At 38.2% G+C, this 72089-nt stretch overlaps 3 protein-coding genes, 1 long non-coding RNA gene and 2 pseudogenes across 5 annotated transcripts; 2 read left to right on the top strand and 4 right to left on the bottom strand.

The window, feature by feature from the left end:
* Positions 1-22617: 22617 nt before the first annotated feature.
* Positions 22618-24794, bottom strand: LOC147518921 (uncharacterized). The gene is made up of 2 exons (XR_015214155.1): positions 24732-24794; positions 22618-22865 (listed from the first exon to the last, which is right to left on the bottom strand). It is a non-coding gene; the product is annotated as an uncharacterized LOC147518921 (long non-coding RNA).
* Positions 24795-26597: 1803 nt separating this feature from the next.
* On the bottom strand, positions 26598-32909 carry LOC147518920 (serine carboxypeptidase II-2-like; annotated as a pseudogene). The gene is made up of 10 exons (XR_015211927.1): positions 32530-32909; positions 31965-32072; positions 29360-29455; positions 29160-29252; positions 28522-28607; positions 28167-28430; positions 27755-27873; positions 27495-27592; positions 27225-27330; positions 26598-26936 (listed from the first exon to the last, which is right to left on the bottom strand). The product of XR_015211927.1 is annotated as a serine carboxypeptidase II-2-like (transcript).
* Positions 32910-33494: 585 nt separating this feature from the next.
* On the bottom strand, positions 33495-35972 carry LOC147518919 (uncharacterized). Its single transcript, XM_086594818.1, has 3 exons — positions 35774-35972; positions 34459-34805; positions 33495-34364 (listed from the first exon to the last, which is right to left on the bottom strand). The coding sequence occupies exons 2-3, from the start codon at positions 34798-34800 to the stop codon at positions 33765-33767; spliced, it is 942 nt and encodes a 313-aa protein (XP_086450944.1). The 5' UTR covers positions 34801-34805; positions 35774-35972; the 3' UTR covers positions 33495-33764.
* A 1176-nt stretch (positions 35973-37148) lies between these two features.
* Positions 37149-37792, top strand: LOC147518918 (uncharacterized). The gene is made up of 2 exons (XM_086594039.1): positions 37149-37202; positions 37322-37792. The coding sequence occupies exons 1-2, from the start codon at positions 37149-37151 to the stop codon at positions 37790-37792; spliced, it is 525 nt and encodes a 174-aa protein (XP_086450165.1).
* A 7485-nt stretch (positions 37793-45277) lies between these two features.
* Positions 45278-48590, top strand: LOC147518917 (uncharacterized). Its single transcript, XM_086594817.1, has 6 exons — positions 45278-45811; positions 45970-46097; positions 47745-47873; positions 47975-48046; positions 48163-48235; positions 48348-48590. The coding sequence occupies exons 1-5, from the start codon at positions 45740-45742 to the stop codon at positions 48209-48211; spliced, it is 450 nt and encodes a 149-aa protein (XP_086450943.1). The 5' UTR covers positions 45278-45739; the 3' UTR covers positions 48212-48235; positions 48348-48590.
* An 8372-nt stretch (positions 48591-56962) lies between these two features.
* LOC147518916 (pentatricopeptide repeat-containing protein At1g20230 pseudogene) lies at positions 56963-57430 on the bottom strand (annotated as a pseudogene).
* Positions 57431-72089: the final 14659 nt, after the last annotated feature.

Raw genomic sequence — 72089 nt, 5'->3', positions numbered from 1 at the left:
ATGATTGGTGTTTTATTATTGATTATTGGATCCAACTTAGCCTTTGTTATTTTTGCTTGCCAAGCTCTTTTATTGTTTGTTTCACCTAGTTCTTGAGCTACCTCCATATGAGGAGCATTTTTTTTTGGAACTTCTATGACATGTGCATGGAGCCTTTTGGAGCTACTAAGACCTACGAGTTTGGAGCATTTGTTTTTATTTGTTGATATTGTTGTGGGTGCATGTTCGAATTGAAGATGATGCTTGATGCTGAAGTTTGAAGGTTTATATGTTTGTATTTGGAAGGGATATTTTATGTGGTATCTCTGTATATGCTCAAGGGGGGAATGTTATCTACTGGTTGCTCATTGTAATTGCAAGCTTGAAATATACAATCTGTATATTTCGGCTTGAGAGGGAATGTTGAGATATATCTAAGTTCTAGTATATGGTTTAGTTCCACATTGAGTAGGTATTAGTTAGAGTATCTTATATAAGGAGAGTAAGTCCCTTTGTAATCGTAATCCAAACATAATAATATTTACGCTTTATAGAATTCTACTGAGGAAGTTCAGCAGTTTATGTTGGAGTTATCCCTCACATGAGGATGAGGAAGAATATGGGAGAAAGTAGTACTGTTCGTGTGAATAAGTCGGAGCGAGCACTGCCGTGCATGTGATCAACTTATCGCCTTCGAAGCCTCTGAATAGTGATTATCCAGAGAGAGTATGGTCAGGCAGAGATATTGATTATGGATACTTGAAGGTATTTGGGTGTAGGGCATTTGTTAATATTCCCAAGGATAAGAGATCCAACCTTGATGACAAAGCCAAGCAGTGCATTTTTCTGGGTTATGGGGATGAGAAGTTTGGCTACAAACTCTATGATCCGATTAACAAGAAGGTAATCTGAAGTCGAGATGTTGTGTTCTTGGATGACCAAACCATAGCAGACTTTGAGGATGGTGAGAAGCTAGAAGCTTTCACTAATGATCTTGTTGATTCAGAACCAGAAGTTCCTACTGTGGAACGTGTAGAAGGCATTGAGAATGCAGAGAACCATGGGTTTGAAGCTCATGATGGGATAGAACCTATTGATATTGAAGATGTAGATGAAGTGCATGAACCAATACCTGAGCAAGTAGAAGTGCATCCTCCTGAGCCACATGAAGATGGGGATAAGGAGGTCCGACAGAGAGAGACAAGCTTCAACCAGGTATCCACCACATACGTATGTTTTACTATCTGATGGTGGAGAACCTATGCACTATCAAGAGGCTCTTGAAGGTACAGACAAAGAGAAGTGGTTGAAGGCCATGCATGATGAGATGGATTCTTTGCATAAAAATCACACTTATGACTTAGTTGAGAAACCGAAAGGAAGAAAAGTTTTTAAGAATAAGTGGATCTACAAAGTCAAGCATGAGGAGAATAATCCACACCCAAGACACAAAGCTCGCCTTATTATGAAGGAATTCGGTCAAAGGAAAAGTATTGACTTTGATAAAATTTTCTCTCCTGTAGTTAAGATGACTTCTATCAGGGTGGTATTGGGTCTGACCGCAAGTATGAACCTAGAGGTTGAGTAACTAGATGTCAAGACAACTTTTCTTCATGGAGACCTTGAAGAAAATGTATACATGGACCAGCCAAAGGGGTTTGAGGTCAAAGGCAAGGAACACCTAGTATGCAAGCTGATAAAGAGTTTGTATGGGTTGAAGCAGGCACCGAGATAGTGGTACATAAAGTTTGATTCCTTTATGGTGAAGCATGGCTACATGGAGTCCGCTTCCGATCATTATGTGTTTGTTCAGAAATTTCCAGATGGAGATTTCATAGTGCTCTTGTTGTATGTGGATGATATGTTGATAGTTGGCCTTAACATCAACAAGATATCCAAGCTAAAGAAAGACTTGAGTAAGTCTTTTGAGATGGAGGATTTAGGTAAAGCAAATCAGATACTTGGGATGCGGATCACTCGTGACAGAAAGAGTGGGAAGTTGTGGCTTTCTCAAGAAAGCTACATTGAGAAGGTGTTGAAGAGATTCAACATGGATCAATCGAAGCCAGTCAGTTGTTCGCTTGGTGGCCAGTTCTGCATGACCAAAGATATGTGTCCAAAGGGTGAGCATAAGCAGAGTCAAATGGAAAAGATTCTTTATGCATCCGCAGTGGGCAGCTTGATGTATGCAATAGTGTGTACAAGACCGGATATTGCTTTCGTCGTTGGTGTTGTAAGCCGTTTTCTGTCAAATCCGAGTAAGGAGTATTGGGAAGGTATTAAGTAGATATTGAGATATCTCAAGGGCACTTCCAAAGTGTGTTTGTGTTTTGGTGGAAGTAAGACCTTGCTTGAAGGCTACATTGATGCAGACATGGCAAGTGATGCTGACTCTATGAAATCGACCTCTGGTTATCTATTTACTTTTACAGGGGGAGCAGATTCTTGGCAATCTAAGTTGTAAAAGTGTGTTGCCCTCTCCACTACAAAATCCGAATATATTGAAGCTACTGAGTGTTGCAAAGAGATATTATAGATAAAGAGGTTCTTCAATGAACTAGGGCTAAAGCATAAACAGTTTGTAGTTCTATGTGACAGTCAGAGCGCCATCCATTTGAGCAAGAATCTGAGTTTTCATTTTAGATCCAAGCACATACATGTGCGTTATCATTGGATTAAAGAAGTTATCAAAGACAAGCATTTGTGCATTGAGAAGATCCATACCGACAAGAACGGGTCAGATATGATGACCAAAGTATTACCGAAAGATAAGTTTGATGTTTGTTGTACTACCACCGTAATGGTAGCACACTCCCCCTGTTGATTTGTGAATGCATGGAGGTATCCCCCCTCACTGTTTGGGAGGGGGAGATTATTGAAGTTATCCCTCACATAAGGATGAGAAAGAATATGGGAGAAAGCAATACTGTTCGTGTGAATAAGTCGAAAGACGCGTGCTTTCGATTTGCTCGGCCAATGGCGCCTTACCGCGGTGAAAAAAGAAGATAGTTTTTTTTTTCAACCTTTCACCAAACAAAGTTACTAGACTTTTGAGGGCGCGCGCGCTCGATTTTGCCTTGTCGAGAGCGTGTCCGCGCTCATGCCTAAACTTGCAGACTTCTATTTCTACAGTAACCACAAAATTGCAGTTTACTATAAAAACTAGAAATAAGGTTTTGGAAAACCTAAGTTTTGAATGGAAACCCAATGTTGAGAGCAATCAAAATTGAGAGAAAATCTTTGCAAAGAGAAAAACTTGTAAGGAGAGAGGAGTAATCTAATAAGGTGGAGAGACTTGAGAGGAGTAATTGTAATCTTCCTTCTCATACTTATAATAGGATTAGCTCTTCTGAAAGTAGGCATCATTGGCCGAACCACGGTACATCTTTGTGTTGTGGCATGTTTTAATTTCTTTGCATTATTATTACTTGTTTGTGATAGTTATTGATTGCTTGTCCAAAGTACAAGTTATGGATTGATTGGTATCGTTGTCCCCAACAGTGTGAATGACCAACTTTTATTGTGTTTGGACATGAAACTTGAGGCACAACGACTGTAAAGGAGCGTTTTAGTTCACCTTTACATATAAGGTAGGAAGGAGATTGGGATTGAATAAGATAAAGACCGAGTTCATTGATGAGCGAACTGCTTACGTATCTTCTCTTGATTCTGGGGGGAGAGAAGAATCAGGTCTGACGTATTTCATGTAGGTGGTATTTATAGATATTGAGGGTATAGATCCACGAGACACATGTACTACCATGCACAAGTATGGGGTAGAGATTAAGAATGAGTGTTAGGTTGGCTTTGGTAGGAATTATGTGATGATTGGGAGTGATTGTAGTAGTTCGTTTATCACGGTGATTGGAAGTACAGGTATGGCTCTGGTAATGATTGCTTCTGGATAAGGGATGGTGTCATCAGATGAAGCGTTCTACTTGAGGTCGCTTATTCGACCTGTGATATCTTGTAGCGAGCTGAGATGGACCACCTACATGAAGCGAGCTCAACACGAAGCAATCTTGGGGGCAAGAATGAACACGTACTTAATATTCCTGAATGAGAATATTACTCCCTCACACAGCCCCCTCTCAGTAGGTCGTGTTGTACATTGAAGCGATCTGCTGAGAGAAAACATTGGCACATGTTCTACGTGAGTGGATAAGCGGACTGGTGAGAGCGAAAATGCCTATCGTACTGGGGAGATTAACTCATGTCATGTGACGACCTGGTGTGAGGTACAACTTGCATGTGGTTGGCATGTGAGAGAATCAGAGCAGTTGTGGAGGAAACGTATCGCCGCATTTTTTGGACTCTTGAAAAGACAGGTCCTTGGTAAACGTGTGCGGGCTAGGGCGTAGGTTGTAATCATATTACATTGGGAACTGAACGGGCGGTTATTCAAAACCAAATTTCGGAGAACTAAAAAGTTATTGTCTGTTTTCTTCTTCAACAAAAACGCAGGCTAAGGTTTCTCAGGTGAGTGCTTTTGCTGCCGCTGCTTTTCCATTTTCTGTTTTCTTTCTTCTTGTTCAAACGTTGTGTGTCTAGTAGGTAGGTCAGTGTTAGGCTTTATTGCTTATGTTTGGGTGTTTGATAAGAAGAAAACGTAAAAATGTCTGACTCTGACGATACGCGATCGGAGTCGGTGGGTTTTGAAAGTGGTCCCGAGGATGATGAGGCTGAGGTTAGGGAAGATGAGCATAGGGCACGATCTGATTCTGTGGGTACTGTAGCTAGCATTTCAGGTTGTGATGAGGAGCCGTCCTCTAGTGGGTTGCCCCCTAGGACGGTGGATCGACTTGCAGTGAGTGCGCTCCCCGAACTGAGGGTAGCTTACGGGATAGAGGTTACCGACCTGGAGATATACGACCTAGGTCAAAACGAAAATGTATGGAGTGAGGAGTACAACCCTCCGAATCGTGAGATAATAATCTGTGAGGGGTAGCTGAGGGCTAGTATGTGAATACCTTTCTCGAAGTTGGTTTGTGACTTTCTAACTCTCTGTTGGAAATCCCCCTGTCAGTTTGTTGGTAACACTTGGCGGCTGTTCAAGGTGTTCGATTTACTGAATGTGAGTGGTGAGTATCGCATAGGAGTATCTGATATTACTAAGCCTTTCGTTGTAAAGCAATCTCGTAATTTCAACTTTAGCTTGCAAACTTTGACGGGGAACTCTAGTGTGTTGGATGGTGTAAGCAATGAGGCTTGGAAGAAAAGGTCATTACTATTAGTTGCGAACTACTGTGCTAGAGGATGTAGTTTGCAAACTAGGGTTTACAACATTGATGGTGGGTAGGAGTGTGTTTACTTGTAGTTTTGATGGTTCGGTTATTGTTATTTTGACTGACATGGGTTTTTGTTGTGCTTGCAGAGTTCGCTGTAAAGAAACGAACTAACCAGAAGGAAATAGAGAAGTTCGCAAGGTTGACTCGGGTTCAAAAACAAGCGAAACTGCCTGAAGTCGCTCATTTCTTTATGGAAAAAGGAGGTCCAGTGATCAGGGAGAAAAGGAGAGATCAGAAGAAAAGGGCTCATGGTCAAACTAGTGAAAAAGTGATGGAGAAGTGAAAGAGCGATTTGGTGACGAGGGAGGATAGAAATCGAGGTCGCACTGGTCCTAGGCGACCTGCTGGGGGAGCTGGTGCCTTAGGGGTTGGTGGGTCGGGTGTGCGACCTGAAAGGGGGTCTATTGGTGCGCCTGTGGAGCTAGATAGGGTAGTTTTCAACCCTCGTGAGCGGAGCAGCTCATTGAAGAGGAGGGTTGATGCGTCTGAACAGAATGTTGCAAGGGTTGTCAAAGTTATGAAGCATGTGCTTGGGGAGAGCTCCAGTACTGGGGGCGGTTCTGGTGGTGGGCGAGTTGGCGGTACATCCACTCGTAGTACCAGGTCTAGGCCGGCACCAGTTATGGACCTGGAAACCTTTGGGATCAGGCAGAGTTCATCCCCAGCAACTCGAGATCCCACGCCGTTGGCGAAGGCGAAGGCCCCAAGTAAGGTAAGTGGGAAATCTGCTGTGACTGTTGAGGATTTGGAGTCCCAAGCGGTGTACTTGGATGACCAGGGGTGCAACGTACTGTGAGGCAAACTGATGTCAACTTCAAGTCGAGTAAGATATTGGCGTGCCTGCTTGATCATATAGCTCTGGATGGCAACCGTAAGGAGCTGGATGCCAAAGGGTTGGCTGATAACTTGAAGCGAATGGACATTGCACAATGCCTGGTAAGTGAAATTTTCCAAATCTAGGTTGCTTGTTCGTCTATGAGAACGTTGCGAACTGACTGCAATTGTATGTGCGCTAATGCAGCTTGTGAGTAGGTATCAGAAGCTGAAGGAGATCGCCCAATTCGCTGAATCAGATAGAGAGACCGTGGTGAAGCTAAAAGACGAGCTAAAGAATGTTCATGACACGTGTAGCATAGATTGCCAAGAGCTTGATGAGGTGAAGAAAGAACACCAGACGCTTAAGTTGGCGAAGCTACTGAAGGATAGTGAGGTGGAAGACCTTAAGCTGAAATTACATGCTGCTGAGAAGAACGTTGCAACTACGACTGACAAAATTGGTAGGTTGAATGACTATGCCCAGCACTGCAAGGGAGTTGCTTAGGACACTACTAAAGCGTATGACAATCTGGATGCTGATTACCTTGAGCTGGAGGCAGATTATAAAGCTTTGAAAGAGGAGTATGAACGCGGGGCTCCCAGTACCTCATTGGTACCTGTACAGGGAGATGCATGTGATGCTCCTACTTCTGCGGTACCTGCTCAAGAGGTCGTTGAATCCCGAACTGAAGGTGTTACGCTAGATGTGTATGTGAACTTGGGTGCGGATGGTCTTTCGATTGTGGTTGAAGGGGGTGATGTAGAGGTTGAAGACCCTCTAGTTGTTGAAAATTTGGTTGTGCTTCCTGGAGTTTGAGAGTTGTGAGGGTATTTTCTTGATTATGATGTTTGTAACTTATGATACATTAGAGCTGGTTTTCCAGGGTAACCTGGACAGTTCGACTTTCTTTTTATGGTTGTCAAAACACTGGGTGAACTGGTTCCCCGTACTGTTATGGGGAGCCCACTGTATGATGAATGGTGACAAGCCGAATTTGGATTTCCGAGTAAACTCGCTGTTCGGTAGGTAGATTTTAACCGGGCCCGAAATTACCGAACCGTTCGTCTTTTTGCTTTTATGAAATGCCATTTTTTGCTTTTATGCTCTAATTAACTTTTGCTGGTGTGAATGTATGATTATTGATATTGTTATAATGATCGAACTGTGTGGACGACCCTTGGTACGAGTGGGGTGGCTAAGTAACTTGTGACCCTAAGTGAGCGCCCTTATTTTTGTGCGTCTCTAGCATTGTAGGTCGCAAATATCCTTAGGACGAATCATTCGTAGATCAGAATGGACTACAGTACGAGCGTGGCACGTGTAGGAATATGAGTGGTTGGAGATATGAAATGATGGCTGCCAGGTGGCCTGACGTTTGGCGTCTCGATATAATTATGGCGTGCCTAGGGAAGATACCTTATTTGAGAATAAGTAGAATTGTTCCTAGAAGACCAGAGACATTTGTTCTTTTCTTTGTTGCAGCAATTCTTCTCCAAACAATCGTGTGCCATTTCCCTTCCGCCAAACCGTGCACGCCTTCTTCGGTGTTTGGTTATTCTTTTGAACAGAAAAACTGTGTCCTGGTTGTTAGTTCACTTAATGTTGGCTTCGTTTGTAGACTCTAGTATGGCTAGGTGTCGCAAATATACTACTGGTGATGTGGGTTTGAGGGAAACCTCTCCCCTTGTGATGGAAGAGATGGAGTTCCACCCCCATCGCCATGGTGACCATGGCAAAAGGAAGGATATTGTGCCTGAGGCCAAGAGCAACAAGCGATCTAAAGGAGCAGGTCGCTCGCTTGGGGTATTCAGGTCGTCTCCTAGTGGGGGACGAGAGGCCGACTCGAAGCCGAGGAACGCGTGGCGACGGGCCAAGCCGCCGGTGGTGATGACTCTTCAAAGATGTCGATGACGTAGGGAGCGAGTTCTTCTATGTTGGGAAGACAGGGAAGAAACGCGTTGTCAAGTGTTCTGATTGTAGCTTCCACTCGACACCTATAGCGACCAGTCTTCTGGAGGGGATAGTTCTAGATGGTGACACAACAGAGGTGGCGAACGCAGACCTGGGGTCTCTGTTAGGGACCATGGATATGGCCTGTTGTTTGGTAAGCTCTTTCTTTGATATGTTTCCTTTTTGTTTGATGGGTGTCTCTAATCGTGGTACTTGACTTGTAGTTTCTTGCTGGGTATGGTAAGCTGAAAGCTACTGTTAAGCATGCTGATAACGATGAAGGTGCTCGAGCCGAGCTGGGCTGCATGCAAGCTGAGCTAGGAGTTGAGAAGAAGAAGCTGCAAGCGATGACGAAAAGGTATCGGGATCCTGCTGAGGAGAAGTTGGTGTTAATTAACTTGATGAAGGACTTGCAAGCTAAGTTGGCTGAAGTGACAGAGTACGCCAAGCGTTGCCAGGGGGTTGCTCGTAAGGCGCAAGATGCATACAACGTGGCTTGTGTCGAGTATGTTGAGCTGAACGAGAAATACTTGCAACTAACTGAGGCTTGTGACCGCGGGGCTCTGGGTACGAGTATGCGTGTCGTACTTAGAGATGCGAGGCACACTCCTTCGACCAGTGCTGCTCCTAAGGACAAACACGTTGTTGGTGGTGCTTGATTGTGATGCTGGACTTGTATGTGTAAGTGATGAAATTTTTTGGATGTTTTGTCTGTTCTCCTCTCTGTAAGAGAGTTAAACAATAGAGCTGGTTTCTCAGGCTTGCCTGAGCAGGTCGCCTTTTGGTATAGATACATAACGAGCTGGTTTCCACGAAAGTGGCAGTTCGTTAGTTTTGAACAATTTGTAAGAAATACTGATCTGGATTTCCTGGGTAGACCCAGCAGATCGGTGGATTCCATTGATGAATATGTATGGAATGCATGTTTTTGCTTATGTTTGATTGCTCGTAGTTAGTGTTTCGTTTATAATGCTTATGGGTTATGGTGGCTAAGAAGCCTGAGAGTTAGCTTAAAGAAGCGTTTTGCTCGTAGATAACGTTCGCATATGTGGGTTGCCCACTAGTAAGAACCGTATAGGCTGTGGAGCCTGGTAGCTCGGGTGAGCGTGCTAGCATATTATGGCATAAGGCTCGCAGAGAGTGTTCACTTTAGGATGATCCTACAGTTAAATATAGTCAGCTAATGAGAATTTGAGAGGCTACGAAGCTTGTGGGTTCCAAAGAGCGTGCTGCTCACGGAGAGCGTATTAGCTTCTGAAAGTGTATTGCTCATTGAGAGCGTTCTCACTGAGTTGATCCTAGAAGTATAGGTCCTCAACTATTGAGAATTGGAGAGAGGCTATGGAGCCTGTTAGCTCGAGAGAAATGCGTCGCCGCTTTCGGGAGAGCGTGATTAGCTTCCCAAAGCGTGCCGCATTGCTCATTGAGAGCGTTCTCACTGAGTTGATCCTAGAAGTATAGGTCCTCAACTAATGAGAATTGGAGAAGCTATGGAACCTGTTAGCTCGAGAGAGCTTGCTGCTTACGGAGAGCGTGTTAGCTTCTAAAAGCGTATTGCTCACTGAGAGCGTTCTCACTGAGTTGATCCTAGAAGTATAGGTCCTCAACTAGTGAGAATTGGAGAGGCTATGGAGCCTGCAAGCTCAAGAGAGCGTGTTGCTCGTGGAGAGCGTGTTAGCTTATGAACGCGTACTGCTCACTAAGAGCGTTTTCACTGAGTTGATCCTAGAAGTATAGGTCCTCAACTAGTGAGAATTGGAGAGGCTATGGAGTCTGTTAGCTCGAGAGAGCGTGCTGCTCGTGGAGAGCGTGTTAGCTTCTGAAAGCGTATTGCTCATTGAGAGCGTTGAAACGCATATACTGGTGGTGCTTTTCAGTACAAGTTCGGTGTTTTGTTGATGAGATTGGACAGAGTAGGTTGTAATACAATCACAAGTAAACTAAAGCTGAATTTACAATAAAAAACATGGAATGTACGATACTGCATTTTCATTGATAAAACTTCTTTAACAAATAAGTGTTCCAAGGACGTGGTAATGGTTTCCCTTCTTGGGTCTTGATCCAGTACGCTCCATTGCCTACAACTTGTTCCACTATGTACGGTCCTTCCCATGTTGGTGCTAGCTTAGAGTCATCTTGAGTCTTTTTCAGAACTAGATCACCAGGTTGAAAAGATCGAGGACTTGTTGTAGGACCTCTTCAGAGTCTGCTGGTAAGATGCCACTCTTATGGCTGCTAGGTCGCGGCGTTCTTCCAGCAAGTCGACCTCTCGAGCAAGGACGGAGTCGTTGTGTCCAGACTCGATGATCTCTGATCGAGTCATAGTGAATGTCAGTTCAGTGGGAATCACGGGTTCTGTACCATAGCATAAGGAGAATGGTGACTCGCCTGTGTTGGAGTGAGTTGTGGTGCGGTGAGCCCACATAATGTTCTCTAACTGATTTGGCCATTGACTCTTGTTCTTTTCAATCTTTTTCTTCAAATTTTCTAAGATTGCTTTGTTGCTAGCCTCTGCTTGGCCATTGCTTTGAGCGTACTGAGGAGTAAAGAATGCATGAACGATCTTCCACTTGGCCAGAAACTCTGACTGTTTTTCCCTTGAATTGGGAACCATTGTCCATCACCAGTGTGTGTGGCAAGCCAAATTTGGTGATGATGTGAGTCCAAATGAAGTTTCTGACGTGTGATTCCTTGACATGTGCTAAAAGAATTGCTTCGACCCACTTAGTGAAGTAATCAGTTGCAGCTAAGACGAAGCGAAAACCGGTACTTTTCTGTGGGATGAACGGTCCCATGATGTCCATGCCCCACATGTGAAATGGCCAAGGGCTCGCAATGTTGATCAACTCGCGAGCTGGTTGGATGATGTTGTGGCCAAAGGTATGGTATTTGATGCACTTGAGGACATATGTTTTGGCATCGATCTGCATTCGAGGCCAAAAGTATCCTTGGGAGATCGCTTTGTGGGCCAAAGAGCGACCTCCCGCATGCTTTCCGCACTCTCCCTCATGAATTTTAGCAAAAATCAATTGACCTTGTTATGGACTTATGCACCTCAAGTGAGGTCTGCCAGCAGATTTTAGGAATAACTTGTTATTAACCAAGCAGTAACGGCGAGCCTGACACGGGATTTGTCTTGCTTTGGCACGCTCTCCTGGAAGTGTACTATGATGGATGTACTCTATGATGGGCTACATCTATGATTGACTCATCTGATTGTCAGAGAGTGGACACAGGTTGCTAATCTCTAGGACGTGTTCCGCTTGGTAAGCAGGTCGGTCAACTACTTCAATGAGTAATTGCCTAGGGGCGCAGTTCGGTGTTTGAGTAGTCAGGTAAGCTAAACTGTCTGCATGACGGTTCTCGTCATGCAAAAAGTGGTATATGGTGGCTTTCTTAAAAGAAGGAAGTAACTAATAAACGACTTGAAGGTATTTAGAAAGGTTACCTTCGTGGGTAGTGTATTCTTTTGCAATCTGGCGAACAACCAGTTGCGAGTCACTAAAGACTTGAAGCTCCTCAGATCCCGAAGTGAAAGCACCATTCGAAGCCCCATGATTAGTACCTCGTACTCCGCCTCATTGTTAGAGGTCGCAAAGTCAATGCGAACTGATTTCTCCACCATAGCTCCATCTGGGGACATTAAGACAGCTCTGATTCCACTTCCTCCAGGTAGGGGTGTGCACGGATCGGTTCGGGTCGGTTTTGGGCTAAAACCGACCACCGAACCGACCTTGTCGGTTTATGCAATATTGTAACCGAACTGACCCGACCCTATAGACTCAACCGACCCGACCAGATTCTATTCTAACTGATGCCCGACCAAAATCGACAGTTGGTCGGTTTACCTGATTATAACCGACCTGACCCCAAATTCTTATAAGTTATAACCTCTCTGTGATCAAATTCCGATTATAACAGAAGTTATTGAACTAGAAAAAGTAAAAGCAAATTATGTCGTTTCTCTCTCCACTTGGGTTAAACCGTGGTTAGATGGAAGGAGGAGGAGGAGGAAAACAACGAGGACCAGTCTTGAAATTGGAGGTGGTAAAAGGTTCAAGAAAAGGAGCAACCTTACTACGTGACCCAGTTTTTCTTCCAAGAGGATTCGAATTGGTAGAGTATGGAAAAACAGTTTGAAAATCAAGGAGGAAGGAATATCTGAAAAACATTTATTAATTGAGTTTGATGATAAGTCTCGGAAATGGGTTATTTGTGATTTGTGCTCCACAAATGGCACACTCTTGAATCATTGTTTGATTCATCCAAAAAAGTGGATGAGTCTTAGAGATGGGGATTTGATTAGAATTGGTGAAGTCACTTCAATCGTTACCATATATTCTTCAAGTGGAATCTGAAGAGACGAAACAAGACAGTGTGTATACTTCAACGCCTTTAAATACTCAAATCCCTATTGTAGTGAATTGGAGTCGGCAAGGTGGGCATCTTAGACGAGGCGGTATGTCTTTAAGTAGTGAAAATTTGGAGAGGATGGAGATGGAACAAGACAATGTGGATGGGTCTATTGTGGAGAGACGACGAGGTGGTAAGCATACTGAGAATTTGGTGAAGATGGGGATGAAACAAGGCAATGTGGGTACTATTGCGGAGTGTCAGATTTTGCCAAGGGGACGTCTAAGACAGTTGTTGATTTGGAGACTAAGATAGTTGGGGGTGATAAGGAAGAAGGATTGAGTCATCCTAGTAGTTGTGATTATTTACAAGGTCACTTTTTCAGTAGCTTTCCAACCTTTGCTGACGACAACTTCATCATGGAAGTATACGTTTGACACTTGAGAGATCCATATCTAAATACACTATTACTACAAAGAAAAAAGGATACAGACCTTGCATGAGGATTGAGGAAGTTAGTCTCTACAAGGAAGCAGATATACAACTTCAAGTCGATAGAAGAGAATCATATAGGTGTACCCTCTTCTGCTGGACATCAGGACATGCAAAACTGAACTCCGATTAAGCAAAGATCCGGGTCGGGGATAGGACTATAGGAGCTGCAAATTTGCAGTGTTATGGCTAATGCCATTAAACCAACTATTTCTTATGTGAATGCTGCATCAAAGGATTCAAAGCAGTGAAGAAAAAAAGCATCTGTGACAATCCAGTCCTAGAATAGATATAACTATATAAGCATCTGAGTCTCAAATATTAACCATTTCACAGCACAACATTTTTTTCCAATAATAACAGCACACAACACATGATAATATGGTAAGAGCCTAAGAGGATTCTAATAGCAGAAATATATACAGTAAACAAGCCATAGATTGAGAGCAAAACAGATAGTATACCAACACCATAATACTAAAGAAGTTTAAATAGAACTTCAAAACAAGCCTGACAATCAAGAGTCCTTGCAGGGATGTTCTTAGAATTTTCAAGGTCAACTTTCTCACTAGAGGCAACACTACAAGCCCATCCTGGTACAAATCCAGATTTCCATGATGTCAAATTACAATTCTGATTAAGCTCCATCGAATCTTTGAACCCTCTCGAAAAACTCCGGTAGAACTTAATTTCGGCTGGCATGCATGATCGTTGTGTAAGATCACCTGATTCATAAACCACGACAAAACAATATATGAGACAACCGCGACAACTCCAGATTAAGACCGTGAATTAATTAAACTTAGTTTAGTAGAAAATGTACAAACTTGTTTTGTCAATGCAGTTAGATAAAAATCCAAATTCAATTTAAAAATCAAATGCTCCATTCCAATCAGCTTTCACTGTAAACATTATTAAACAAAAAATAACTTACTATATAACCAAAACCAATAGCATCCACAAAGGCCAAAACTATCCACACAAGCCACGCTTATCAAAACAAAAGCTATCCACATGATCTACATCTATCGCCTATCCACACCATCAAGCTCTAAGCACAACTGCATTTCATAACAAACAAAAATAATCCAACTTATTCAAGTTCATTAAATAGACATAGTGAATGAACTTCACAAAAAATAAACTTAAAAACCCGATTACCAATCAATTCTCCAGATCATTGGCAAAGATTAGGCCCGTAAGAAGTCGATCCAAATAATTCTGCAAAAAAAAAAAAGAACACAAGCATATACATACGTAAGTCGAACTACACAAGTACATATTTTAACATAAGAAAATAACGATAGACTAAACATTGCAATGCAAATTATTACCTCCATTTAGTTTATCATATTACTCGATATCATCCATTGACGTCAAGATTAATTGAATTGATGGAGAACGAAGCCAATCTTGTGCACAAATAAGGGCTTCCACCGTGTTAGGAGCTAACGAACTACGGAAAGGGTCAAGTATACCGGGTGGTGCTAAATGCAGACTCAAAAGCTACGTTAAGATATCGAATCGCCAAAACATCACGTGCAACAAGAGAAAGGATCCGATACCTAGAAGTGTTGATCTTCCACCAACCCAAAATGTCAAACTTATCCCCACCAACTTCATTAGTTTCAGCCAAAAAACTCTCAACCTCAAACTTATTATGTAAGTTATCTTCCTCTAGCAAGTGTTGCTGAAATTCGGCGACTAGTATAGTAGGATCTTGCTCATCATCATCAACATCCATTCGGCTTGCTGTTTGGCTCACGTTCACATTAATAGGTGGCTGATTTGAAGAAGGATAGTGCCCAACATACCACTCATACAACGCAACCAAAGCATCTTTCACTTTCTTTGCTTCATCATTAGCTTTAGTTTCTTCATACAACTGTTTGAAGGAATACGACACATACTTCACCTTGAAGCGGGGATCAAGCACAACACCAACATATAACAAAATGTTAATCTTATCCATATCCCAATACTTACCAAATAGTAGCGCCATTGATCTCAAATGTGCATCCTCACTTCCATTAAACTGAATCAATTTCTTCTGAACAATTAGAATTTCACTAAAGAAATTATTCGAGGTAACATAACGAGAACCTAAAAATCGCAATGTTGTCTTATAGAAAACTCTTAGAAATTTCACAAATAGTCTAGCATTATTCCAATCAGTTAAGGTTGGAGGCCCTTTGATCTTGTCATCATCAAAGTAAAGGGTGTACTGTGGATCTTCAAGCTCCAATATCTCAAAGGCACTTTGGAACTTCTCAGCAACTTCTAACATCATGAATGTCGCATTCCATCTAGTTGCCACATCTAAGCATAAAAGTTTGGTGCACTCTATTTGTTCTTCCTTCACACACTCCTTGAACCTGGCCAACCTAGATGGAGATGACCTCACATACCTCACTACAGTACGTACTCAGAAAATAGCATCATTAACATCTTTCAGGCCATCACAAACAATAAGATTCATGATGTGAGCACAACATCTCATATGTAAATACTTATGTTCCATAACGGTGTCTTTCCCAATTTTTTTGCTTTTCTTCAAGTAATCAATGGCAACAGAATTAGAACTTGCATTATCAACAGTTACAGTAAAAAGACACTTCTCTACCATCTTTCCAATGGTCTCACCTTTGTGATTTGGAACTAGACAAAAATTCAGAATCCTTTTTTGTAAGTTCCAATCACTATCGATGAAATGAGCAGTCAAAACCATGTAATTTAAGTTTTGAATAGATGTCCAAGTGTCAGTTGTTATACATATTCTATTACCATGCAGAAAACTCTTTAACTTTCTTCTCTCCTCCATGAAAAAGTTCGATGCAATCCCTACCAACTTGAGTCCGATAGGGAAAATTTGTGAACTTGGGCTGTATAACCTTCACAAAATGTCGAAACCCTTCACCTTCCACCTTCCACAAAACTAAACGACAACTCATTAATAATAATCATTCTAGACAGAGCATCTCTACAAGCTTTTAAGCTAAAACTAACAGCAACAAGCTCTTTATCTTTGAAAGACAATATTTGTTGCGATTTATCAGCCACCACCTTATTGTTAGGATTCTTCTTACATACTTTCATATGACTCAACATATTAAAAGTTCCACTACCTTTCCAAGCACAAGCATAACTAATGTGGCAATAATTACATTTGGCTCTTGGATTTTGGGATCACAACCCTCTATCTTATGAAAATGATCCCAAGCGGGGAAGATAAGGATTTTCTTTATTACCCCGCCATAGTAGGATCGACCGTGATCCAGTAGGATTTTCGACAGTTGATTTGTAGAGATGGACCATCACTAGGAACCTCAGTAGAAGCCATCTAATAAAAATGACACATATTAGCAATCGAGATAAAACAAAAGGCCTCGTGGATGATCGATAAATTTAGCAAAGTGTGAAAGATCGAAAAGTGCACTCATTTATATTTAATTGTGGGAAGTGGAGAACCATGTGACAAATAAATTGAATCGAGATATGTAGTCAATGAGAAAGGGGTCACCATTTCATAAAGAAAGAAAATAGAATAATAACTCTTTAAAAGTTTAAAGTGACAATAGGACCACCCGCTTAGGCACCTAATTCTATGAAAACTCTTGGGGACTAAAAACACTTTTGTTGGTACCTTACAGAAAAGGGACAAGACTTTATTGTAAATTTGTTCACAAAACCCATGTACTCAACGTTTTAGCATCTTTAATCACAACAATAAAGCTAATATAACTACTACTCCCTCCCTGCCCCCTCTCTCTCTCTCTCTACCTGTTTTACCTCCACAAGATTCCAAGCAAAAAAAATTAATGGAAAGGGTGGTTTGATATAGGTATTTTGTTTGTTGTCTTCAAATCTTACAACAATGCAACAACAAAAGAACCACACTTGTATACTGGGTACCTCTTCTTTTATTAACTATGGCAACAGAAGATCATTCTTTCCCATTTGAACTATTTTGTAATAAGTTTTAATCGATAGCTCGTATTAAGATAGAAGATGAAGAGACGAATACTACAAGGCAAAGAAGAAGATCATATTTTGGATCTCCAGTATGACCATGTTACCTTTTCAACATCTCTTTAACCAACAACAACAAAAGCAGCTCTATGACGAAAATAGAATAATAACTTGGCCGGACTTCAGATGTGGGAATACTGTTGTAGAAACACGCCATCAATGCTTTTGGCTCATTTAGATGTTGTTGTTAATTCATTAATTAGATTGGTTTTGGCTTTACTGTTTTTGAGAGAAACACAGAAACAAAAAAAAAAAAAAAAAAAAAAAAAAAAAAAAGAAAAGAAACCAAATAATTAGATATTACCTTTGTTGATGAAGGTGCTGACGGATGGAAGAGTGGTGGAGGAATGGTGGCGGCTAGGATGGTGGGGGATGTAGCGGCTCAGCCCTAGTTAATGGGTTTTTACTTTTTACTAATTGGTAATTTGGTACGATACATTTCTAATTTTCTACTAATCTAGTATATTAAGATATTGCAGATCGGGTCGGTTATTTTCGGTTATACCAAATCCAAACCGAGCACCGAACCGACCCTGTCGGTTTTGCCATTTAACAAAATGATCTGAACAGTCTTAAATGGATAACCGGCCCGTATAGCTCGGGTCAAGTCGGGTCGGTCGGTTTAGTCGGGTACATCAGTTTTATGCACACCCTTACCTCCAGGGTTACTAGATCAATCCACAAAGAGAGACCAGACGGTCTTGTCATTTTTATTGGTGGGTGAGATATCGATTTCTGGTTCCCAATTTAGGTCATCGACAGGGAAATCGGCTAGGAAATCTATAATGACCTGCCTTTTTTGAGAGGTGCGTGGGACGAACTCAATGTGGTGTTCGCCGAGTTCTTCAACCCATACTGCCATGCGAGTTGTCTTGTTCTCCTTATGAAGGATTTTCTTCAACGGGAGGTCGGTGAGTACTTTGATTAGATGCGCTTGAAAGTAAGGCCTGAACTTCCTTGCAGAATATAACAATGCAAGTACTGCTCTTTTAATGTAAGAGTAGTTCTTTTCAGCTGGCGTTAGCGTCTTACTTGTAAAGTAGATCGGTTTCTCTGAGTTGTTGTCCTCCTTGAAGAGAACCGAACTGATAGCAAAGTCTGATATTGTAGATAAAGCCCCAGCATTTCCCCATCTGTTGGTTTTGCCAGGACGGGAGGTGTTGTCAGATATTCTTTGAAGGTGGAGAACGCTTGGTGGCACTGATCGTTCCACGAGAACTGCTCACCTTTTTTAAGAAGTTGTAGGAATGGTCGGCACTTGATATGAATCGGTTGAGTGCTACAACCATTCCTGACAGTTTCTGTATCTGCTTCTTTGTCTGTGGATCGGGCATATCCAAGAACGCTCGGATTTGGTCTAGGTTAGCTTCGATCCCGCATTGTGACACTTGGTACCCCAGAAACTTCCCGGAGGACGCTCCAAAAAGGCACTTTATGGATTCAGCTTCATTCGAGTACGACGTAACCTGGAGAACGCTTGCTCTAAGTGAGTGAGGTGGTCACCTGCTTTCTTGCTTTTGACGACCATGTCGTCGATATAAACTTCCATGGTATCCCCTAACATGTCCTGGAACATGTCAGTGGCCAGTCGTTGATAAGTCGCTCCAGCATTCTTGAGGCCGAACAGGAGGACATTGTAGCAGTAAATTCCCTGTTCTGTGATGAACGATGTTTTCTCTTGGTCTTCTTCAGCGACTGGAATCTGGTTGTACCCACTGTATGCATCCATGAAGGATTTAAGCTCGTGGCCACAGTGTCCGGGTCCACAGAAGTCGGTCAATTCTAGGTAACGGGAAGCTGTCTTTCGGTGTTTCTTGGTTGACATTGGTGAAAACAACATAAAGGCGAATTGTGCCATTCTTCTTTGGAACTGCTACTATGTTCGCGATCCAGTCTGGATAATCGACTTTTTTGATGAAATCGACTTGCTTAAGCTTTTCGACCTCATCATTAATGCCTTTTTGAAATCTCTGTAGGAACCGTTATTTCAGAATGTAAATTTTTACAAACCGTTAAAACCATGCGCAGCGGAATTAATGGGTTCTCACGATTTTGGATAAGAAATTCATACCTTTAGATCGGCTTCTTAACTCGTGGGGAATCCAAGCTCCATGAATCAAATCAACCTCTTTGATCTTTCTCATTTGTATTCCTATATTTAGATTGGGCGTTGTGGGCAACGATCTACCACCCCTCTTCTTTCTCTTTTGGCCTCTATCACCCTCAAAATTGGAACCGATTTTGGATCTATTTTTCTTGATCAAAACCTTGATTAATTTTGGCCAGAGAAAAAGAGGTTTCTTTTTATAGGCTACAACAGGGACCATGAGGAGAAATTAGGGTTGGGCCTCCTGACGGGCTTGGGCTTCCTATGCTCGCCCAGAACACACGGCCCAAGTCCGTTAACAATGGCTTATTCCACTAAAGGTCATTGTTGCACTACCGCCTTAATCCCAAATTATGTGTTACGTTTATGGGCTCCATATTATATGCTTGTGGATCTCCCCGTGTTTAAGATATCGAATGTCCGTTGATTAAGTCAAGTTACTGACAACTACATTAATCAACTTCTTATGTCCTTGAGTAGTACCACTCAACCTCATTGTCATGTCGGAATAAATCCACCTGCAGGGTTTACATGACAATCCTTTGAGCTCCTCAAGGGGACATCATTAACCCGACTTCTGGTCACTTAATTCCTTCTATAATCATCAAAGACACCTTACATACAATGTCATTACCCAATCCATCAAGTTTGTTGATTCACAAATGAATCTCACTCATTGATAATTTAAAGCAATGTACAATGCACGTAAGTGCCCGTTATTATATCCGGATTAAAAGGACAAACATCCATAATAACAGAGGTGTTTGTTCTCTTATATAGTCAGTATAAAGAGAAACAACCTTACTTGGTCCCGTTCAATACACACAAAGTGTACTAGTGTAATCCTATAGTCAAGATAGACTAATGCCATATTATACTACAACCGTACCAATGGTTTGTCCAAATCCATCTAGGTTGTGAACGCGTTTACTTTATACTTTATAAGGTAATCGATGATATGATCTTACGGTGTCACCACACACCATATCATCTACAACATAAAGTATTAGACACATGCATATAGCTAATAACATATATAATATGCATAACATTTGCCCATATGATTCTCATTCAAAATATAAAGAATTAGAGTTAATACAAAAGTAATACTTTTAGTATATAACTCTATCAATCTCAAGGATAATCGTCGAGGTCACTGACGAACTGGTCTAGCATTAGGGTTTACATTTAATCTGTGACATGCAACATTAGGATCTATACCAGGCACATTGACATACGACCAAGCGAAAACATTTTTATTCATGTATAAAAAATTTACAAGCTAGACCTTGAGTGTAGGGTCAAGGTTAGCCCCTACATAGACGAATTTAGGGTCATCTTCTGTTCCTAAGTTCACTCGCTCTTTTTCTGCAGGTGGGGGTGTTGCTTTTGACGATGATGCATCCTCAAGTGGATTGATCTCTGGAGGTGCTTTGTCAACCTGAGGGATAGTGGAGTTGGCAGCAGGGGTTTGAGCGACCTCTGTGGTTACGACAACAAGGGCTGATGTGGCCTCTGTGGTCATGACAACAAGGGATGGGGTGATCTTTGGAATTTGTGTTGGTTGTATGACACATGATGGGGTGACCTCTGGAGTCCTGACGAGTGGAGCAACAAATGACGGAGCGACCTCTAGGGTCGTGACTGGTGGAGTGACAACTACTGGAGCGACCTCTTGGGTCCTGACTAGTGGAGCAACAACGGCTTTAGCGACCTTTGGGGTCTGAACAGACGAATAGACCTTCTTGCTGGAGCCCCGCCGCTCGTTTTCGCTGTGCTTTGGCTCGACCTCGGTGACCAAGTCTTTGGCCATTGTGTAGCCGGGTGGGCTCGTTCCCGGCCGATGGGTGGGTCGGCAGTCTTATTCGCTTAAAGGATTTGGTTACAATGATAAGCCTCGAGCTGATTGCTTCGAAGCTCCATCATTCCCCTAGGGCCTGGAAAACGGAGAACTTGATGCGGTGTTGACGGTATAGCTTGCATTTGATGAATCCAACGCCGTCCTAGGATAGCGTTGTAGGACGACTTGATGTCCAGGATGCTAAAACGCATATTGAAGCTGACTTTATCTTCTCGTGATCCCACAGAAACTGGGAGTATGATATCACAAATTAGGTCGGCTCTGGAGCCATTGAACCCGAAAGAGGAGCAATCGGATCTATGAAGACTGACTTGGGCAAGTTCATCTCCTGGATGGTATGGTAGAACAAAATGTCGCACGAACTACCAGGTCAATCAGAACACGCTTGACTGTCCAATCACTAATTTTGACATGGACTACAAGTGCGTCATTGTGCAAGAGGCAAACCTTGTTGAGGTCGGCCTCTGTAAAAGTGATGTTACCTGAGCTGCATGCGACCAGAATTGCGTGGAGCAGGTGTGGCCTGGGAAGAGAAATGGTAAACTTCTTGAAGGGCGCCAACACACCTTCTTTTCTCTCTGGACGATGTTACTGAATCATCTGGAAACGTGATCATATGAATGGTTCTGTCATTGTCACAATCTGACGAGTGTTGACGTCGCTCATGGCGGGAACGGTCTCTGGGACGTCCTCTGCTGTGGGAGCGAGCTTGAACATTGTGGCGATCAGGGTGGGGTGGAGTTCTACTACGCACCCTACGAGCCATAAGTTTATGGCAAAGATCACCATCGGCAATGTTGGTGTAATTCTTGATATGTCCTGCTTTGATGAGGTCCTGAAGGTAATGCTTTAGCCCCCAGCACGCATCAGTCTCGTGACATTTTGCTCGGTGGAAAGCACAGTAAGGCTTGTCAGGTTGATCTGTTGGTTGTCGTATATCAGGTCGGTAGTATGCAGCTCGCTTGATCTTGTCTAGTATGTAACTTGGAGATCGTGTGAGGACAGCGAACTCTCGGTTGTTGTTTGTTATGTTCCCCGACTTCTGTTCCTGCGGTCTAGACCGCTTTTTGGTAAGTGGGACATTGTCGGAGATCGCTGCTACTTCCTGTTCTTCTGTTAGGCCGTGACGTTTCAGGCCTTCTTGTAACTTAATGTATTTGTCTACTCGAGCGTATAGCTCACATAACGTTTCTGGACGCTCTTTCATTAGCGACCTGGAGAGGTCTGTGTTGCGCACTCGACAGGCGTTGGAGAATGGCAGTGTGGCAAAGGATTCTTCAAGACCACTCTCCATGCATAACAGTTCAGCTTTGAACCGACCTAGGAATTGGCAAATGGTTTCATCTTCGCCAAATGATAGCTGGAAAAGTGAATCAAGATCAGCTTTCTTATGTTTGTTGTGGACGTACTGGCTAGCAAACAGATCGGTGAGTTGCTCGAAGGTCTTTATCGAGTCTGGCTCGAGTGAAAGGAACCAATCGAGTGCGCCATCTTTGAGACTAGCGGGAAACAAACGACAATGAAGATGATCAAACTCCGGTGCACTATAGAGTGCAAGGCTTTTGTCACAGCCCGAATTTCTAAACAATTACAAAGTGAATATTTGAAATATAAATATCTTAAACATCCATGTGTTCAATTGTCTAAAAACCCAGGCTATGACGGGGTGGATACAACTCATGCCAAAACCAAAAAACCCACATCATTAAAGAATCAACTTAACAACAAAATATCTCCAAAATTTCTCAATTTCATAACTTTATTAAAAGACTATCTTCCGTCCAAAAATCCTCAATATAAAACTCTAAGAATAATAGGTCTTCAACATCGTATTCTCATGTCATATGAATATGAAACTACGTTATTACATACTTCCAAAAAGATCAGACCTAATAAAATAAACTCCCAGACTGCTCCAGAAACAAATCCAAATCAAACGTCGTGGTTCCACTGCTTTCCACCTATGTTCCCAAGAACATACCCACGTTGCTAAAACAAAGCAAACATGGGTCAGCAAAAATATAATTTGCTGTTATGGGTATACTAACAGCATAAAAACATTTTCCAGACTTTAATCATCCCACAAACATGTTATATGTACCCATATCTTAATCATTTTCAGCTTAGAAGACAGGTAGTTCCGTCATTTCAACCGACATAGTTTCTTCACAAGCAAGACTTTCATTCTATTAACTCATTATAATAACTCATCTTAATAACTTAGTAATTGAATTAAATCTTACCGATATCCACTTCTGTATAAGGGTAGGATAGCGTCCCTACACAAAATATTATTAAGTCCTACCTTCCTGTAAACGGAAGTTAGAAATTCTAAATAAACATATGTAAATATCCTATCAGTATGCAAATGCAAGTCCAAGCACACCCGTACAATCAAGGAATACAACTAACCCGCAAGGTGAATACCTTAGTTCCTCTCTAGGGCAGTTCAAACAATTTTGTCATTCATAGCACATTCAATGAATACCCGGGTCATTCATGGCACAGTCAATGAATACCCAATTATAACGCTAACAGGCCATTTATGGCACATTCAATAAATGCCCACCTATCACATGACATCTTCAGTCATAAGTCTCATTTCCAAAACTTGATGCGTGAAAAGATCAAAAAGGGTGTGCGGTAAATTTGTTTACGCATTATTGAACTTTATTATATATATTATTTCAGATAACGGAGAAGTATCTTGTTTCATGTATTTTCCGCGTTATTAATTAGATTGATGTGCGTCGTATATCATAAAAGACTGATATATCACATAGTTTAAACTATGTATATATATATATATATATATATATATATATATACGTGTGTATGTGTATTAAACTATGTATATATATATAAAGATCTTAGCCTAAAGCCAAACATGTTAATAGCCCTAGACCTATCATAATAGACCTAATCTTAGTCAGGTCAAAGGTCAAACTGGGTCAACTGGTCAAAGTCAACTATAGTCAACAGTCAACAGTCAACCCTAGTCAACAGTCAAAGTCAACCTGCCAAAACCCCAAAGACTAAGGCCCAAAGGGTTTAGTCTTTCCCAGGCCCAATCTAACATAATTTAAGCCCATAAATGAAATTCCAAAACTTAAAACACTCAAGCCCACTCCACGGTTCGCCCAAGCCCAACAACAAATAAAAAAATCTCACTATTCATCTTCCTCTCTCCCCTCTCGGCCACAAAGAACCACCACAACCACCATTCGACACCCCTATTAAACCCATCTGTTTTCATCCCCACAAAAAACCCAACCTACCTATACCATCAACTCTCAATTTCCTCCCTTATCAAAACCCGCGATATTTCCGCCATTAACGACCCTGTCGAAGCTTAACAGCACCAACACATTCAAATCCACCCATCGGTTCCCCGGCAATAACAACCCATCTATTCTTCACTAGACAATAACCAACAACCAAGGAAAATACCACCACAACCACCGTTCAATCAACAACAACAAAGCAAAGATATAACTTCATCAGGCAAACAGTTTACACTCGCAGCAAGCAATAAATTTTGAGTCCATATAAGAACAATTAACTATATCATTCAATGGAAACTCGATTTCATTCCTGGTTAAACAAAAAGATAAATCTTCAACTTTCCATCGATATCAGATGACGAGTTTACAGTATATCTATTCCTCTGAGTTAACAATCTTATAAAATTCTTTGTTTTATACCATTTAGTTCAAACAATCACACGCGTATACAACTACATTTTCGACCTTTACAGTCGACAGAAAAAACAGAAAAACGATGATTCAGCAGTAAATCAGTGTTTTAGAATTTTCCAAAATGTAACATTTTATATCGTTGAAAGTATCTACTCACCAATACTGAACTTATTTGCTCCTCCTGTTGTCAGCAAGATCTCCAGCAAGAAACTTCTCTCTTTCCTCTGTGTGAAACTCTCTTTTCTGTAAAACTTTCTATTTTTTACCAACCCTATTTTTTTTCTTTTTTGTTTTTAAAAAACCCCCGAAATAGGGAAGAGGGTTTATCCTATAAACCCACGTCTCCTATTTCTACTAACATTTATCCTATTTTATTTTATCTATTATCCATTATTATTATTGTTATTATTATTATTATTCTGGTAATAGGAAAAGTAAAAGAAAAACACGGGGTGGTATAGCTTTGAATATAGCGAGCTACGTGCTGACCAGGACACGTGCTACCATCATACATCAGAAACCGTGGTTGGACGAAATCTGGGGGAGAAGCTCTACTAAGTACCTCAATAGTGAACAGAGGGGCTCGGTATGTCTTCAACATTTTCTGAACGATCTGGGTGGCATCTTTCTTAACTGCACTTTGGTCGATCCGTTGTGACAGTTGATTAACCTCGTTGATGTCGTTCTCTGCTAAGGCACCTGGTGGATTTTGTGTGACCACTTGTGCGCATAGTGTAACATTCTTCTACCTGAGTAGGGTGATTTGCTCGTTCATCGTTCCTAACTGACCTGCTAAACTCTGGATCTGAGCTTCGAGGCTTGCCATGCTTCGTGGGCTTGAAAATTTTGTTTTTTGGTTTTAAGATTTAGGAAGTGGTTTCTCAAGAAATCGAGACCACAGACGGCGCCAATGTAAAGGAGCGTTTTAGTTCACCTTTACATATAAGGTAGGAAGGAGATTAGGATTGAATAAGGTAAAGACCGAGTTCGTTGATGAGCGAACTGCCTACGTATCTTCTCTTAATTCTGGGGGGAGAGAAGAATCTGGTCTAACGTAGTTCATGTAGGTGATATTTATAGATATTGAGGGTACAGATCCACGAGACACGTGTACTGCCATGCACAAGTGTGGGGTGGAGATTAAGAATGAGTGTTAAGTTGGCTTTGGTAGGAATTATGTGATGATTGGGAGTGGTTGTAGTAGTTTGTTTATCACGGTGATTGGAAGTACAGGTATGACTCTGGTAATGATTGCTTCTGGATAAGGGATGGTGTCATCAGATGAAGCGTTCTACTTGAGGTCGTCTGTTTGACCTGTGATATCTTGTAGCGAGCTGAGATGGACCACCTACATGAAGTGAGCTCAACACGAAGCGATCTTGGGGGCAAGAATGAACATGTGCTTAATATTCCTGAATGAGAATATTACTCCCTCACAACGACAATTGTCGGCTTATAAGCTTCCTTGTGATGATAAAGAGGTATTTCTTTATAACCGAGCGAGGCCTGTTAATGATTCTCCGATTCCTGCGTTGGAGCAAGTGGATGTAGCTGAAATTGCTGAACCTCCTTCGCCAACGTCTTGGTTAAACACACATCCTTTAGATGATGCATTAGACCCTGCGCTTAAAGCATTGCCTTTGTATGAGAGGCAGTTTAGATACCATTTCCAACGCGGACGTGCTATATTCAATTGTACTCTTTTGAAATTTGAGAACTGTGAGAAGCTTTTGAAAGAGCAGAAGGTACAAGAGAGGGCATTGGAAACAGCGAGGGGGAGTATGGATCATTATTATAGGATGATACAGCAAATGTACATGGATTTCATGAGATGTTATTCGCAACCATTAAGACGTATTGACCAATTTCGGGAGAGATATTGAGAAATTGAGGTCATGCAAGCTTCACCCAGCATTGCAAACAGAAACCCGGAAGTGCTTATTGGATTTTGTGAAGGAGGAGAACCTGTGGATGTGGGCAGAGAATGTACAAGTGAACAACTAACATACGACCAAATGCACGCTTTGAAGCAACAAGGATCAGATTTCTTCATAGCAAAAATAATTTTCAATGTGAAGGACACCACGGATATACATAGATCCTCTGTTTCAATGTTCTTACTGATAGTTCATTACAAGATTTCCGTGACAAAATTGCTTTATTATCAAGGTAAAAAACTGAAGGTAGAAGATAAAAATCAAGAATCACTAATCTTTGGTGATAGAGACGGCATTGGATTGCCCGACAGAAACGACTTGAAGAGCACAAGAGCTAGCTTGGGTTGGGTCAGAGGGACCTTATGACCTGCTCCTCTTACTGTTACAAAGTTCAGACCAACGTACTGTTCAGTCCACCCTCCCACCTGTGTAAAACACACGGAACATGTTTATGAAAATTACTTGGACAATATGACAAAATCAATCAGGCTCCCAGATATACTGTTTGACGAACGGAGATTCTGCTATTTGATACTTTTATGAATAACTATTGTTAACCGATTGTAATCACCGCGTTTGATAATTTCAATCGAAATCAATTCTCTTTGGACACATGAGATAAAGAGTGATCATCTTGACAATCATGCACACAAAGGAGGGAAAAAGTAAAGACTGTGAAAATGAATAGCTATCTACCTAGCGCTCGCGCATACCTGTCCATCATCATACCAAGCACGCCAGGGAGATGCAAGTGGAAGTCCGAGAGCATCTATATCATAGCGGGTGGATGTAACTGGGATTACAGTGTCTGTATCACCACTTTCACACATAAAGGGAGAAGAGATTATCAGGCCATAATAATGCTTTCAAAGTAGACCAAACTATTTACTCAACTAAATCATTTGGGCATAACACTGTCATTTATGAACATCACAACCAAGCCACTCCTATGAAGATATGATACACAAGATACTGAGATCTACCTGAACATCCAAATCACGAGCCCTGACGCGATAAGCTCTTTGTAAAAATATCTAGCACCGAAGTAGCAGAATCTTTCCAGGTATTAAAAATATAGCGCCTGAAAAGAACATATATCATAACCCGATTGTCATTTACCTTGATGTAATAATCATTGTATGTAAAGAAATGGTATGCCAAACCTATCACCAACAAGCGGCTTTCATAATAAAGGTCATGTTGTAACTTTCAGTTGCTATTTACTTGTACTTGATATTTTTACCTGCAAATCTCCCATTTAGCGGGATTCACATGAAGTGCTTTCTGAACCTCGGGTAAATTGAAGTATATTCCTGAGTACTTTTGGGTGCATGGGTCATACTCCTCATTGATGTTTCCAACCTTTTGTAAAATATCATAATCACAGTTATTGTGAATTAAGAGAAAAACATTGATACACAAGCACACACACAAAAATGCACACCGGCTACATGTCATTGTTGCAAGATATACCCACATATAACAATCAGTTTAGATGCTGGAATGAAATTGGTTATACTTTCATCATTTATTGTTTTTGTTGTGTACCACCTAACTGTAGATTTTGTTTTTCTGGGAAAATATAAGCGAACTTAGCTGTGAGTTAAACATATTACGGTATGAATTAGAACTCGATCTCAGGAAGAACTACTTACATATCGCCTTTTCGAGGGTTTATCCGAATCCCTGACATTGCTAGTGCAGGCAGGAGTATAGATGCTATATATATCGATGTTCCCAAGTTCAAGACTAATTACATCAGAAATCTTACTACAATTCTCTGAGCTGTGCAAGAAAGAAACATGGCTACAGAAAATGTTGCGAAGCTTGTAGGTTTGATCAGAAATCAAACCAGTGGACCACAAAAATTCTGAATATCCCAATTGGTCATTGAAATCATCGGTTAGAGCATTTCCCACCTGCATTAACATATGTTTCTTCTTTCAACTGTTTGAATGTTCCCATGGTGCACAATCAAGAGATAAGAATAAAAAGGAACTGAGTACATACCATGTAGCCCTTGAGATTAATTGGTTTTTGCCCTGTAGACGACTGATACCTCACAATGGCTTGGGCAAGCTGAGGAATGTAGTGTCCTATGACAAAACAAAATATGCCAATATTTAATGGAATAATAGAAAAATAATCGATCATGTTAGTTAAACGTTTCCTTTCTATTTACTTAATGACTCAATTGGGGTTACAAAACTGCCAGATATTGATAACACTGACTCTATGTTTCTAATGAAAATGACACGCTAGTGCTGTGGTGTGGTTTTCTGTTTTCCATCTGAAGACATTAAGGGATCAAGTCTCCACGCTAGAGAGACTATGCCATTTGGAATCCTGCCATCGCAAAAGCAAGTGTGATCTGCCTTAAACCACTCTCTATTATCAAATAACGTGTGGTATTCTTTTCCAAAACAGAGTCCACTTCATTATGACAGCTAGGCCACCTTGACCTGATAAAAAGGATTCCAGTCTATAAGACACTTTGATCTTTGTTCTACCAACATCTTTTCATGATATTATGATTGATTAATTAGTTAAATTACCCAGGGGTAAAATCAAATACAGTATCCCTTAGCTTACTTGTGTGCCAAGACTTATTGTTTTAGAATAAAACTACCAGTTAAGCTTTTCATTACCCGCATAGCTTTCGCCGGTTATATAGAAATCCCTTCCTTTATATTGAGGAAATCTCTCAAACCATTTGAGTAAGAATACTAACGAGTCATCAGCTGCAAACATGGTACACAAAAATAAGTAAGTTCTGATAATAGTAAGAGAGATAATGTTAGTTTAAAGTCCTATAGTATTTTCAAGTCTAAATTATGTGGACTCATACCAGTCCTATTATCTCCGTTTGTCAGATATTCAGATGGATTTCTGGAATAGGAGAACCCTGTACCAACTGGTGATTCAAGGAATAGGATGTTGGCCACTGCAAAAAGGATGCATTGGATTCACAGTAAGAATTGCATAAGAGAGTTTGTGGGATCATAATTAAACTAGGTATGATTTTCCTAATAGCAATGGTTTCAAATTTGATAACCTTTTTCGTTGCCCAGCCTTATCCCATATAGTCCTCCCCCACCCGAAAACCAGATTTTATTGGTAAGAAAACCCAAAGCACACCTTTCTGTTGGCAACCTTGATCATATATGTAGCTGTACGCCTGTACTAACTTACAGCTAATGGTGGAGAGAACATCCATCTCCACTTCTAGGCCGGGGTGCTGATAAAGTAGTCTCTCAATCACATATGGCAAAGAGTATGGAGCTGAATGAGTTAATGGTCTCGCGAATCTCATGAACAAGGCAAGGCACTGACAGAAATTTGTTTCCATTTTCAGTGAGAAACACTGGATCATTACTTGAGAAGAATATGTATGAGAATAAAATACTCGAGAAGATCCCTACACAGAATAGAATGTGGGATTGTCCTGAATGTCTTGTTCTCCCAAACATAGATACCCTTAGAAGGAAAAAAGTTGAATTTCATAGGAGTCCTGCCTTGTAATCTACCCGCAATTACCATGTTCGTTTCTTTTTTTCAGTCTTCTCTGTTACAAAACTACCCATCACTTTCCACTTTATTCCGCAGATGAACCAAACACAGCCTTATAGGCAATCAAAGGAAAGCAGAAACAACAGCACCACAATGATAAATGAATTTGACTGGAGCGAAGTTCATCAAGATCTCTTAGATGCAATGAAAGAACAGCTTGAAGAAGTTCCAGATTTGATCCGTTTCGCTTGTGTGTGCCTATTGTGGAGAAGTGTAGTCTCTCCTGACGCGGTGCTAGGCCACAAAGGCCGTTTGCCATGGTTTGTTGTTCCCTATAGTATTGAGAGCACCAAAAGCGGGGTGGGAGAAGAAGAGAATTATTGCCGTGATGGTCTCCTCGGGTTTTATAGCATTTTGGATGGAATTACTTACAAACTAGAGACACCAGAATTACTTGGACATCAGATCTGTGGTGCTTCCTTTGGATGGTTCATAACAATTCATGCCAATTCAGAGATGCAACTTTTCCAGCCCTTCACTAAAAAACTTGTTTACCTCCCACCTTTCACAAAGTTCCCTTTCTGTCTTAGTACTCGAACTTCTGACGAAGGAGGCCTCATTTAATACCATTCAAGAGGTTGGCAAAACTAGCAATCGTGACTCAAAATATGTGCGTGATCTCTATGTTTTTAAGGCAGTAATATCTCTTCCGTTTTCTTCTTCTTCTTACCCTTCCTTAGTCGTAGCAATGCCCATGGTTTCCTTAAGGTTGTACTTTTGTAGGCCCGGGAAGGATGAGTCTTGGAACAGTATACAAGGTGATTACCATTACAGTGATATTACATTCTACAAAGGAAACTTGTATGCTCTTAGGTGTACTGGAGAGGTTGATGTAGTGAATGGTCTTCACGACTACGACGTTTCTTCCACTGCACCTGCTGCCTCTTTGGTTGGATCAGTGGGACAGAATGAGTGGGGCGATAGTGATCGCAATTATCTTGTAGTGTCTAATAATGACTTATTAAAGGTCGCTACGTACTATGATTTTGAATCTGAGGTCTACTCTCATTTTATTCGATCCTTCTGAGTTTTCAAGCTAAACTTTAGTGAGTCCAAGTGGCTAGAGGTTGAAGGTGTAGGCGATCTTGCATTGTTTTTGGGCTCCAACGATTCTTTCTCTGTTGTTGTGTCTGATTTTCCGGGCTATAGAGGTAATTCTATTTACTTCTCTGATGACAATTTTAGCAAAGAATATGGTCATGATAAAGGTATCTTTAACTTGAAGGATGGTAGTATTGAGAAGATTTTTCCAATTGATTGTAAGTATGTTTGACCGCGTCCTATGTAGTTTTCAGCAAGTACATGGTAAGGTTTGGCTGTACAAATAGACACTATCATCATTGAGTGAAGTTGTCCCCTCTGTTTTTCACTTATATGGTTGGTTTTGTGTCGTCCTGGTGACACTGTCTGGCTTTCTTCACGTCCTTGTGTTATGCAAAGTTTTTAATATCTTGAAGTCACCTAATTAGAACTGCATTTATCAAATATCAAGTAATGGTGAAGACGGGTTTTTGTGTAAAAAAAAAAGTGTAGAATATGGCCATCCAACATAAAACCAATTGGTGATAAATGGAGACCCCCAAGATTTAAGTATTTTTTATGCGTGACTTAACATATCCCAGATTAAACATCTCAACAGTCACAAACTACATCCTCTTTATTATAGCTAGTATAGCGCTGTTATTTGTACCTCGTATATACTACTTCTCTACCTTCACTATTTACTAATTGATGCCAATGTGCTTTCATTTTTGGAAGTAGAGAACTTGAATTGTTCAAGAGAAGATGGCACACAAAAATAACCAGTACGACCAACTTTGAAAATACTAAACTAAACTTACACAAATGACCAAATCTGAGTGAACTATATGAAAAGTGCTTACCTTGATTCCAAGAGTAAGGATTCAGACAGAGGGTCTTTCCATCAGGATTAATATGAAAAGGGCCTATTTCCTCTGCTTCGCCAAAACCAACTGACGAACACCCAGGTCCTAAAGATTAGAATCTTCTTGGATCAGAACCAAAAAGAATATACAGAAGATAGCAGGTACAATGCACAACAGATAATTGTGAGGAAATTTACGTAAACATAATTGGTAGTATGCTTTAGGTAGGTTTAGAAATGCTGTTCAGGAAAATGGCCTATACACTTGTACTGCAGAGACTAAAAGAATAAGAAAGCAAGTACCAAATTTTGATATGCTGAACGTTTATTCTGTTAAAATCCACCCAATAAACGTTCGCAATCCTGCCATGGTACGTGTGATATGAATGCAGCACCATATAAAACATGATCGCAAAATTATGTGCTTTTCAGACTCTGTTCAAATTAAGCTGTGCATTTTTAGTTTTCTGATCCATCTCATTTAAGCACCTAAGATTTTCCACCATAGTGCATGATCACAGAAATTATAACAATATAGAAGAGCAAAAAAAAAAAAAACAGACCTCCTTGGAGCCAAATAACAAGAGGTTTTGAAGAAGGGTCCTCGACAGCTTCAAAGAACCAATAAAACAGATTCCTCCCTGACTCTTCATTCACTGTGACATATCCTGAATAATGTTCAAAGCTCACATTTACAGACAACCCTGGTAGCTCAAGTACTCTGTCTTTCTCTTGTTGACAACTAGTAGTACTACTACTTGTTTGAAGCTTAACAAGGAGACAGAAGAGATGAAAAAACAAAAGCCATCTCTTCATTTCCATTGTTTTCTTGATAGTTGTTCTTGGGTGAATTTGCTAGCAAGGTGGTTGATGGAAGGAGTGATTAGAATAATAATAATAAGTTAACTTTACTAATCTTGGATGGTTGAGTGAAAGGTGAGCTTAACTTCATGTTTGTTTAAAAGTAACACTATGACAAGTGGTGGTGGGACCAAAGTGGGGTTACTCCTAAATTTTCCTTCTTGTGCATTTTGTATTTGTTTTACGCACGGATTATTTTAACTGGTTCTGTCACTTCTTCTTCTTCTCGTACGCATTGATTTCGACTAATTTTGGAATCATCAATATTTCGATCCTACGGTTTTAAACACGGGTTCTTAGTTTAAAACTGATTCTCATTTTAAGTTACAGTTGTCTATCATGAGTCACGAAAATAAATATGTATTGTATATAGAACAACCTGTCACATTGATAATTCCAGTACATACTATTGACTAAGGCTCTGTTTGGCCGCAGAAGATTTTGTATTGCTTAACACTGATTAGGTGTTCCAATTCTGCAAATGTATTACATAAATATGATTAATCAGGAAATTGTTTGGTCCTCAATTATTCTGTCACGGTTTTAACTTGTCCTGTGTTTGGTTGACACTGTAATTTGTTTATCATGAACAATATATTAGCAGTAAGTTATTCTTTCTTCATTTTACGTGTATATTTCAAATAAATATGAAATGAAATGCACAGGATAAGAAAAGTCCAAATAAATATAAATCTAAACAAACAAATCAGAGTTTGCTTAGTCCCCACTTTCTAAATCAGACTCATAAAAAACTAAAACACCTAATAATCCCAACAAAATATATATTTTCAGCACCATACAAAATAGATCACCACATTAGTCCCCACGTTATAAATCTCACTTATAAAAACTAAAGCACCTAATGATCTCCAACAAAATACACATTTTCAGCAACATACATAAAAATAGATCACCACTTTAGTTCCCACATCCTAAATTAGTTTTTCTGAAGATGAAATAGCAACCATTCCCTTCGCCTCTCCACCCTTAATCCCATGAACACCCTTGCTTTTTTCTCATCCTTGAGGAGCTCTAAAGCTTGCATGAAAGCTAAGTTATCAAGCTCAGGCACATTTTCTAATTCAACAATCAACCTTGCTTCTTGTGTAAGTTCAACACTAGAATCAGGAACTTCTTTCTTCTTATTACGAGCCATTTCAGTAATTGCAGTTGCCATGCCATGAATTGCATCTACCATACCCTCTCCAGTGGTTTTTCGTGGTTTTTTAGCATTATGAGAGTTTGATGGTGTTGTTGATCGACTTCTTTTGGGTGATTTGGGAGTTTTAACTTCATTATCTAAGTCTATAGGTTCTTGAGTATCAAAACCTAGACCACCGCCAGCAAGAATTGGACTTTGAGACCCTTCTCCATTCAAATTTTTTGCATTCGTCGTACTAGATTTTTCATTAGCCACATCTTTCTCTTCAAGTGCACGACTGTACTTTCCAGTGGCACCCCCATCACCAAAAACAATGCATAAGTCCTCATAGCCAGACATAGATTTAGTTCTCCACATATTAAATTCTGGGTGGGCCTGCATAATAATAAGTATATAAAGGTCTCTAATTATTTTTTTGTTAAGAAAAAATAGTAAGTTCTTATATTGAATTAAAGGACCAAGAAAGTACCTTGATATAATCATCCCAAACATGATCATGATCAGCATAAACCATTTCTCTTTCATTATCCCAACCAAATCCACTCTCATTTAGAAGAGTCTTTATACAATTGTAGTTCTTCTTCAACGCTCGATAATGATTCTTTAGAAGTTCAGTTGTAAAAGAAGTCCCAAATTTAGCTTTAAACTTCTCCTCCATTTGCCTCCAAGCATGTTTGCTAAATTGACCATCAAGGTATTGCCCGTCGTGCACTTGATCCACCATCAGCTTAACAAAATATCGATCCATTGGTGCTGTCCAATTGGTCCTCTTACTTGAAGGGACTTGAACATTCTTCATCTCATTTTCCATTTGTTCTAAATGAAAGAAATATTTATCATAGTCATGACTCCATAAACCAAAATCAATTTGAGTACAAGATGCACGATGCGCCGATAATCGAGCGAACCGCCAATAAGTTATAGTAGAATCAATAACTAACTAAAGTAGTAAGTAAGTTAATCAAAGTAAAAAAGGAAAAGATGGAGAAATAAAATATGGTCTTCACATGCACAACGTTGGATGTCACTAGCTAGATCACCCAGATGGCCGACTCTCACAAAGGAAAAAGAAAAGTACTTCTGTGAAAAGGTGATCAAAGGCAAAATGCTGATGGTTTTCATTTTGTCAGTTGAACAAAGTTGAGGTAGCTGTTGTACATTCACCCCCCTCCCCCAACCCAACAAAGGAGAAAGTTAAGTCTACCTTTCAATGTTCTGGTCATATTATATTTCCTTTCTTATCCAAAAACCAATTCCACTTTTGTTAAACAAATTGGAAAAGAGAAGACAAATTAAATTCAGAGGTAAAATTTAGATTCATATACATTGATCATTATGCAATTCCACGCCTCAAATTAAAGTAGATTGTTTTTTATCCATACAACATATTTAAGTTGAGAGTTGCCCCACCATGCACAACTCAGGAAATACTATATATAGCTAGCCTAGAAAGGTACTGAAGTAATACAATCAGATGATATTGTTCTGAAGTATTACAACTACAACTACAGATTGACACATCGCATGCATGTAAGCCTTGTGATTTTAGTGTTGAACAAAAGCCTTCCACCCCCTCAAAGGTTCATTGCTCTGTTCCAATATTAAAACCAAGAGTTTTATATCACGTATAAAACAGTTTAACATAGTTATCGAAACAAAATAAAAAATAAACATAAAACAGAACAGTTTAATATCGAGAGAGTTGTAGAAGTGAACTAGTTTACGTGAGAGAGTTTAATATCGAGAGTTTAATAAAACAGTTTAATATCGAGAAAGGAGTTTACCTGAGAGAGTTGCAAACGATGAGCAACTAGCTAGTTGGAAGTTTGGAGAAGACGACTGGAGCAAGGGTTTCGACTTTCCAGCAAAAATCTTTCGGCTTCTTTTCCTTTTTTTTGTTATTTTAGTTTCTCTCTCCTAGTTAGAGAAACAAGATTAGCCGTATCTCTCATATTCTCTTTGATTCCCATATACCCGCTTTTCTGTTCCTGCAATCCACCGGGTTATATACAGTATTCAAGTTTGTTACCAACCAAACACTAGACAACTAAAATATGTATACCACGTCATCTATTCATGGATAGGGACTCCTTGCCCACACTGCCAAACAGTGCCTTGATGAAACACCAACCTTGACACCAAATAGAGTCTCATTCGGTGCCAAAATCGCTGATATTTTAGTATTGATGGATGATTAATGAAAGACTAAAGATGATTTTCATCAAGTTATCAATGTTTGAGTTGGTATCACCATTGATTGAAGATGCTCTTAGGCTTGGTTCACTTTTTTTTTTCCCCGACGAGATAGGTCTTATGCGGTTTTAGCTATACATTCAAACTTACACCCGTTCAGATGGAATGACGGATAAGCAAAGAAATATTTTTTTCACCCACAAAAAAATATTTTTTCGATGAAATAAAAGCGAAGTAAATCAAAATCACTATGTAACTATTAACCACTTTCGGTGACCACCATTTCATCGCATCAACTAAATACGACAAAGTGTACGTATTTTTTTAACAAAACAACACCACCACCGTATCGGACAAACTCTCAATCTCGGACAAAGATTAATGGTGGGCCACAAGCTTAGCCAAGTCACTTTTGAGTGTGCTGCCGCGATTAAACATGAGTTCTAATATCTTGCTTCCCTGCAGTAAACTTTAAAGTTAGATATATTTTTATTTGTTGTTTGTGAAATTATCCAATAAATTAATACCGTTTCATACTTATACTTTCCATTCATCACTGAAAAATCTTATAAAATGACAAACCGGAGTTACATTCAATTTCTCTCTGTTGAAATAGTTAGTTGATTTAGTATTTGTTTGATCGAGTCTTTAGGGCTTAGTTGGATTAGTGGTTTGAATAATTTTATTGTTCGGGGTATTAGTTAGTTTGTTGTTACCACATTAGTAGAGGTGTAAAACATGGGCAACAAGTAGTTTCTTTTGTAAGGCTATATATATAGCTAAGTGAATTGCTTCAATAAATAAGTTGTAAATAACATTCTTCAATTAGGAAAACAATACAAAGAGTTCTCAACATTTGGTATCAGAGCCTTAGGAGCAACAACTTTCTAAAGCGTAAGAGAAGCAAAGAGATGGCAATAGTAGTTGGCTTTGTGCAACCTTCCATTCCTAAGTTCGACGGGTACTATGATAATTGGTGTATGCTTATGGAAAATTTCCTTCGATCGAAGGAATATTGGGGTCTAATTGAGCATGGGATTCCAACTATGGAAGAGGGAGCCCAACCCACTGAAGCTTAGAAGAAGACGATTGCCGATGCAAAGTTAAATGATTTGAAAGTGAAAAATTATCTTTTTCAGGCCATTGATCGATCAATTCTGGAGACTATTTTGAACAAGGATTCAACCAAAAGTATTTGGGGTTCCTTGAAGCAAAAGTATCAAGAAACAGCACGAGTGCAACGTGCACAGCGACAAGCTCTCCAAAAGAAGTTCGAGGTTCTCAACATGAGGGCGGGGGAGTCTGTGAACGAGTACTTTGCTCGTACTCTGATTGTGGTCAACAAGATGAAACAAAACGGTGGAAAGATGACTGATATAGCAGTCATTGAGAAGATTTTGAGATCTATGACTCCAAAATTTGACTACATGGTGTGTTCTATTGAGGAATCAAATGATCTTGATGCGCTTTCCATAGATGAATTGCAAAGTAGCATGTTGGTACATGAGCAACGTATGTATTCTCACGTTGTAGAGGAGCAAGCTCTGAAGGTTACGTATGGAGAGTCATCGGGAGGACAAGGACGTGGTCGTGTCAATACTCGTGGATGAGGAAGAGGAGGTGGCAGATGCAGTTTTGATAAATCAATCATTGAATGTTACAATTGTCACAAGCTTGGACACTTTCAATATGAGTGTCTAAATGATGAAAGACAAGCAAATTATACAGAGGCAGGAGGAGATATGCTATTAATGGTATATGTCGATAACAAGGTGTCGATCAAAGAGGAATTGTGGTTTCTCGACTCTAGATGTAACAACCACATGTGTGGTAAGCAGGAGCTATTTTCAGACTTTGATGACTGCTTTAGAGAGAAGGTAAAATTGGGAGATGACTCAAGCATGGACGTGATGGGCAAGGGAAACATTATGATATATGCTGGTGAATGGGTTCATGCAAATTATCACCGGAGTATTCTATATTCCAGGATTGAAGAACAATTTGTTGAGCATTGGACAATTAGTTGAGAAGGGTCTTGCAACTCTCATACAACATGGAACGTGCAAGATATACCATCCTGAAAGAGGCTTAATTATGGAGACTACAATGTCTTCAAATCGAATGTTTAAGCTGTTTGCTCAGATCCATTCGAAGAAGCAGGTGTGCTTTCATACTCCCACAGAAGATACAACTAGGATTTGGCCAGTGCCGGCTCATCTATAAGTCGAATTAGGCGGCCGCCTAAGGCCTCAAATTTAGAAGGCCTCCAAATTTCCTTATTTCTCCTTACATAAATTTGATATTACCATCTTTTATAAAGAAAAAAAATAAACAAAAAAAGATAGTAGGAGTCTATTTGTTTTCTCCCCACGCACTAAATCTCAAGAGTGAATTGGTTTGAAGAAAGTTTAATCCAATAGACCACTACACAATTTGCATCTCGGAGTTATAGGATGAATCTAATGGTTGCTAGTGCGTAGTTGTCTTAATTTTTGTGGGAGTGTCCTCATTTAGTTAGATATCTTAATTAGAAAGAATCAAAGAAAACATAAAATTCCACAATATATGCAAGAATTTCCACTTTCTATCACTTTCTATGGCGCCTTTTACACTCTTTATCAACTTACGTCTCTCCTTCTCAACATCTCTCACACACACACACTACTTTCAATTTTTCAATAAATTTTTAAAATAAAAAAGGCCTCGCTTGGATTGGTCCCCTAAGGCCACATCTAGGCTTGAGCCGGCCCTGGATTTGGCATTGCAGATATGGACACCTAAGCTACAAGTGTCTAAAAGTTTTTCAACAGAAAATGATGGTGAGAGGATTACCTAGCTTTGAAGCTCAATTGAAGGTGTGTGAAGATTGCTTGGTTGGGAAGCAGCAAAGAGATCCATACCCTAAGGAGACTACATGGAGAGCTACTCATGTTCTTCAACTTGTGCATGCTGACATATGTGGACCCATTAATCCTATTTCAAATAGCAAAAAGAGGTACATAATCACGTTCATTGATAATTTCAACAGGAAAACATGGGTTTACTTTCTTGTAGAGAAGTCTGAAGCATTCATTACTTTCAAACATTATAAGAGTCGTGTCGAAAAGGAGGCTGGTTCATGCATCAAAGATTTTCATACTGATCGTGGAGGTGAGTTTACTTAACGAGAGTTCACTGAATTCTGTAACAAGAATGGTATCTGACGACATTAACCGATCGCTTGCTTACACCCATGACAAAAGCGAGGGTTGGAGCGAAGAATCAAACTATTATGAATATGGTTTGAAGCATGCTATCAGAAAAGCAGATCCCAAAAACATTTTGGCTAGAAGCTGTTAACTGGACGATTCATGTTCTGAATAAGAGCCTAACACTTGCGGTGAAAAACAAAACTCCGAAAGGAGCTTGGAGCGGCGTTAAACCCTCAGTTGATCACTTCCGAGTATTTGGATGTATATCACATGTTCATGTCCCTGATTGCAAAAGAACCAAACTTGATGATAAGAGTATAAGGTGTGTCTTGCTTGGAGTCAGTGAAGAATCAAAAGCTTACCGATTATACGATCCTACTTCTCAAAAGATAATGGTGAGTAGAGATGTTGTCTTTGAAGAAAACAAAAGCGGGATTAGGACATGGGTCACGAGAAGGCTATTGTTGCTGATTTGGAATGGGGAGACAATGAGACCGAATCAGTTGTGCCTCATGGAGGTGACGTTGCTGAAGAAGCTGATCAACATGATAGTATAGGGGAAGAAAGTGGTGGTTTAGATATGAGTGGAACTTAAGGGAGTTCATCAAGCTCGAGTGAGAGTCATTCATCTTGTGAAGAAAGCGAGAGAAGGCAACCTGTCTAGATGAAGAACTATGTGAGTGGAGAGGGTCTCTTCAAAGAAGAAGAAGACTTGGCATACTTAGCCATGTTTGCTTCCAATAATGATCAAGTTCTTTTTGGGGATGCTGTGAAGAGTTTGAAGTGGAGGACAACAATGGATGAGGAGATAAAGGCTATTGAGAGAAAGAATACATGGAATTTGACGGATTTGCCTGCTGGGGCAAAGAAGGTTGGTGTGAAATGGGTGTATACTTGATTTAAGCTTAATGAAAATGGTGAGGTGGAGAAGTACAAAGCTCGTTTGGTTGCAAAGGGATACCAAGTACATGGGGTGGATTACATCAAGAAGTTTTGCACTCAGAGGTCGTTTTGGATATTGTTCGATTGGTGGTTTCTCTTGCAACTCAGAAAAAGGTGGACGATTTATCAATTAGATGTGAAATCAGCTTTCCTCCATGGAGAACTTAGTGAAGAGATTTTTGTCGAGCAACCTCCTGGTTATGAGAAGAAAGGTGATGAGCAAAAAGTATACAGGTTGAAGAAAGCTTTATACGAACTAAAACAAGCTCCACATGCTTGGTATAGTCGTATAGAGTCATATTTGGCTAAGGAAGGTTTCGAGTGATACCCTTATGAACATACTTTGTTCATAAAAGTGAAGGAAGGAGGTAAAATGCTAATTGTCTGTCTCTACGTTGATGATTTGATCTTTATAGGAAATGATGAGCATATGTTCTTTGAATTTAAAAGATCTATGATGTATGAGTTCGACGTGACAGACCTTGGAAAGATGAGGTATTTCCTTGGTATAGAGGTGATGTACCGATTAGAGGGTATTTTTATGTGTCAAAAGAAGTATACACAGGAGGTGTTGGAAAGGTTTGATATGGATAAATGCAATTCAGTTCATAATCAGATTGTTCCAGGTTTCAAACTCATAAGAGATGAAAATGGAGTAAGGGTGGATAGTAGTCGTTACAAGCAAGTAGTGGGCAGTCTAATGTATTTGACTGCTACTCGACCAGACATCATGTTTGTGGTGAGTCTTCTTACCAAGTATATGGATCGTCCCATAGAGATTCATCTTCAGGCAACCAAAAGGGTGTTGAGGTATTTGAAAGGGATCTTTGATTTTGGGATACTTTATAAATAGGGAGGAGATTAGGAATTGATTGCTTATATAGATAGTGATTACGCTGGAGACTTAGACGATAGAAAGTGTACTTCAAGTTATGTATTCATGCTATGTTCGGGAGCGGTTTCTTGGTAGTCAAAAAAACAGCCAATAGTTACTTTGTCCACTACTGAAGCTGAATTCGTTGATGCGGCTTCGTGTGCTTGTCAAGCAATTTGGATTAGAAAGATTCTAAAGGGGTTTAATCTTGTTCAAAATGATGGGACAACAGTCTTTTGTGATAATGATTCACCATTAAGCTTTTCGAGGAATCATGTACTACATGGTCGAAGCAAGCATATAGATGTCAGGTTTCATTTTCTTCGCGAGCTTACCAAAGATGAAGTTCTGAAGCCGGTCTTTTGTTACACTCAAGAACAGATTGCGGACATAATGACCAAGCTACTAAAGCTTGATGTATTCGTGAAGCTGAGAAGTTTGTTGGGGGTCTGCACTGATCCTGGTATAAACTAAATGCAGGTGGCATTCATATTAAGGGAGGATATATATGTTGAAGTAGTTAGTTGATTTAGTCTTTGTTTGATCGAGTCTTTAGGACTTAGTTGGATTAGTGGTTTGAATAACCCTATTGTTCAGGGCTAGTTAGTTTGCTGTTACCACATTAGTAGAGGTGTAAAATGTGGGCAGCAAGTAGTTTCTTTTGTAAGGCTATATATAATTATATATAGCTAAGTGAGTTGCTTCAATAAATAAGTTGTAGATAACATTCTTCAATTAGGAAAACAATACAAAGAGTTCTCAACACTCTAGTAATCTAGTTACAGTTGCAAAAGGGTAAGGATGTGAAATCTCTATGATCAATTCTCAGCACTTCAAATAGTTTTGGATGATTTTGTGGTGATGGATCAATTTCGCGAAAACTATTGCTGCTTTGAAATCATCCACATATCACTACTTTCAAATCCTTCAAAAATCATTATTATGTATGCGACGCCTAAATTTGGTCGTGGTCTTTAGCCAATCTCATTAATTTGAAATTCAGCTCTCATATTAATATTACAGTAGAACCTTGATAATTTAATACTCTTGGGACCCGACAAAATCTATTAATTTAACGGGATTTTAATTAATCGATAAATTAATAACTATATTAACTAATCGGTAAATTAATAGTTATTAATTTATCCAAATATTTATAAATTTTCAAAATTTATTATAGAAATATTTTCTATGGTGTTAAAAATCATATTATATTATCTTCATATATATTTCTTTATACTTTAAGAAATTGTTCTCTTATGTTTTAATGTTTTAGGAAATAGCTATATCAAAGTGATCTTATATGATCCTTGTCATTTAAGTTCCAACTTGACTTAAAATTTTCCACAAAACAAGTAACACTGGACTCATATTTTAAGAAGACATAATATTTCGCCTCATTTGTATTTTTTTTTATTAATTTATATAATAATTGGGATCCACTAAATTCCACAGGGATTGTTTTGAAATCTATTATTTTATAAATTTAGCGAAATTATTAATTTAGTCTATTGGCCTAAATCGGGACCAATAAATTTTATTATTTAAGCGCGATAATTAATTTATAGCGTATTAAATTATTGGGGTTATTGTAGTTGGCATATATGTTCCAAATAAAATATTTTCCAAAATTAGAATAGTAAGGATTTTGATTAAGAGAATAACTTATTAGTTATTAGGTCCGGACATCCTGTGGTCTTCAAGAATTTTATGATCAATTAACTGTACGCTCAAGGGATGAGGATGATAGTTTGATCCGTCCATGGAGAACTGGCAATCTAGATTTAAAAAGTACATGATTGGAGAACATAATTAATATAATAAAATAGTTTTCTAGCTTTACCCCCCCCCCCCTAAGATCACACCACATCTAAGTCAACTGTTATCTTTTTGGTCAATGCATATAAAAGGACTTAATTGCCCTTGTCCTTTTAATAGTTTTCTAGCTTTACCCCGCAGATCTTTCATCTAGAGGTTTATCCCCCCCAGAACATAGGCCAATTAGCTTTACCCCCCTAGTTATTTCATCTAGAGGTTTACCTCCCCCCCCAAGACCACAACACATCCAAGTCAATTGAGTTTGACCGTGATATTTTTGGTCAAGACAAATGAAAAGACTCTAATGCCCTTTTCTAGGTATAATTACATAAATATCTTGTGACTTTGGCAAATACAAAATTGGAATTCAAATCATCTATGACACATGTCATGATCTTGTGAACTCTATCTAACGGCTACCACCAATCCTTATCAAATGACATCTACACCCTTAACATTATGAAATTACATAATTAACCTCACGGTTGTTAAAAGCTACGTGTATGCTAGGAGAAAACCAACCGTGAAAGGGCAATAAAGTCTTTTTATGTGGTAGTGGTGCATGTATGGCTTGGAGAAGATAATGCTACAGTGATGGTGTATGGCCGTTAGGGGTGGGAATTTGGCCCTAACGACCCTAACCCGTCCCTGACCGACCCGACCCTAAGCCCTATAAAGCCCTCACAACTAAAGCTCTCACAGATTTTAATTAGGGCAGGGCCACCCCGGCCCTAATTCAGCCCTTATTAGCCCGGCCCTGTTTCACACTTTCACTATAAATACACATACAATAATTGTCTAACTCTTTGTAAAATATTTTCAATTAAAATAACATTGTCCTTTGTAATTTATCACTTACATCCAAGGGTACTTCCAATAACTTGTCTTATATAACAAAAACTTGTCAACTTAGCAGTCATGAAGAACAATGAGCACTAACCTAATAAAAAATAAAACTTTATTCTTTTGATCATCAAGTCAAAGTCCAGAACTTATTATTCTCAATTTCTTTTCCCACTTACTTCTTATAAATTATATTTTTATTCACATCCAAGCCAAGTCTAGAACTAAAAGTTTCCTTCCACACCATTAAAGCGAAATACAAAGAAGACATTTGTAACATAGAAACCAAAAAACAACCTTTGTCAGAAAAATGACATTTGTAATCTCAAACCTTTCTCCATCACTTGTTCAAAAGCCAATATTTTCATTTCCACATACAAATTAAAGCTTGAATCACTTTTAAATTAGAAGAAAGGTAATATTATATTTGTTTGAATCTATTATGGAAACAATTTATGATATTGGAAATAGTTTAACAACTTCCCTGGCCCTTAACCAAAGCTATTATATTTCTTCTTTATATCTATTACTTCTTCATTTAAAATGACAATATAATTATTTGTCTATGTATTTCAATGTTAAATGTAATTTTAGTGAAGTTTGAGTACAAAGAAGAATAAATTCCGAACTCTCGATGTACTTCAGTTCATTAGATTGTGGATATGTATTTTAAATTGTTGGACTTATACATGATTATTACTAGATTGGTGGGACTTTGAGTTTGTAGATCATTATATATTTTTGTAATATAAATGAGTTTTAAAACTGATGTAGTGAAAAGAAGAAAATATATAGGCCCGGCCTTAAAGGCTTTAAAGAGGGCTTAGGGTAGGGTCAGGGATTGAGATATAGACTTGTGACCCGGTCTTAATATCTGAAGGGCTTTAAATATTTAGGGTCGGGATAGCCCGACCCGGCCCATTGCCCACCCCTAATGGCCGTCGAATAGAGTTCATAAAATCATAACATGTGTCCTAGATGATTTGAATTCCAATTTTGTATTTGCCAAAGTCATATGATATTTATGTAATTATACCTAAAAAAGGGCATTAAAATATTTTAATTTGTCTTAACAAAAAATATCACAGTCAAACTCAGTTGACTTGAATGTGTTGTGGACTCAGTTGACTTGGATGTGTTGTGGTCTTGGGGGTAAATCTTTAGATGAAAGAACTAGGAGGATAAACCTTTAGATGACCTAAATTATGGGGGATAAACCTCTAGATAAAAGAACGGAGGGAGGAGGGATAAAACTAATGCCTAAATTCTAGAGAGTAAAACTAGAAAACTATTAAAAAGACAAAAGACAATAAAACTTTTTTTACTGATAACAGTTGAGTTGAATGTGGTTATCTCGATAAACTTTTAAATGAAATAACTAGCGGTAAAACTAGAAAACTGTTAATAAAATCAGATTGTTTCGGCTGTGGTGATAGCAGACACAGATTACCCAGCTAAAAAGACAGATTACCCGGCTAAAAAGATTGTTTCAAAACTTCAAAGTGTAGTTCCAAACTTCAAATTGCTTTTTCAACTGTAAGTCTAATAATAGTCTATACGTAAAAGTACATGTAGCTGCATGCAATAGCTGAGTTCCCATGTGACTTGTGTACGTCATTCTGCCAATCAAACCAGTCGTTTGGGGAGATTAAGAGGTTTCTTATCTCGAGTGACTAGATCGAAATGCCCAACTAGCTTGTGACAAGGCTACATACTAAACTAAGGCTTTGACAACTCTTTTTAATGCACAGATCCCCATAATATCATTACAATTATCAGAAGGGTTTATCAGAATACACAACTCTTTTAAGAAGAACTTGAAGTAGAGAAAGAAAAAATCACCGAAAGCTTAGAAATATGAAATATCTGTAGATCCAAACTGAAAAAAGATGGAGGACGAAGAAACCATTAAACATTTGCAAGCAAACTTAGTTGAATACAGAAATGCACTTATATTTGAGGTAAGGTTTTTGTTTGGTTTGTTACCCTGTGTATTTTGTGTAATATGTTCTTGGTTTTGATAATTTTTCTCTTGTTGTTGTTGTTGTTGTTGTTTTTTTTTTTTTCTTTTTTTCCTGTTGATGGTGCCTGGTGGTGAATCATATATGGATGTCCTAAGGGGATTTTGGATGTTGATCTGTATCGAACATTTGATTCGCTTTTTCACGAGCAATCTGAACTAGATGACTTCATGGACGGGTACTATAGACACACAAGAAAGTCGATCAACATACTAAGGAACTTCGTGTAAGAGTCCTAACTCCTAACTACTTCCCTTCGCTTGTTTGCATTATATTTGCTCTTTTAATTTACTATACTTGCTGACCCACTGTCATGTAGTCTTGGTCTCTTTTTAGATTTTTGATGGCTTTTCATCAAGTTTGGAAAACATGATGGCTGCGTTTGGTTCACGGAAAATGGGAGAAAAGAAAATGTTTTCCTTGATTCTAAATTCTATTAGGTGTTTGGTAGACCACGGAAAATGATAAACAGAGAAAACATTTTCCATTCAGGGTCACTATTGAGGAAAACAACATCCTTTTTAAAACGACAGAAGTTGCTTTCCTTTTGTCTGTCGGCCGAGATTTGCTGAAGTTATTCCATCGTCGTTGCTCGAGAGGAACTAGAAAATCACTCGTGTATAGAGTTATCAGGTTTCAGGTGGGGTTTGATCCAGTGGACCAGTTTTTAAAATTGTGAACCAAACAACTAGAAAACACATTCCTCAAAAATGGATTCTGGCAAATTAGTTTCTGGATTTTCTCTTTCTTTGAGAATCAAAATTCGTTGAACCAAACACAGCCGATATGATAGATTGATAGTTTACTGAGTTCTCTGATCTCACTAGAGTACTCATGGAAATTCCTTTTCTTACATTTCACTTGAAGAATTCGGAAAGTTTCTAAATGCTTTCTAACCGAAACTTATGTTGTTCTATATTTTAAGGTTAGTTGTTCACGAAAGTTGTCATGATAGACTACGAAATTTCTGATTAAAGTGATTATACATGGCCACATGGGGCCACTTGATGAGCAAGTACTGGATGGGTGGATGATGAAAATTGGACGGTTTTGTTGATAGCCGAAGTGTTCTGGTTCCTACTTGGTCAATTTATGAAGGAGTTTTTGGAATTGGCAGGGGTTAATACTTAATAGTGTTAAATATTGGTGTAGCCGTGTAGAACACTAGAACTGTAGGAGTCTGATTTAAGAGTTTGGAGAGTCTGATTAAGAATCCAATGCATTGCGTTGAGGCAATCGTAAAGTATAAAACTGTAACAAACCCTACTACTGAATACTGATTGTAATCTGCGTTCTATTAAATTAAATTCTCATTGAATGCAGCTAAATTGTTGTGGGGTTAGCTTAATCATTCCACCTCAAGCTGTTGTTAAACTTGTTACTAAGCTCTTAACTCTTACTCTAACTTTAATGGGGATGGTTATATGAACTCCACCTTATAGCGACTCTAAAGTTACTCCACTCATAAAAATGAACTTACAAAATGAACTGAGGACTAATTTTTTGTGGATGTGTATATCTCATGATGGAGAACACCCCCACAAAAAATCAGCTCAATTGAATATGTTTAACCTTGTCAAAAATTGTATCGAAATTAAAAAAATCTGGACCGTTGGATAATTTCATAACTTTCTAAATGATTTTTGATGAGGTTGTACATCTTCAAATGAGCTGATTTTTTGTGAGGATGATCTCTATTGTGTGGAAAACATCTCCACCAAAAATCAGCTTCTAGTTCATTGAGTTAAGTGGTGGAGTTCATTTGGAGTTCGTTTTAGTGGAGTTCATATAACCATCCCCAACTTTAATAGCCTTTTTATTGTGTGGTAAAGTTAAATAAATGGCCCACTCTAATTGGTTTATCTCTTTACAGGAGATTTCCACTGAAAAGACCTGATATTCTTACCTGTACCCCTGCTGACGATTTTACCAGTACCACTGCTGACGATTTTTTCCAGTTCATTTCCGATAGGGTTATGGATGTGAAAAATTCTGCTCAGGCGTAAGTTTAGAAAGAGTATTAACACGTTCAGTTTTACATTTATTTATCTATTCTGAGCTACTGTTTTTTTGTCATTCACGAGCATGTGTTTGGGTTAACAGAATGGGGTTAAGCAGTATTAGCACACTGTGCGATGTTTTTCATTATTTTGTGATAAAGAAAAATCTCAAATGGTGAGTTTATCCTGTCTCATTCTCAATATGTTTTATCACTTTATTTTGGTGTTTGATATTAGGATTGAAGAAGATAATTATCATGCTTTTCTTATGAAATGATTTTATACATTTAGGTGTTCCAAGTCTGTCCAGCAACTTGAGTATGCAAGCTATATTCTGTAGGGGAAGTTGAAACATCTAATTACCGTAAGTAGACTCAAGTTGATTTGGGAAAAATCCATATTAAGTATTGAATAATGACTCTTACAGTTTTTGTTTTTTTTTTTGTTTTTATGTGCGTGTGTGTGTTCTTTTTTAGTTGGAGCAACAAGTTCTGGCTGCTGGTGGCTTCATTCCGGAGGTGTAGCAAAAGCTTATTTCCACAACTCTCTATTTTCAATGAATTTGTTTGATGAACTTCTACCCTATAAATCTTATTAGGATGATTATTAATCTGGTTGACTTTGTGGGCATTAAGGCCAATTTAATTATGTAGTCGACTTGTTATATTTTCATTTCGGATGATTATCAATCGCAATGGTCACACACAGTAGTATGGTTTTACATGGTTTATCATTTGTATCATACAAATTTACTAAAACATGCATACATACATGTCAATCGGTATTTCTGAATTGAGTGATCAGTATTATAGTCCCCGAAATCACCACCATTCCAAAGGAGGAAAACTCTTCCTTGTGGGATGTACGTTCTGGTTCTTTAATGAGGTGATATAGATTCAAAGTCGATCTTTAGGAATAATTTCTTTTAGTCTGATATTGAAATCAAGTTTATAACAAGCAAGGAGAATTTATGCTTAGCTTACTGAACGTTTCAATATCAGTTTTTCTTTGATAGGAATATAATTCAGCATAATGGGTCCGGTTTTGTGTATTGGTTAATGAAACTGTGGCATGCTGCTATGACTTGATTATGTTTTATCTCTCGGTAGAAGATACGTTACCTAGTTTTGAACGTAATAGGGTAAGATAAGAGCATAAATTTGATCAATCCTAGATTGCGTGTTTTAATATATGGTTCTTTTATGAACGTAATTTACCGATGTTAGTGTTGGGTGTGTCCTCCGAAGTCCAAACTGAGTAGTCCTATATCGCCATATCGAGTAGCAAAAACACTACACTCTAGGTAGTAAAGTGGACACTCACTCCTAACTGTGCGAGGTATTTTGAGATAATACCTCACGTCATAGACGAGGCTGAACTTATTAATTGGGCTCAGACGCTCAGTGATTGCTAACATTAGGTTTATGAGGGCACCATGCCTAGGCCGTCCCTAGGATAAAAAAAAAATGCTTATGTCTCCATTGGAATAGATCTCTCTACAAAACTACAATGTTTGTATCAGCATAGTGTAGCACTGAAATTATATAATTAAGTAATCTATGTAGTAAATTGTAGTATGTAATATATAATAATAGACTTCGACGTACTTGTACTAACCACTGATAACTGATTACATCTACTTTCTAATACCTTCATTAAGACCAAGTTTCATTCTTTAAAATACCCAGGCAAACTATATATAACCTCAACTCCTGAATGGCTTCGGAATAAGCATTTTGAAAATCTTGACTGTCTCCTTAAACATAAGAGGCTTCTCAAGAACTTCACAAACTCCGTAAAACTCTCTTGCCTTTTCTTTTTGGGTTTTCACGGCAGCAACCTGAACAAAGGGATAACGTTCCTGCAACAGGCAAGAAGAAACACGTTTGGAGAAGTAATGTGTTTGTGGATAATTAAAGAAAGCCACTTGTGATTTTCTTCTTACCCTAAGCAGTCGGACAAAACCAACAGCAGTGAAGTGATCGACCCAATTAGCTTTGGAGGATATGAGAACCATATCAACAGGCTTCTGTTCAATAATGAATGTAAAGAAGCTAGCTTATGACGTTGTTAGATAGTTCAATTTGCGCTCTACAAAAATCTTATTTCTAAATTAGTAACTGGACAAGACAAGTAAATAAGATTCTGCAATCAGAGATATAAATTAACTATATATTCTGGTTGAACTAAAAAAGATTAACTACTAAACCTGCATTTACCTTGTCTCTCGTAGCAGCAACACTAGTCTTCACCATGACCGCTTTCAACTTGGAAAACTGTCACACCAACAACAGTTTGTATAATCGTTCAATTAATCTCGGAGTGACTCTTAGGGACAGATGGGGGACTCAGAACTATTTGTTTTTTAATTACTCACAAAGACTGGGAAGATGAAATGTCAAGTATACTTTTGACGTGAAATTAAAAACAGTTAGGATGAACGAAAGGTCAAGAAAATGAACGTTGGTTCTGAGAGTGATTTGCACCCGAAAATAGGCCCTGGGACTCAGAACTAATTTTTTTAAATTACTCACAAAGACTAGGAAGATGAAATGTCAAGTATACTTTTGACGTGAAATTAAAAACAGTTAGGATGAACGAAAGGTCAAGAAAATGAACGTTGGTTCTGAGAGTGATTTGCACCCGAAAATAGGCCTTGGGACCAATTTCTTATAAATTATTATCCTTATTTTAAAGCAAAAAAATTACCTGTATTCGTAACAGGACCTTAATATCTTCCGATCTAGTCACGTCGAAGTCGCACTGGTGCTTATCAAACACATTCTCATTTGGAAAATCCCCTTTACAAATTGGGCAATTAAAATGCAGGGCAGCTTCGAGGGAATCTTCGAGTGGAACCTCTTCTATTCCTAAGAGCCGGCATGCAGTCTCTAGCATGGTAGTCTTGACAACTACAACAAAAGAAAGCAAAAGAAGATTAATAACATTTGGGGATAGAGATCTATTTCAATTTGGAACATTTACCTAAGTACATTTGGAACTTCTAACGCTTTAAGTCTTTAACTAATTATTATCAATTTATCATGTCCAAAATCTTTGTAGTAGTGAACCTAGGAAAACTGTTCATGGCAATTACAAAATTTTCAATTCGCAGTTCAAATAAATATTATCCGGGACTTATTGACTGATTTTTCAATTGTGGAAATGGCTCCTTTTCCACACGATTTGGTGAACTCCTACCGCGGATGCGCATCTCTTAGTCCAATGGGCAATTTATGTTGCTGCTATTGGGCCTGCTGCACATCATTCTTCAAGCCATTCAAAGATACCTATGGTAAGTGTATTTGAGTATTTGACTAAGAATTACAGACGAAATTTTTATAGCTAGCAGTAGCAGATTATCAGCTATATTGATTGTTTTTCCGACATATCAATCAGTTTAAAAAACAAATGAAATAAAACAAAGGTTACTATGCTAGTGATCAATCTAAGATTTGCATTGCTGACATAGTGACATGGCTCAAACGAATTTCAAGGAAGTCATATAAGATCTCAATCCAAAAGGTTCCCAAAATTTATTCATAAGAAAGTTTCTCATATTAATCTAGGAATAATATATTAATGGTAACCCATTAAAATTCCAATTTTATTCGTTGGCGATTTTTAAAACAAATAAGCATTAAAACAGTAAAATCGTGGTTTTTATTATTATTTTTTAAAAAAGAAAATGTGAATACTTTTTGTTTACATATTTTTTAGTAATTTATACTGGGAAAGGTTAAACGAACTCCAACAAACATGACTCCAATCTAACGCCACCTATTGACCGTTAGATCTTAAATAATCTACCGTACAAGATCTGTTGACAGGGGTGTTTTCGTCCCTTAGCAAGTTAAAGGAAAAATACCCACGACTTTCACTTCGTCTTCTTCCCAACTCTCACATGCTGTTGTTTTTCTCTCTGGACCAAACAAATTTCATCTTTTTTCCAACTTCTTCTTCTCCAGCACATGGTCGCTCTCCTCTCTCTATCGAGTTCCATCGCGCTCAATTTAGATATTTAAGGGGAAAATGGGAACCACTGTAGAAAATAAAAATTATATCAAACTTGTTGATGAGATATGGACCTTGGGCGAAACCACCACCTCTTGAGATGTATTGAAATCAAGTGTTCTATCATTTGAGCTAAAGATCCATTTTCGTTAACTTGAGAAAATGAGAGGATTAAAGAAAAAAAGAATGAATACCACATTTTAGTTGGCAACTTAAAACCTGATTACAAATTAAAAAAAAAAAAAGAAAGAAAAGAGATAGATGCAAAAATCAGCAACAATCCGTACCAATCAATCCATAATATGAGTTAGGGCATCTCCACTGGGAGTATAAAATTACACCTCCATATAAGCTCTATCTAAGTGTCATTAGGATTTTACAACTCCAATTGTAAATTATTGTAGAACCTATAAATATTCACTATCTATTGTTTCCAATGGAGAAATGTAAAAAAGTTCAATTTTAAGCTCGGATGACACTTGAAGTGACGTCCCCGAGTTTAAAATTTTCAAATTGTGACTTTAGGAATAAATAGTGACGACACTCCAACTGATGTCCAAACGTTTCTTTCGTTCAAACGTGTGTTCAAGTATCGCCCGAGATATTTATCAACTGATAGCGAGATGGAGAATTTTCCACCCCTCTATCAACTAATAGTTTATTACCTACGATTTAGCACCCCATTTGATTGAGTTTTTTGACACTTCGGGTGTAAACTTTTGAGTTTTTTGACACTTGGGGTGTAAACTTTTCACTCTACGGTTTACACACCCCATTGGAGATATAGGGTGATTGAGTTAGACGAATTTGCAAGTTTTTGTTTTATTTGTTTAAAGAATTTTCTTAATACTAGAAACATCCCCTTATAATTGAATGAATAGATAAAATAGATCCAGTTTGTTGGATCTCGCATAATTTGACGGTGTCAATGTGGCATTAGATTGGAGTCGCGATTGCAAGAGTTCGTTTAACCAACCCCATTTATACTTGTATAACTTTATAAAGAATAACAAGATTTTGGCATATCCAGAATTTGTAACTATGGGTAGGGGTGCCAATGGTTACCCGATTACTCGGAACTGAAACGGAATGTTCTAGTTTTGGGTCTTAAAAAGTTAGATATATTTAAAATGGGTCATTTAGAACCGAAATCATAGAACCGAATAGTAAAAAACCCGTGGGCACCAGAACCGAAACTAAATATTCCGATTCTGGGTCTTAAAAAATTAGACCCATTTGAAATGAGTCATTAAGAACCGAACCGATAAAGAACCGAATAGTGCAAAACCCATGGGTACTAGAACCGAAACTGGAACCGATTATTATGATTTCGATATATAAAATTTAATATTATATTACATTTAAGATAATCAAACTCATACATTATAATATAAAATATATTTTTTACGTGTAAAATATAGATAGCATAATAGTGAATGTGTGTTGTTAAATGTATATTTTATAACAATACGTTAAACAAGTGTATCATAGATGTTAATAATAATATCAACGTGTATATTATGAATTAACTAATACATTTTATATTTATTAACTTATACATATGTATATTTAAATAGGATACACATGCTTGATATATTGTGGTACACGCACTTATTATAAACCAATATATAATGTTCATATTAAAAATTAGTAATGAGATGTAATTGTAAGACGCATGTACTTGCACGTTCGATTTAAAATGCGAGTTAATACATGTGTATGCACGTAAAATATATCAAGGTAACAAATATATGTGATTGCACGTGTACACAATCAAGTTAATACAAGAAAACAAATATGTGTATGCACGTAAAAAAAAATTACATGAATGGTAAATGTTTTAACGTGTATGATTGATATATGTTCATAGATTGATGTAAATATAATTGTTGATACATCACTAATTATATATAAAATATTATCATGTAGGAAAAGAAAAAAAGAAAAAAAAAAGTTTTAGTGTTTAAATTATTGAAATTGTTTAATAATCATAATAAAAACCAAAATTAGAACCAAAACCGATAAAAAACCGTGGGTTTTGATGGTTTTGGATTGGGTTTTATAATTTTCATACTAAAACCGTTAAGAACCGAAACCGATAGAACTGCAAATAGTAAAACCCAAACCAAAACTGCTAAAATCCGACCCAAAACCAACCCGTTGGCACCCTAGGCATGGCTATGATTGGATTGAGATATTATCGAAAAAAAACAATTGGATTGAGATTATATTACCTAGGATAGACATTGTATTATCTCTGTTCTTTCCTTTTGAATTAAAGAAGTTTATATATTAATTCACCATATATTTCTTTCTATAACCATTATTAATTTAGTTTTTTCGGTTTTTTTGGTAACAGCTAGAGAAAATATCGGGAGATTCTGGAAAAAGTAGAAGGGTTAGTGTTTAATTTAGAAGGGCTGTAAAATTTAAGAGTACTCAAATTTTAATTTGCAAACAACCCTTTAAATGCTTGTTTTCCATTGGTTGGTTTGCTGGACGCCTGGACCTGGACAGCATAATCTAACTATTATGGGTTTTTAACTTTTTATAGCCACAAAGCAAACGATAAACAGTTAAAAACATGTATAAGGATTCTTAACAAAAAACAATTAAACAGTCCAAGTCATTAGTTTACTTTCATCAGCACCCAACAATAATAAGTAAGTAATCTCTAAGATAATTCTTCACCAGCGAGCTGATCGATGTAGACTGGGAATTTAGAACTGAAGACACCATTGGAGTATGGATTAAGTACACAAGTAGCTAGCATTTTGATTACAAATGAAGGAACACCTTTCCTTCGATTTTACTTCATTAGAATACAACTATTATATATATATATATATAACAAGAAGAAGAAACCCTTGGCAAATAAGTACTTACCTCGGAAACCATTAGATTCCAAGAAATCGGCGGTGGCGTTATCTTCATCGATAACAAGAATATTCTTCTTGTTGATGGATATATTCTTACAGTAATTTGCCTTTAAACAAACTATTCTTTTATTTACAGGTCCTAAACGTTCGAACTCCTCAGAGTTCAGTGCTGGAAAATAGTACTCAGCCATGGATGAATTATATAATCAATTGAGGCAAATAGTATTTATGGCATCAACTTCTTGTTATATATACATGCTCAAGAAAAAATTAGGTTAATTGATTAGAAGTAAAAATATAACAAAATTAGCTTATGAAAATTATAGTACTTTTAAATTTTTAATAACAGGCTATTTTAAAAAGGAAACTCTTTCCATAAAGCTAATTTCTATAATTATGTCTGCTAATTATATACAACATTTGCTTTCACGAGTAATGACGATGGAGAGGTTCTCGGGCAATTGCTGGTTCACCTTCCTCTCCAAGTGATCTATGACATTAGTTTCTTTCTCACTACCTATCCAAGCACTATGCCAATGCAGCTATGTGCCTATGTGGGCAAAGATTGGTACAATTTTTTCTATCCATGGTCCTTTTTTTCGTTAAGATTTTTTCATTTAATTGCACAATTCTCAAATACTGACACAGTGACACCCCTTTAAATGCCTAATGAAAAGATGTTTTGGTCTGGCCTGGGTTGAAGAAATGCTCCATTATCTGATGAGTGACTACTGAATGCATATGTAAAAGTGCACTTATGCAGAAAACATATGTTGATGATGTTGCATCTTGCTTGTTCATATATAGAAGATTTGTTTGATCAGAATATATCAAGTTTTGTTGATCCTTCCCTATGCGGTTTGTTGGACCCTTTGGATTACAAGAAATGAAATCATCTTTGAGGATAGGAAACTAATGGTCAGTGAAGTGGTCGCTCGAATAAAAGGAATAATTTGGGGTTGGTTATGTTTGAAAGCAACAAAAGCTATGAATCTAGAAAAGAATACAATTTCAATCAAAGATCTCATTTGCAGGTGGGATGAATTGCTTAAAGCTCAATGAATCGTGGTGTAATGATGCAATGTGGGTTGAGTACGGACTTGATGGATCATTGATGAGGCTTGGGTAGTGTCCCTACGAATGTGGTTACTGGTGATAAAGTGGAATTAGTATTATAGTTGATTAGATGGATTTTACGTGGATCGTATCTTTTGTTTCAGTCATTGTATCATTGTTGTAAGAGTAGAACGGGCATCCAGTGCATACGTGATTCCAAGAGCAAATAGAGGAGCTTCCATTCCTGCCAGAACAGCACCAACTGACCCAATTAATGTAAAGGACCCTTCTTCCCCACCGCCGCTCATACGACACCTCACCCCACCACCGCCCCCTTCTAGCAGCACTTACTGGTTGTTGCCACTGCCACCACCAATCCCTCACCATCACCACTGTCAGCCTACCACCATTTTCGTCATTTCCCCACTGATCTCCACCGTTCTCAAACCAGTCAACTCCTCCACCAATCTCTACCCCGCACCACCAGTTCAAACCGCCTCACAATCCCACCCCTTCTATCACCAGTTGCCTTCCAAACACCCCCCCACAACCGTTGGCATCACCCTTTACCCAGCTTCCCCATTTCCACACCGCTAGCAACACCACCCAATGATCCAACCAAACCTTCACCATAACCTACGGTGTCCAGATAGATTCCTATGGGAAACAATCTGTATGGTACGGTTTGTAGCACATTCAACAATCAAATCAGAGACCCAATGCAGGCTCAACGAAACAAAAAGTATCATGGTATGCCGTCCTTCCCCAAACCGGAACATATGTACTAATTCTTTTCCGATCCAGTATGAAAGTTGATCTATCTGTCGTTCTTGAATTCTTCCACCCATGTTCGCTTTCTGCTACATGAGGTCTGATGCCCTAATGGCACAGTAACTAGAGTATTCGAGTATTAGTGGCTGCACAATGGAGCTCATTTTGATCTATGCCATCAGATGAGAGAATCGACGATTAACTTCTGGGTAGAATGGAGAACTTCAGTAGTTCAGTTCCTAATTCCTTTCAATCACCAATGTCCAATCCATCCAACTTCACCATTTCCTCAATGCAGACCAATTTACTGAGTTATCTCAATGTAGACAAATGAAGATGGCGACATTTTAGGAAGCTGAAGCAATGATTTCTCACCAGTAATCACCACCAGAACACAAACCATCCTTAAAATGATGAAAGCGATTAGTGTCCCTTACATATATCTTTCTTCCTTCAAATCTGGCTATAAACTTTATTGCAGTATGGCAATCACCGCATATCCGAAGGTTCTTGATAACACAAAGGCAAGTTCCAGGTGGAGTACTTAGACGACCTAAACATACAGCTAATTTCTCGCTGTGCCCGCACAATATGTTCTCCTTGTCCTGTTCCTCCACATCTTGGAGCACAAAGTTGGTGTCCGGACGGTACCCTGACTTCTTCATCTCCATGCCTAATCCTTCCAGTTTTTCAATTATTTGGGCCATATTTGGATGTAATCTATCCCCAGCTAAAAGTGTGTGAACCTTGTTCTTCACCTCAATCCAATTGCAACCAGGGTTCTTCCTCAAGCCCAAGTTTTCCATCACACCCCTCACTCTATTTACTTCCTTCCACATTCCCTTCGCAGCATAAATGTTGGAAAGAAACACGTAGTTTCCAGCATTATTAGGCTATAACTCGAAGAGTTGATTAGCAGCAACTTCCCCGAGACTCACGTTACCATTGAGGTGGGTGATAACTGTGTAGTAGGAATATGATTCACCCATTAGGCCATTACTGAAAGACCTTGTTTTGCCATGGCTGTTCTTTCTATAATTGGAAATAATTGCATGTTATTTACTTGGTATATTGGTCCCACAGAGGAACTGGTGAAGTTGTAATGGGCCTACATTAACAAGAACATGGCTGCGGTAACCCCTGGCTAAATATTTTTTATTCCCCAACACTATTTTTCATATTCGAAAGCTAAATATCTTAAGCTTTTGTTAATGCTCAACTCCACCAAGATATCTTAAGTGAGACAGCCGCATCTACCAACCCAAACTGAAGTTTCACAGTAAGAAGCCAGCTCAAGAAAAAATGAAAAAAAAGTGCTACTGCTAATATCCAAGCCATGGTTAGGACTTTGCTTTTGTGATTGCAATATCTCTGGATTCTGAAAAGTAATAATTAAAATCTAAAATATATCTAAAAGACGTGTATGAGTGTATCTCTTAAAGTTTGAGTACATAATTTTCAGAGTAAATACTATTTTCTGTTCATGATGTCTTTGGGTATTTTGGCTTTGCACTTGAATAAGCTAGCTGACAATCACATGAGGAGAATACTCAACATATATTTTGACATATATTTTGGGAGCTGGTTTTAGAAAATATATAATATCAGATGGGTAGCTACTGAATGCAGATGATAATATGATATAAACTACTCTACGCACATTAATATATGTAATACTTATACAGAAAACATGTGTTGATGTTGGATCTTGCTTGCTCATATAGAGAAGATTTATTTGGTCAGTATATATCAAGTTTTCTGTCTTACTTTGAAATCTCAATTATGCCTTATAAAACACCTAGAACAGGGGATTCTGCCAATAGTTATCATTTTAAAACTGTGGTTTTGACTTTTGATTATTATTATTATTATTATTTTTGGCTAAAAACTTTTGATTATCATTATGTTCAAAGATATAGCAGTTCCTTCCGGTGTAACATACTAGGGTATGCCCGTGCCTACGACCCGTGAGACCTCAACGTGCATGCTCCACTATCCCGACAACTCGTTGTGCCTGATTGCAAAGGCGCACACATGCGAAAACGCGCTGTCTTCGCACGAAACACGCCGCACTTCCTTCGCACGAACAACAACTTCGTCGGGCGCGGCAGGTGTATGTGCATCTTCGGGCGCTAAACAACTTCCATCCGCACAAGGCCAGCCCAATTGCCCATTATCCATAAGCCCAATAACATCAATTGGGTCAGCCAATTGTATAGTACCATGTCAAATTTGGAGGCCCAACAGTTTATAAGCCCAGTTTTTTGGATGCCTACCCCCACTATTACAATTTTTTTTTTAATTGAGCCCATGCTCATGGTTCCAAGCCCATAAAAGATTCAACCCATAAAAATTTTGTCCAATGTTGACTTTTTTGTGTGGGGGTGGGTGAGGTGAGAAAAACTGTTTAACTCACCCCATAAAAGCTTTTTAATTCATCCTCCATGAGTTTTGAGTGGCTATGGTTAGGGGGTGTGTCGACCACGTCTCACCTTATGACGTGGAATCTGTACTCCCACTCCTCCCTGTTTTGTTAGATAGAAGAAGATATTGCGTTATTGCATTTCGTAATGGAAACCATATATTGATGGCTTAATGTACTACATATTGGGGAGCAAATAAAGTGACAATGCTTCGTAAGGTCACTTTATTTTGGTTGTTTTGGTCATGGCCCTGAGTTAATTTTGTCTAGGTTTTGAGGTGTGCTGTTTGTTAGCTCAATGTGCATCTATTGTTGTTGCTCGTTCTATTTAACTTGGTATGTATATAGTGACTTCTGGTATAGTAGTGTTAATACATTACAGTTTTTCTCTCTTTGGTATGTGCATAAAGCTTTCTGTTAGTGCTAACAACAATAGGTTGCAATTTGACAGAGTGATTTCTCGATCAGATAAATTGTAAAACTGTGTTTTTAGTGCGTGCAGTTCATTGAGGTGATGAATCCCTGATCGCGATTAGACTCTCCTACTTGACTAGGAGTTACCTACTATTCCAACATTGTGCCTATGATATATATCAGTTTGATCCTTAGTAATTAATCCTTAACTTACTCCTGAGTTACCAGATGTTGAAGAACTACTGTACGTGTAGCTCTATGAGAAGCCACTCATGTTTAGAACTCTCATAGGAATTAAAGCGATAAGAACTTACTAATAGTAAAAAGGAAAGAATGTTGCATTAATTCTAATTTGTTAATATTTTGTTACAACTTACAAGTTTCATTTGTAAGTTTCATTAGAATGTGACTACGTGAGAGAGAGGCAGTTTGTTATTGAAAATGCATCATGACAGAATTAACACATAGTAAAAGGTTAACTATGCTAATTAATACGTCCAAATGTTAAGTTGTTCTGTGCCTAAAAACACTGCTAGTTTAGTAATTTTTACTTGCTAATTATAAGTTTCCCGGAATTAAAAGTGGCTACAAACTCATTTTGCAGTTATAGACTTTAAATTGGATTTCAACTGGGCATGAATTTGATTGACAATAGTAGTCAATGGAGGATTAAAGCAATTGTTTTATTTCGTACTATCTTTTTTTTTTGCTAAGGGTAATTGGTTGTATTGATAGCAAAAATGAAATAATGTTATTACATTGTGTGTTGGTGAGAACCTTGAGTAGGCTCTCCAACATTACAAGAGTTCAAACAGAAATCGGAAATATGTAGAATGAGGGTTTTCCACCCTGCGCACAAAAGTAGGCCTATTCGACCACCATTGATTCACTCCTTCGTTGCTCATCTCGCACACTGGTCGGTAGCAAAATTTACTTCCCACCAAGTGCTTGTGAGAATGATGTTAGCTTTATGCTTAACTCAGTTTCATTGTGATCGAACTTTCCAGTGGATGTTATTTCTTAGGAAGCCTTTAACTGTAGCGGTGGAATCTGACTCAACCGTCTATGGTCTTTTCAATTACATGCACTATAGATTTCAATTTCCTACTATCTTTAGTTTCATATTGGCAGTTAGACTTTTACTTTCTCTATTTAATTTGTTATAGAGTGTGATTCTCTCTCGACTGCGCTTGCTTGCTTGCAAAGTAACGTCCCTTTCTCACCACCAGACGGTCCTAGACTCCTAGTATGCCTAAACTCTCTTACATACGTTGGGGGACATCGTCCTCTACATCATTAGCTCCACAATGATTTCAGCTACTATTTGTTACGTAAACGAATGCGGAAGCGTGACAATTTGACAAAAAAGATTGAATGTGGTGATAGAAATCGACAAAAAACAAATCAATTAAAACACTTACCAATGCAAAGCGAATAACCAATAGAAGTGGAGACGAGATTTACGTGGTTTGGCGTTAGCCTAATCCACCAAGCAAAAGAGGAGAATTTTACTAATCAAGAGATAAACAAATAGAGTACTACAATCACTCACAAACGAATCCCGAAAAATTCACAAACTCTCTCTCACAAATCCCACCAACTGGTCTCGTATTTATAGAGGTGGGTATCAAATTAGAATCCTATTTAGAATAGGAAACCAAAACCTTAACTGTGTGGTTTATCCAAATCTGAGTCGTATACCAACAATTCTCCACCTCGGTGAAGATTTATCCAAATCTGAGCCGATCAACCGAATAGCAAATCCCTCTTCAAAGCACAAATGTCCAAGGACCAAACAAATAACAAAATGTCCCGAAGGACCAAACACGTACCACATACCACATAGTGCCTGCCCACGCATACCCTTATTAAAAGATCAAGTCGAATCCGTAGTTCACCAATGCCCTTAAGAGCCAAATCATCTCAAATGAAGGATATGAATCAAATTCAAACAATGTTGAAACTTGATTCCATAAACCACTTTGGTTAACATATCAGCTGGGTTCTCCTTGGTGTCTATCTTAGTGAGTAAGATATCACCCTCCTCTAAAATTTCTCTGACAAAGTGAAAACGCACATCAATGTGCTTCTTACGGGCATGATGAACTTGGTTCTTGGCCAAATATATAACACTCATGCTATCACAGTGAATCTCGAGCTGACCCTGCACAATACCCAAGTCATCTAACAAACCCTGCAACCAAATAGCCTCTTTCATAGCCTCGGTCCGCCATATATTACGCCTATGTCGGTAGACAATGCAATATGTAGATCGCAAAATAGACCTCCGACTTACCGGAGCACCGGCTAAAGTAAATACATACCCAAGAGTGGACCGGCTTATCCAAATCACTGCATAGTCGAGTCCACATAACCCACACAAAGCTTACTAGTATCCCTCTCAAACATCAAACCAACATCTACAGCACCAAGAATGTATCGTAGAATCCATTTCACAGCTTGCCAGTGTTTCTTCCTAGGGTTATGCATATATCTACTAACAACATTAACAGCTTGTGAAATGTTTGGCCTAGTACACACCATCGCATACATCAAACTACCAACAACACTTGCATATGGAACATGAGTCATGTACTCACGCTCCTCATTGTAACTTGGAGACATAGTAGCACTAAGTTTAGAATGAGGGGCAAGAGGTGTACTCACAGACTTAGTGTTCCCATCAATACCAAACTTCTGTAGTACCTTCTTCAAATATGTCTTTTGAGACAAACAAACTATGCTTTTGCTCTATCTCTCACGAATCTCCATGCCAAGAATCTTCTTAGCTTCACCCAAGTCCTTCATCTCAAATTCGAGGACAAAAGTCTGTTTTAAGTTTATCAATCTCGATCTTTGCTTCTTGAGGCTATAAGCATATCATCAACATACAAGAGCAAGTAGATGAAAGAACCATCATGTAGTTTGCGAAAATAGACACAATGATCGTAGTGACTTCTTGTGTACTTGAGCCCTAGCATAAACCGATCAAACCGCTTGTACCACTGCCTGGGAGACTGTTTCAAACCATATAGCGATTTTTTCAGTTTACACACCAAATCCTCTTTGTTTGCAACTTTAAACCCACTTGGTTGAGTCATATAGATCTCCTATTCTAAATCACCATGTAAAAAAGCAGTTTTTACATCGAGCTGGGCTAGCTCCAAATCATACTGAGCTACCAAGGCCAAAAGGATGCGTATGGAGGAGTGCTTCACAACCGGAGAAAACACCTCATTATAGTCAATCCCCTCCCTCTGAGTGTAGCCTTTAGCTACCCATCTTGCCTTGTAACGTAACTCATTACTTAGAGATCCTTCTTTCAATGCAAACACCCATTTCCCGCCAATTGTCTTCTTACCCGTAGGTAACTTTACAAGCGCCCAGGTATCATTCTTATGAAGAGATTGCATCTCCTCATCCATAGCTATCTTCCACCTTTCTGACTTGGAGCACTGGATTGCTCCATAATATGAGAAAGGAACATCTTCATCAAGACTTTCAATAACAGGAAGTGCATAGGTAACGTAATCGTTTAGCCAATACAATGGGGGAACATTTCTCTTAGATTTACCAGTTGCAATAGGCTCATGAACCGGAGCCAAAGGACCAACATTCATCTACTCCTCTAATGGAGCCATATCCTCTGCATCATCATTTGTTCCATCACCTGTAATCACTATTTTTGTGTCTTCAACTAGAACATTAACTGACTGACTATCCATGGTTGCCAATCTACTAGATATAGAACCATCTAGACTAGGTGAAGACGCATCAATCTCCACCTGCTGCAATACCTCTTTGGCCATACTCTCTACCTGCTGAGAGTCAGTAGACTTCAACATAGAAGCCTCATCAAATGTCACATCTCTGCTCAAAACAAATTTCTTATCTTTCGGATCCCATAGCTTATAACCTTTAACTCCACTTTTCAGACCCACAAAGATAGCTTTCTTTGCTCTAGGATCCAACTTACCATCTTTGACATGAAAGTAAGCAGGACACCCAAACACACGAAGGGAATCATAATCCTGAGCAGGTTTACCAGACCAAACCTCCATAGGAGTTTTAAAACTCCAATTGCAGCCGAAGGCAACGTTAACAAGGTAGCATGCATAACTCACTTCGGCCAAAACGCCAAAAACGGCTTTGCCTAATCCAAAGATTAGACAACATACACCGACTTTCTCCATTAGAGTCACGGTTCATACGCTCAGCTATCCCATTCTGTTGCGGCGTACCTTTCACTGTGAAGTGCCTCTCTATTCCCTCATTCTGACATACTTGCAAGAACGGATCACTCGTATATTCACCACCATTATCAGTTCGGAGTCTTTTGATCTTTCTGCCAGTCTGAGTTTCAATCAACTTCTTCCACTTCCCAAAGATATCTAAGACTTCATCTTTGTTTCTCATGGTATATACCCACAAACGCCTAGAGTAATCATCAACAAAGGTCACATAATAATGTTTGTTCCCTCCAAGAGATGCATTCCTAGAAGGACCCCAAACATCCGAATGAACATAATCAAGGGTTCCACGCGTACGGTGGATAGCGGTGCCAAACTTTACCCTTGTCTGCTTGCCCAGAACACAATGCTCACAAAAATCCAACTTACAGGTCTTAGCACCTTTCAACAATCCTTGCTTTATTAACGTTTGCATGGACTTCTCACCTGCATGTGCAAGACGCATATGCCATAATCTGGTGGCCTCCTTAGCAACTGCCTCTGAATACTCAGTAACAGCTACTTCTCCACTAACTGTACCACCCTTCAAATAGTACAAGTTATTATGACGTATGCCTTTCATGATAACCATTGCTCCAGAAACTATCTTTAGAAAACCACTATCAATGACTACCTTGTAGCCCTTAGCTTTTAAAGTACCAACAAAGATAAGATTCTTCTTCAAAGCGGGAACATATCGAACATCTTTTATTTTCTTAACTGTTTCATCATACATCTTGAGACGAATATTACCCATTCCCATAATGTGACAGGGTTGATCATTCCCCATCAACACATCACCACTTTCAAGCTCCTTGAAACTTGTAAACCACTCCCTTATGGGACAAACATGATAGGTAGCACCCGTATCCAAAATCCAATGACTGGAATCAATGAAACAAATACTCGATGTAACAGGAAAAGAGAAATTTGAACTATCAGAATCATTACCTCCTTGAGCAATGTTGACATTAGACTGTTTCTGCTCAGTATCTTTCTGCTTGTGTTTCAACTTCTTGCAGTCCTTCTTCCAATGTCTAACCTCATGACAAAAAGCACACTCATCACGGGCTAGATTTCGCCCTCTCGACTTGGAACGAGATTTACTTCTTCCACCACCAGAGTTTGGACGGTCATTAGACCTCCCTCTTACCACAAAAGCAGTGCTCGTCGACTCTCTTGACTCCTTTTCATTGTTGTTCATCATATCCCAACTTGTCAACGCAGACTGCACCTCAGAATAGTTCAAAGCTTTCTTCCCAAACATAATGGTGGTTTTTATATGCCCATACTCCTCCTTGGGAAGAGATCTCAACAAATGGAAAGTTTTGTCTTCATCCTTCGTTTCTTCTTCAATATTCAACAAGTCGGTAAGTAACTTGTTAAACTCGTTCATATGCTGGGACAATGAAATACCTTCTTTCTTTCTCATATCATACAACTTTGATTTCATAAAGACACAACCTTCTATTGTCTTATCTAAGTACTTCTCTTCAAGGATTCTCCAGATTGCCTTGGCCGAAGTCTCATTGAGAACAAGGTACTTCACATCCCTAGCCAAACACGATCTTATGATACCACAAGCTCGCCTATTTTTCTTAACCCAAACACTCTCCTCTATATCCTATGGTTTTTCGTCTAACACATTATCCAAGTCTTGTTGGCATAGTGCATCTATAATTTCACAACGCCACATACTAAAATTGTTAGATCCATCGAATTTCTCCACATCAATCCTTGCATGGTTAATATTCAAAGTCGTAGGAGGTGATTTCTCCTTAGACGTCATAGAAGTAGTACCCGATGGAGGATCCGTCGCCATACTTTCTCAAACTTTCATATACCACAAAACAATCAATAAACCAACAAAATAAGCCCTAGGTAGAATCTTGGCTCTGATACCAATTTGTTACGTAAACGAATGCGGAAGCGTGACAATTTGACAAAGAAGATTGAATGTGGTGATAGAAATCGACAAAAAACAAATCAATTAAAACACTTACCAATGCAAAACGAATAACCAATAGAAGTGGAGACGAGATTTACGTGGTTTGGCGTTAGCCTAATCCACCAAGCAAAAGAGGAGAATTTTACTAATCAAGAGATAAACAAATAGAGTACAATCACTCACAAACGAATCCTGAAGAATTCACAAACTCTCTCTCACAAATTAAACCTTACAAATCCCACCAACTGGTCTCGTATTTATAGAAGTGGGTATCAAATTAGAATCCTATTTAGAATAGGAAACCAAAACCTTAACTGTGTGGTTTATCCAAATCTGAGTCGTATACCAACACTATTAACATCAGGAGCACCAACAATGCAGTACTATAACAATGAGCCAAATTACCATCAAAACTTGTGGAAGCATGCTGATCGATACTTTAATTTGAAGGAGATTGCATTTCATGTACTGAGTGTTTTAGAACAGGTAAAGGATGTTTTGCTAGTCTTAAGCTTATCTCTAATTTTCAAGTTCAGTGTGATGACGCACTATTATCTATTATTTTTAACTTGGTCGCTGAGCATTGAGATAGTTTTTGTCCCCTTCAATATAGCTTTTGTGCAACAAAATATGTTTATTTTTGCTAGGTAAGAAGGAATATATATATAAATAATAAAAGTTGCATGGTGTTGGGAAGAGACCTCTGATTCAAGCTCTCATACACGGACTCAATACTGTCACTAACTAGAATCTAAAAAACACTCCATAAGGCATTTTCCATTTTTTAATCCAATCGAGCTTACCATCCAACACTTGGGCATTTGTAGTTGGGAGTCTGGCTCCAGCTTTAGAAGTGCATTTATTATAGTGTTTCCTTCTCGCCATATGTGAGTGATTTTGAAATGCTGAAGTTGTTGTAGGCAATTTGCCCATCTTGGTCGTATGTCCCAGGGAAAAAAGGGGAGGTATGATCTGGTTGATAGTTAAATTTTCATTTTCCAATGGTCATCTAGTTAAACCCTGTGTTTATTCAGCTTTCCTAGGTACAGCGGAAGAGGTTCATATCATAGCAGTGCTAAGAAACTAAAGACTAACAACAAGGCTAGTGAGGAGTTCCAAGATCAGGTAATTAAGTATACATCGAAGTTTGCTTTCTAACTTCTCTAGGAATCAGTAAGAAATCTATCAGTGTTTCAATTTTGTTTTATGGTATCATAGTCAATGTTTAAGAAATCAATCTTATTTGTTGATAGTTCATCAATATTTGATCAGTATTCAAAAATCTGAAAGAGTGCTTTTATTTGAAAATGAATAGGAGAAACCAATTGAATTGGTGATTGTAGACTACAAACAGAAGGCGGTGACCACTGGCCTGGACATTCCGCGGCAGATCAAGGTAAATTTTAATGTTGCAATCTTCCGAACTTAACCATATTTACTGCACATCATGTCCTTATTTTGATAAATAATGGGGCATTATTAAATATTTACATTCAATAGAGCCGTCGTCTAATGGTCCTGAGTACGCAATGTGTCCATCTATTAACAACAAAGGGAAATCACTTTTAAAGTGATTTAATATTTCTAATTTTCACGTCACTTATAAAGTGATCAAAAAGTAATGTAAATGATTAAACCACACCGCAAAATTTACATTACTTTTGAAAGTGAGGTTGAAGACCTTTACTAAGTCACCACTTTTGATAAAAGTGACGTTAAAACAAGATTATTACGCCAACTACTAACATCACTCATGGAAAAAGTGATATCAAATTTTATGTACAACATCATATTTTTAAAACTAATGTTAAAAAAATGTTGTCATATCATAAAGTTGTTGTAGTACTAATTTGGTTGAATATATTTAAAAGAGTCTAAAGTTGTATTTGTAGTCTCAACAATAATGGTTGTCATCTTAAACCTCGTCCCATTTTCAAAATTATTACAATTATGTTTTTTCTATTCGAAAAACAATGAAAATAATAATAACAATCCAAAAGGTTTTAATTTCCGTTATAAGAAATTGAGAGAATACAACAATGATATATAATAGAATATTTGCGATAGTTTATGCAACAATTTGGAACAATTACTACTTCTGACGGCTAAAGTACATCGAGCAAATTTTAAAAAACTATTGAGGATAACAATGCGACGGTTTTTATAACAATGCGACGATTTTTATTACCGACGGTTTTTATGATGTTTTATTATTTTACATCTCTTTTGTGTTAGTAACTTTGTGTGTAAATCACTTACCATGGACTCTGGCCTGTATTGTGTCCATTTCTTCAAAGATTTCAATAGATTAAAATATTATATATTTTTCTGCATTTGCTTGAGGTTAAAGAGTGTAAGAGAACTTTATTTTTTTTTTTTGCTCAAAACATACTTTTATTAGATAGCATCTCCTCGTTGAGCTATTTGGTTGGTCAAACGTATGTACAACATACTTTTCTTAGCAAAGTCATAAGAAAACAAAAACCCTTCAACATCTAATTTTGAATTTTGATGAAGTTATTTCTGTAATATACAAATATATATATATATATATATATATATATATATATATATATATACCGCCCGGCTCCTAAAAGAACCTTAAATAAGTACCAAATCTAAAACACCCATAACTTTACCTACAAAATGATTTAAAATCTAACATTTTGTGCATATGATCTACTAACCATAAAGAACATCTCTACAAAATTCAACTTGTTTGACAATTTTTAACATTGGCAAAAGATGATTGCAAAAACTAGACATTTCTGAACTATTAGATATTTTTCAAAAGTGGACAACAATTTTTATCTAAGTTAGAGGATATCAAACTAGTTAAATTTTTGTAGAGATGTTCTTTATGGTTAGTAGATCATATGTATAAAATATTAGGTTTTAAATCATTTTATAGGTGAAGTTATGGGTGTTTTAGATTTGGTACATATTTAAGGTCCTTTTAGGAGCCGGGCTAAAAGGTGATATATATATAGAGCCACTCCCAAAACATATAAAGCCATATCTCATCATACAAGTTGAATTAAGGGTTGATATTTTGTAGATATGATCTCCCCACCATGAATAACATGCCTACCAAATCTCGGATCATTCAAATATATCTAACCTAATAAAATGTTATTATGAAATCGGAAAATTCTAGACCGTTAGATAAATGTTTAAAATTGAACACTTGTTTTCACAAAGTTGGACATATCCAAATATAATGAAATTTTGTGGGCATGCTATCCATTGTGAGAAGATCATATCTACAAAAAATAGGGTCTTAATTCAATGTGTAAGTCGATGGAGTGGCTCGGGAGTGGCTCTATCCCTCCCCATATATATATATATATACAGTAATTCTCTAAAAAATAGCTACTTAAGTTAACTTAAAATAAATATGTAAGTAAAATTTCACCTATAAAATGAATTCAAAACTAATTTTTTGTGGTTGTGAAACACTCACCATAAAGATCATCCTCACAAAATTTCAGCTCATTTGGAAACATTTAACATAGATAAAAATTGTTGTCATCTTTCAAAAGAAATCTAACAGCCTAGAAATGTTGAGTTTTTGCAATAATTTTTTTGTTAATGTTGGAGGTTTTCAAATGAACTAAAATTTGATGGATATGATTTTTACAGTGAGTATATCTTATCCACAAAACATTAGGGTAGAATTCATTTTATAGGTGAAGTTTTACCTACGTACTTATTTTAAGTTAACTTAAGTAAATACTTTTTAGAGAATGACTATATATATATAATTATCATTCTCTAATTATTTTTAAAACAAATAAATATATATAATAACAATAATAATAATAATAAAATCTAAGATTTAGGCATGTTTATCTACAACAGTACAGCTTGAAAATACTATTAGTTTATCAAACTACATTCTGTTTTTATTTCTGTTCCAGTCATTGGGGATTTTGTTTTTGTACTTAAATGAGGCGGTATAATCAAATGAGTAATATGCGTGTGTGTGTGTGTGCGCGCGTGTGCGTATATTAATATGCAATGATGCACTTCATTCCTATATAGAAAACAAGTGTTAATGTTGCATCTCAATATGCCAGCCCGGCCTGCTTATATTGCAAAAATGTTTAGTCAACATCAAGTTTGTGCTTAAATTCAAATCTCAATGTGCTTAATCAAATAGCTAGTAGAACATGTGAATTTGTTAATAGCTCTCATCATAAACTGTGATTCTGATATCTTCCTGATAAAAAATATATACTGCAATCATCTGAATTAATTGTGTTTTTTCTGCATGTAGTACAGTATATATAAGCTCTTGATTGTATCCATACCTTCACGGTAGAACAGTACATATATTGTGTTATTGCATTTATTAATGAAAACAATATATTGATGGCTTATTGGGCAGTAAGTAACAATAAAGTCACCCTGCTGTTCATGGCTCTGAGTTTTGTGTTGGTTTTTAGCTATGCTTGTTAGTTGATTACTCATTGTGCATCTATTGTTGTTCCTTGTTCTACTTAGCTTGTGGTATATATATACAAAGAGATTTCTGGTAGTATTAATACATCACAGCATTTTTACTGTTTGGCATATATGCATAAAGCTTTCTGTTAGTGCTAATAACTTGGAGTTGACAGAGTGATTTCTAAGATACATCATAAAACTGTGTTTAGTGGTCTTCGTTGTCGTGAATATCATATCTCCCCTGATCGAGATTGGATTCTCCTACCAGACTAAGGAGTCACCTACTATTCCAATGTACCCCTGACCTATGCAACCAATAATTCTCTTCTTAATTTATTTTTGTCCGTACCCAGCCTGATATCAATGTTGTGTAGCTTAGCGAAAAATATATATATATATCAATGTTGTGTATCCGTTTGATGAATAGTACGTGTTCAATCCTTACTCCCAAGTTACCAGATAATTGTAGCAACTGCGTCTGTGATCGATCTCTCCCCCCCCCCCCCCTCAAAGCTAGCGCACATAACTTAGCTAAGTTTGTCAAGTTTGTCATTCTGTTAGTAATATAGCAAAGAGCTTTTTGCATAGAATGTTGCATTATCGCAAATTTGTTAGTTATTTTGTTACAACTTATAAGTTTCGAATGTGAGAATTCAAGTTTAGCATGCATAATTTACTAACTGTGATAGGCTCAATTAGCTCGATCATTGATACGTGACGAAGGTTGTTCTGTGCCTAAACACATTGCTAGTTTTTACTTGCTAATTATTATAAGTTACCCTGAATTAGAAGTGCCTATACAAACTTACTTTATTTGCAGTTATATACTTCAAATTGGACTTCAACTGGGCATGAATTTGATAATAGTAGTCGATGGAGGATTAAAGCTATTGTTTTATTGTTCTATACAGTACCAAGCTCTACTCTACTTAGTAAATCATGAAAATGATGAAACATCATTTTACACTGCCGTCAATATCTGCTCTCACCTACCTACCCAGAATCTTAGAATAGTAGGATCTTCCAAGGGCTTGATCTGTTTGAGTACACCGTACCACTTTGAATCTTTTTATATTTGTAATCCTATTACAGGAGAAACCTTGGAGATCCCTGCACACCCCCCCCGGTCTTGGTAAATGGCGCAGAACCTCTAATCCTTCTCCTAATGGATTTGTCTACGATTAAAAACTTAACACATACAAGGTAATTCATACTGGCATCGAGGATGAAGGGGGTGAATTTCCTAGCCGAATGGGAGTTGCAGTTTATACTCTAGGTACTGGAATATGGAAAAGGATAGATGACATACCTTCTAGTTTTTCTCCAGATATGATAACAACTCAAATTTCACTTGATTAGTTCTCCTTCAGAGAACAATTTAGAGTTCAAGAACTGTGTTGGTGCTATAGACTTACGCACTGAAAAATTTGCGGCATTTGAAGCATCTCCTTGGGAATCAGAAATCCAACTAAGAACCCTATCATTATTAGGTGACGAGCTTTCTGCGGTCGATAATAGATTGGTTGGCCATATTCTATTATGGGTTATGAAAGATTATGGAGTGAAGGAGTCTTGGACTAAAAAGTATGTTATCAGGAAAGAAACCAATGAGCCATTGTCATATTTTGACATATTGAGGATAATGAGGAGCGGGAGTATATTATTTCATGGTCATAGAACTCAAGGTTATTACGATACCATAAAAGAAGAGTTCAAGCATGTTGCCATTCGTGGAATTCCAAGTAGGACCAGACCGTATTCAGAGTCACTTGAAGGAGTTCTTCATGTGGGGAGTCTCATTTCACCAAGAAGTTTGGTTCTGCAACAACACAAGTAAACATAGCCAATGCAAACTAAAGTGTTCAATATAGGTGCATGATTTTTTTGTTTCCTCTAAAAATAAAGTCAGGCATGATGCCAGAAGTGAGAAGCCACCAAGTGAAACACTGCATGACTTCAACCATATCGACCTCAGGGCGTTTGCCTAGTTCATGAACCGTGCTGCTGCACTTGTGAGTTGAAGCATCATATAGTGT

This window comes from Coptis chinensis, chromosome 2 (assembly GCF_015680905.1).
Source record: "Coptis chinensis isolate HL-2020 chromosome 2, ASM1568090v1, whole genome shotgun sequence".
Classification (NCBI taxonomy): Eukaryota; Viridiplantae; Streptophyta; class Magnoliopsida; order Ranunculales; family Ranunculaceae; genus Coptis; species Coptis chinensis.
Note: the sequence above shows the minus strand (reverse complement) of the source record. Positions and strands in the feature narration are given on the sequence as shown.

Coding starts and splice junctions, on each gene's coding strand:
- LOC147518919 (XM_086594818.1), bottom strand. CDS start 34,800: ATGGAAAATGAGATGAAGAATGTTCAAGTCCCTTCAAGTAAGAGGACC. Junction 34,365..34,458: donor TTTGGGATGATTATATCAAG/GTACTTTCTTGG, acceptor ATTATTATGCAG/GCCCACCCAGAATTTAATAT.
- LOC147518918 (XM_086594039.1), top strand. CDS start 37,149: ATGATAATTGGTGTATGCTTATGGAAAATTTCCTTCGATCGAAGGAAT. Junction 37,203..37,321: donor TCGATCGAAGGAATATTGGG/GTCTAATTGAGC, acceptor TATCTTTTTCAG/GCCATTGATCGATCAATTCT.
- LOC147518917 (XM_086594817.1), top strand. CDS start 45,740: ATGGAGGACGAAGAAACCATTAAACATTTGCAAGCAAACTTAGTTGAA. Junction 46,098..47,744: donor AACATACTAAGGAACTTCGT/GTAAGAGTCCTA, acceptor ATCTCTTTACAG/GAGATTTCCACTGAAAAGAC. Junction 48,047..48,162: donor ATAAAGAAAAATCTCAAATG/GTGAGTTTATCC, acceptor TTATACATTTAG/GTGTTCCAAGTCTGTCCAGC.